The 72,089-nt window shown below is 39.5% G+C and overlaps 2 protein-coding genes across 3 annotated transcripts in view; one reads left to right on the plus strand and one right to left on the minus strand.

The window, feature by feature from the left end:
• Nucleotides 1–220: 220 nt before the first annotated feature.
• On the minus strand, nt 221–33,673 carry rhpn2 (rhophilin, Rho GTPase binding protein 2). Of its 2 annotated transcripts, none has more exons than XM_065953169.1 (15): nt 33,450–33,673; nt 26,813–26,928; nt 20,669–20,797; nt 14,346–14,421; nt 13,816–13,893; nt 12,974–13,098; nt 12,536–12,702; nt 10,329–10,516; nt 10,040–10,196; nt 8,222–8,341; nt 7,860–8,054; nt 7,343–7,389; nt 4,689–4,835; nt 3,436–3,591; nt 221–2,880 (listed from the first exon to the last, which is right to left on the minus strand). In XM_065953169.1, the coding sequence occupies exons 1-15, from the start codon at nt 33,513–33,515 to the stop codon at nt 2,620–2,622; spliced, it is 2,028 nt and encodes a 675-aa protein (XP_065809241.1). In that variant the 5' UTR covers nt 33,516–33,673; the 3' UTR covers nt 221–2,619. The 2 variants fall into 2 exon arrangements, with proteins under 2 accessions (XP_065809241.1, XP_020509899.1); XM_020654243.3 differs by having other exon boundaries at nt 7,313–7,389.
• A 17,913-nt stretch (nt 33,674–51,586) lies between these two features.
• slc7a10a (solute carrier family 7 member 10a) overlaps nt 51,587–72,089 on the plus strand; it is a 35,312-nt gene continuing 14,809 nt past the window's right edge. Inside the window, exons 1-3 of the mRNA XM_020653924.3 lie at nt 51,587–51,790; nt 60,094–60,298; nt 61,205–61,356. Of these exons, the coding sequence (XP_020509580.1) occupies nt 51,682–51,790; nt 60,094–60,298; nt 61,205–61,356 (466 nt within the window). The 5' untranslated portion in view covers nt 51,587–51,681. The remainder of the gene's footprint in view (nt 51,791–60,093; nt 60,299–61,204; nt 61,357–72,089) is intronic.

A 72,089-nucleotide genomic window follows, 5' to 3' on the forward strand; every position in this document is an offset into this window, starting at 1 on the left:
TGATGGATTAAACTCAATCACATGATATTTCTCCTCTGCTTTCATGATGGCGGATTAGGGTGTCATGAGATCCAAGGGCAGACTCAGTTTTAAAAAAAAAAAACATGAGTACTGACTTAATAATTGCTGACTCACTGGATGCTGTGGTAAAACTTTAATCCAGTCATTCCCAACTTGCTTGTTTAAATTTTGGAGCAACACAGAAGCACAAATATAGGAATAGTGTTTTGACCCCTTCTTTTATTGATACTTGCTTTTATGCACAAGACACAATGCATTCATACCACAGTTGCTATGTAGCAAAAAGTACACAGAAACAAGCAAAGGAAACTTAAAACCTATTGAAGAAAAGGTACCATAACCCTCTGCATATACATCAAGGCATTCAGGATCACTAAGCACTGTAAAATGCTTAGAAAGATCTGTTTCAGCTTAATCTGTGTTTGTACACACGCCACTGTTAGCACACTTAGTTAGCACACTTAGTTAGCACTTAATAATATTAATTACGCACGTGATATTTTCCTTCATGATTTAGCATAAATGGCACTTAAGACACTATCATAGGTAAACAGAGACAATAAAGAATGTTACATCTTCTCAGTTATTACATCTCAAAATATCTTTACAAAGACAACATGTACCAGATTATAAATTCACCAAAGGATTAAGCAAGGCTAGTAAAATACATTCCTCCAAGAAACCAACCAAGAAATCCAACGTGCAAATATTCACAACTTGACCATTCACAAAAAAAAGAATCCTACAATTTTACAAGTACATATTTATATTTTTTGTGTGTATTTTTTTTAATATCATAAATAATTTGATTATCAAATGTGTATAGGAATCTACTTTGTAGATAAAGAGATAGTCCAACACGGAAAAGTGTCAGTTAAATGTGGGATTTGACTATGATGCAGACAAAACCTGACTGTGGACTTTGATCAAAGTCACTGTTGGGTGACCGGCTATCGCTGGTCTGTCCACATTCTTCCCTTCTGGAGACGAAACAACCTTTAACTACATTTAGATTCACATTAACAGAGCGACACAGCATGTTCTTCTTACAAATGCACAAACTGTGACAGAGGGAAAGAGGGACAGAACAGAGTAACATGAGTCAGGATTGTAGATGATACAACCGCGCATATCAAGGACATGGAGGCATTTTGGTCTGAGAGGCACAACTGGTGCAACAAGCAAACCGAAAATACCAATGTTTCCATTTCCACTGTTTCCCAGCCATGACATTCAACACAATCATAATCCTAAAAGGCTGTCTCACAAATAGAAAGTGACATTTATACATAACTATGGTATATGTATGATTTTTTAGCAGCTTATTTAAACACTCCCCAGACAAACAACTATACAACCCAGTTGGAGATCCCTCAATCACAACATACTGCAACAAGGTTCATATCATCTACATGTCTGTTTAGAAAAAAACATGTACAGCAACCTTGAAATCTGATCAGTATCCATAGATCATGACAGAATCCTTTACATTAAAAGTATGAAACAGACACAGATAACAGAACTGCACAGTGCACATTTACATCAGTACACAATGGATCTAACAAGGGACTGCTTAAGCCACAGCTAAATTACCCCCTTGCTGTTGAGTAATACCCCCGTCGCTGGGTGTGTTTGTTCAACTTTGTTTTTGTCCCTCAATTTGTCTGGAGCATTTCTTAAAGGAAACGCACTAAGAAGACAGCTTGACTTGTCTGTGCTGAGTATTTACAAACTTGAATGATAACTGGTGTGTTTTTCCAACAGTGCAGCTGTACTGTGCTGTGCACATAGACTGTATAGAAGAAGTGGAGATAGCCTCTTGGATTTGAAAAGTGAAGCCAATGCTGAAATGACTTAAACCTGCATCTTCTTTTTTTATAATGGCCAGCAGGGGAAGACTCCTTTAGTTGCTAAATGAAGTGCAAAATGATTTACCTGAATTTACATTTTCCTATGCAGTTGAAGTGCAAATCACTAGTTTCAAATCTCATTTTAAAACAGCACGACATCAATTTGGAAATTATTGACTAATCTAGAGTATAATTTACATTAAAGTAGGGTTTGCTTCTGGATGTTGCTTGCTGTGATTGACAAGTAGCTACCACAGAGACCTGTCACCAAGGATTAAGACTTGACAAAACCTGTTGTCAGAACATGGTCATCTCTAGTCTGAAAAATAACAAGTGACAGTCGGACAGTGATAGTCACAATGTGAAATTTGCGGCCTCGAAGGTGGATTCTAAACCAATGGGTGAGTCACGTCTACTTCTTTTATACAGTCTATTGTTGAAGGCATACTGGAATGGTACATTTTTGTTATGGTTATTTTTTGGTGTACAATCTCGTTCACTGAACTGTGCTGTGAAGGCGCCCATCTACCAACAAAGGCACCTGCATATAAACAGTATTTGGCACTGCCACTTTCTGAGGTCGCTGTTTGCAGTGTTATCATTACACTGGGGACTTAACAGCTATACACTACTGTTGGGCACCGGTGCTGTACCATCGCAAGAACAGGTCCAGTATGGGAACAGCACAGTACAGTACACAGCCATACAAGGCTTGATCTGCGTAGACAGTGTTCAGTCTGCAGCAAGCTCAGTAGAGGGCGCTGTCATTGTTGTAGGAGCTGGAGCTGGGGAAGGTAGGGCAGGGTTTGTTCCAGGGAAGAGCTCCGGAGTTATCGGCTGTGGGGAGGCTCAGGGTGCTGGCGCTCTTCAGCTTGTTCTTCAGACCCCAGCTGATGAAGGACAACTTCTTCGATACTTTGCGAGACTTCTTCTCGTCGTCATCATGGGCCAGGCAGATCATGGAGTAGGTCTTAGGCAGATTCCCACAGAAAGTGGCACTCTTGGTAGGCTGCAGAGAGACGGACAGTGACAGTTAGTGGAAAGAGGCAGAAAGTGTTTATTTAAAAAGGTGTTTGGACAGGTGTTGAGGTCAAAAAGTAAAGACTTAATAAAGACATTTTTGTAAAAAAAACCTTTTTAGGGGCAGGAGGCATTTTTGCCTTTATTGGATAGGACTACTGAAGAGAGACAGGAAATACTGGGAGGAGAGAGAGTTTTGGATGTCATGCAGCAAAGGACCGAAGTCAGATTCCAGATAAACCAGAATTTCCCACAAGGATTAATTATGTACTATAAATTAAATTAAAATAAAATAAAAATATGACCTGTCCTTGACTCTTCAGTCAACCTGTTTACATGTCCTTAACTTTATATGATCTATGCCCTTATATTTAGTCATAGTTAGTTATCATGGACATGATGGTTGAAAGAAGAAAAAGCAGGAAAAACCTGAATTCAGTGAAGAAATCTGTATCAGATTACTTAAAAGGTCAAATTTCTAGACTCCAAGACTATTTGAGCTATCACTGTTTGTCAATAAGGAAGTAAAGAGAGCATGGTGTACCATTTGGGCGTTGTTTTCCATAATGCTGACAACCTGCATGTCAATCCCTTCCTCGTTCACGTCCTTCAGCAGACGCATCACCTCACCCACACCCATCCATTTACAGTCTGTGTCACCCACAGCGACGATGTAGTCGCCCTCTTTCAGACTGTCAGCCTGAGAAAAAAAAATGACAGAAGAAGGAACAAGGGTTAACAAGGAGGGCACTGGGATGAGATGTCCTCATACTGCAGCAGACTGGGCAAATATTTACAGCTGTACATTTGTTTAAACGGAGGCCGGGTCAGGTTCACCTACTTTCCTTCTACATCCTGGAGAGAGCCAGGATCAGCAGAGAAAACACTGAGGTTGATCCCAAACACGAACATTGTCAAATGTGTGTGTGTGTGTGTGTGTGCCAAAGCACAATTTTCATAGCTATGGGAAGTCTGTCTGATCTACATGAGCTCAGCTATTTCTGTCTGATAAGTTGACCAGAGGTCGACAACAATGGAGAATGAGTCCTGTTGGACTCAGAATTCAAAGTTATAAAGAGTTTGGCCCAGTTTGACTTGTGTAATTCCACTAATCTTTTTCTCTCCATAGCCTGCAGAGCCTAATAAGAGTCTGCTCTTTGTCAGCACCACTTAATGAGCTGTCAGACTTAAAAGGATTGCATGGACTAAATACTCTCTGATTCTTAATTAAATTAGTAGCCAGAGTGGCTGCAGAGGGGGGGGGGGGGGGGGGGGTTCCAGACATTCTTTGTGACTGAATCCTGCAAAGGCTTTCTGAGAATTACTTTAATTTGCACTTTGAAATGTTATAATCAGAGAGCAGGCATGCCTCTAATTTCAGTTCTCTGTTTGTCCTGTGTTAGTTCTCTCTGCATGGAAATCCTTTGGCAGTGATAGACTACAGAGAAAACTATGAACTTTGGAGAGACCAAAAAAAGCACAGAGAATGGTCCATTAAGTATGTTTCATTGCTAAAAAAAAACATAGTTTGTACATTTTTTAAGAGCCTCATAATAATGGACAAACTGGCTTGCCATTCATATGAAATTGCAGATGAATCAGGTGGAGCATGAGTTAATAAAATGAGTTAACTTTTATCGTAGTGCAAAAAAAGCTATTTTTATTATTAGTCTAAATGATGATGTTTGCTGTCATGAACTACGTATTTCAGGATCCTTTCAAGTTTCTTTAGATCTATTTTCAAACCAAACTCGAATGAAAGGTGAAGATAATTTGGAGTGATATGCTTTAACTCACAGCAGCTGGGCAGAGGGGGTCCAACGAAACCACCTGGACAGGTGATTCTCCTTTCAGGGTGAAGCCCAGGTCTCTGTCCTCTGGGCGGAGTCTTATTGTCCGCGGGGCCGTCCACCGCTGCTTGGCTGAGAAGACTGACAGAGGACCCTGAGAGGAAGCATTGTAAGGATGGCGGGGTCAATGTGGCTGCTGGATTTCATCAGTCAAGAGGGCAACATTCTCTGGTACATTCAAAGTTTCACATTTTAAATTAGAAACAAAAAGCCTTGTGACTTCTTGTAAACAAAGTCTAAATATATAAGGGCTCTAAGACAGTCGTGAGGCCCGAGAGCAAATTCAAATCATCAATCTCTCTTTAACTTGTTCCTCTGAGTTACCAAGTAAATGTTTCTTGTCTTTTAGACTTTAAGGCCAGTCACACATCTTTATGAAAGGCACTTAGCACGTGTGAAGTAAACAAAGTGATTCATATAGGAAAACACTGTCAACACGCTAACAATGATTGTTGATATATAGTATCTAAATATCTGGACAGTCATGACACAAATATCACTTTGACTTACAGTTACTCAAATGTTTGATTATTACTATACTTTATTCATCCCAGTGTCAATTAATAAGCAGCAGATGCAGAAGCACAGTAAAAGAAGTTCAAGTACAGAGAAATAAATATCAGAGTAATGACTAACAGTAAGGTTTAAGTAACAGTGATTATCATAAATGTAAATATCAAAGCTGCGCTTTTAACAGACTGATTGATTGAGTGGAATTAAGAAAGTTAAAATCTGTTTTAATCATCTTGAATCACTGAAGCTAAAAGTGAAGTCAAGAATGTACTCATTTGTGAAATACTCACAAATATAGTAAATTATCTAAAAAAATATTGTGTTAATGCACACATGTTTTTATGACTAAAATAACTTAAATTAATACTTAGTACAACATGGTACCCCTTAAATGTATCTTCAAATCTTACAACAACAATAATACTCCAGTTAGTAGCCTGGGCTTTTAAACTTAAGTTTTTGAAATGATCCTGTCTTTATGTGCGACTCTCTACCAAAACATCCTGACAGTCATCTCCTTAGTGAATGTATAAAGGGATGAAGCAGGGTTTGTGTCTTTTCACTGAAACAGTCAAATATAGCTAGGTGGGATTTTAATCCAAATTGCAGCGGCTCTTAACAAGAACAAACTGATGTGCCCATATCGCTCTAATTTTAGCATCCCTTCACTGGCTGCCTGATGATTTTAGAACTGATTTTAAGATTATTTTCATTACTTTTAAAGACACAACATGGGCTGCCCCCTTCCTTCTTTTCTGAGCTTTTAACCCCTTGAACGGAGGAACCAGGACGCAGGCTGAGATCCTCTGGCAGTGATCTGCTGGCTGTTCCAAAGTCCAGGCTGAAAACTAGAGGGGGCAGGGCTTTTGCTGTCAGAGCCCCCAGACTTTGGAACAGCCTGCCAGAGGAGATCAGACACACAAAGTCACACCTTTATTTTACTTTTCTATAGAAGACATTCTTTCATAGAAAAGCTTTTATTCTGTCTATTTTGTAATCTTTTATTCTATTAGTCTGCTTTTATAGTCTGTTTGTTTTACTGCTGTTGCTTTTATATTTCCTTTGCTTTTATTGTCTGTTGGAAAGCACTTTGTTACATGCATAGAAAAGTCTTATACAAATAAGTATTATTATTATTATTATTATCAAAGTCACAGAGACGCCTAACACCTCTTGTCAACTGTTTGCTTGTGAGATTTGGTCTCAGAGGATGTGGACCGTTCCAATTTCAGTTATAACATTTTAAGGCTGGAAAAATATCTTGAGAAGGCGACTTTCTAAAGTCTTCAGCCTTTGGTTGTTGTTGTCTTTATGCATGCACACACATCCTTTTAGATTTTTTGTAGCACATCACCCTAAATGGATCTCTAGCTACCACACACTGTAAACATTTATGAATTTGTTAGGCTGTCCGTTTATGTCGACAACCTTTTTTATATTTTACTTTTCAAGGCCATGCTATATAAGTGCCATGCCACTTAACTTATCATACAGTCCACAGAGTGATACGACCATATCAAATCTTTTTTTGCAGCAGGCAAAACTAAATTGTGGCATTTGAATTTACATGTGAATGAGATTCATCTCCTTTATGTCTGAGTCCTCTGTTTCATTTTTATTTTAAAGTTTAACTGGCCTGTTGTTTTGATCAGGTCTCCCTTGGAAATGTTTGAATCTTTGAGGACTTGCAGGATACATAAAGGTTTGATTAACACAATAAAAAAAATAAGAGGATGCCTTCTCCACCAGCCATCACCATTATAACCAACCCGGGATCAGAACACCGCTGCCCATGGTTAGTGTTAGTTTTTGCATTTGTTGTTTTGGATGAAAGTCCAGGAGGCTTTGGAAATATAATAGAGGTTTGGATCGGCTGCTGCTCAAATGTACCAAAGCTTCCAGGAGACTCACCCTTGGTTGGTTGTATTCAAAAATAGCAAACACTCTGTTGTTAAAAGATGTCTTAAACACAAGTCCAGAGCTATTTCATGAATAAACCAACCACCATGTACAGACAAAGAACAATGTGAGTGGAAAAATATTAGTAACCCCACATACCAGCCGCTGGAAGAAGTCTGTGACTTTCACCTTTGTGGCAGCAGGAACCTCCATCTCTGCTTTGTGCTCTGTTTTAGCTGGAAGGAGAAAAAAAAACAAAGATGTCATTCTTCAGTGTTTACTGTCACAAACCGCACTTCAACTGTTGCACTGCAGAGAGCTGGGCGGGGAGTTAGCAGTGTAAACATTACATCATTTGTACCTGGAATGAATGTCACGTATCACATGTGACTGCAGCAGGTGCAGTACACAACTCAGATGCCTTTTTAATGAACTATACCCAGAGAGACAAATCTCAAAGAGGAGCATGTTGGCCCCCGCTGTGTGTGGTGACTGTTTGTTGTGGTGACACTAAGGAGACTTGTTCATTTCCATGTCAACCACCAAATGAATCACCTCAGTGAGGCTTAGTGGAAATGCAAATGAACTTCATTGTTCAAATCTCAACTCGACTTTATTTGTAAAGCACTTTCATATGTAAAAGCCCAAACTACTGCATGCTATCTTCTCTTCTGGTGAACAGGACATTAAATCATTTGAGACTCACAGATGATGTCCGGGGCCTCCGTGTAGTCAGTGAACTCTTCTTCATTTTCATTTTCCTCAAACTTTTGGAGCGAGCGCCCGAGGCTGGCTTTTAAAATTTCCTGCAGGATGTCCATCTTGTTCAGGTGATGGCACAAACCGTAGATCCTCAGGGCCTCCTCATGACCCAGGATGGCCCGGCGGATGTGTGCTTTACCTGAGGGAAAGGTGGAAAAAAAATCAAGGAGGCAAGCACAAAGAGGAAGAACAGAGGAACAGGAGAAGAAGGAGAGGAGAGTGACAGAGATGCAAATTTAGAGATGGGTCTGGTGTTATTTTGGTGTTCGACCTTCTGTTGCTTTCGGCCTTTGCGCTCACTCTTACCGATGCGTTTACGTTCCTCTTCGTTTTTCAGGATGTCCAGAGGGGAGCGTCCCTCAGGAAGACGATCATACACCTGGGACAAAGTCTTCTCTTGCTGGTCCTCATCATCACTGGGACCCACTGAAGACACACAGAGCAAGAAGATCAATGTTAATCAATATCAACAGAAAATAGAACTCCAGCTTCCCGTTGACATTTTGGGGTTGGTACCAGTATAGTGAGTGAGATATGCACCGAGTATCATCATGGTGTGTTTCAATTCAGAATCTTTCTGTATCTCTACATCGTTGCACATATGGAAAAACCTAAAGACTGAGTCTTAATAAATATTTGACTAAAACAATTAAGCATGTCCACTCTCAGGGTTTGGATGAAAAAATGGCTGTCATTCCTGGAATGTATGAAGTGATGCCATGATTGGTTGGATTGTAACAAAAGGGAAGGTAAAAGATCATCAGAACTTGGCTTCCCTTGACCAGCGTGCTTTGGACAGTTCAGAGCGTTATTTGCCATGTTTGTGGTTAATTTGTTGACAACAGCTCTCTTTATTCTGCCCTGTTTCTGGCCTGGGTCCTCTCTTTACAGCTCTGTGGTTAATTGCTCTAATTCTCCTCCCTCAAACAGGAATCTGTTAACGAGCTGCCAAACTTGAAGCCGCATCGCTCCGTTGTGCCTCTATTGAAACTTGTTGCCTTCATAGCATGGGTAAAAAAAAAACTGGAAAATCCACAGTAAAGCTTACTAAAAACTGCTGTTTTAATTCGCTTTTCAGTTTGATCCCCCTTTCATTTAAGTGTTATGGGAAAAAAAGGAAGGAGAAAATACTCCAAATAGAAATTGCATAATTTTAATCCACAGCATTTAAATCTTTTGAGCTAGTAAAATACTTACATTTTAAAAAATGAATATTTTTGGAAAGTAGATAACAGTTGAAAACCATTAAGAACTGTGACGGTAAAAGCAGGACTGGGGGATGAAGTCCCTGACTCATGTGGACGACGTATGACGGCTACATAACTCCAATCCATCAGCAACCTAAAGAAGTCTGCAATCATTTCCAAAAAACTGTTTTTTTCCACTCCCTCTTACTCCATCTTAGTCGATCTTTACCAAGGTACAGTAGCTGTGTGTGTGTGTGTGTGTGTGTGTGTGTGTGTGTGTGTGTGTGTGTGTGTGTGTGTGTGTGTGTGTGTGTGTGTGTGTGTGTGTGTGCGTCCGTGTCTTTAAATAGCCGTTATGTAAGAGCTCTGTGGCTGACTGTAGATGGGTCCAGCCTTTGGACATGGCCAACCCAGTGCCGTACAGAACTCTGAGAGCAGGATCTGTTTTTATAGTCTGTTTAAAATCATGCAGCCGAAGTTGTCTAACAAACATCCCATAATTGTTTTACACACCGTAACAGACAATGGTTGATTATAACAAGAGAGAATAGAATTGACATTCAACTCCACCTTTTAACCAAACATTTCTCAGGAAAAGTTGGATGTATTTAAAAGAAAATTCAGTATGCCTGTGAATGACGTGTGTGTTTTCATTTGGCATCAAGAGCACCAGTGTGCCTGTGACAGACATGTTACATGCAAATGAATGCAAAACTCAAGAGTCCAGCAGTTCAACAGGTCTGCATCACTTAAGCAGAAACATGTTTTGTATGCTTGTTCATGACACCTAATTTGTGTATGAATATGAAAGGATGAATGTTGACACATAGTGTTAAGCACTTTAAGTTTGTCAGATCATTTTTTTTTTTTTGGTAAGGAGTTGATGTTCTGCCTTGAATTTGTTCATTGGTTGTTATTTTATTAAAAATGTTCTTACACTGGTGGTCCAGGAGCGCTGAGGCCACAAAGTAGTGTGCCATGGAGCGGTAGTGGTTGGTTTTCACTTGTGACATGGTGGACCAGAAAAACGGCACATTGTCTTTGATTGGCGTCTGGATCATGGAGTGGTGGACTTGATCGTAGAGCTCTGAGACCTGCAGGAAGTAGAGTAGGGCAGAGTTACTGACAGGTCATTACAAGCAATGATGTGGGTTTCAAATCACTCACAGAAGTCAGTTGAAATAAAGAGCCTCTATGGACTGTGTGCGCCGGGTGCAGCTGTTTACCTTTGCTGCCTCCTGAGCCATTTTCATGAGGGAGGAGAACTGGTTTCTGATCCCGGGCAGAGCCGTTTTCTCAAAGAGACACTCCTGAGCCTGAGCGAGCATCATGCGGATCAACATACTGAGCATGGCTGGACTCATGTCGTAGCTGGGAGTGTGGGTGAATGTCTCCTTCAGGTGGTTCAGGGTCCCTAGGGGGAAAGTAAAAAAAAAACAATTGACTCCAAGGAAACAATAATAATCTACAGTAATTCATCATTCAGATTGGTTTGGAAGTTTTGTGATGAAACACTTTCCACAAGGCTTCTATATAACCTTGACAATCAGATTAGTAGGCATACTTTTAATTCCCTGTGTACAGTGAAGTGTGGGGTTTATTTTTCACCAAGAGGCCTTCTCATGTAATCAGCACAGAAACCTCACATCAGGGAGCGCTGATAGCCTAGTGGTTATGTCGCACGGCCCATGTATAGACGCTATAGTCCTTATTGCAGAGACTATATTGTACTATTCCTAATAGGCTGTTATTATAGTTAATGTTTGAAATCTTTGGCTGGAGAACAAAATTAAACAGATCTGGTTCTTCAGCTTGCCAACACTCTAACTTAACTTACATTTTTTAAGGTCCCATAAAAATAAGCCAATGATAAAATGTACAATTCAGCATTTGATCATCAGTATCAGAATTAACAAACAAAACCCTTTAACTTAGTAAACACTCCATGAGGTCGACAGGCTTCTTCCAGCTGTTGGCTAATTTCTGCTGCGAAAATCTAAACATTATCTTCCTGACACTGATAATATTTTAAAGGCACTGTTATTCCTTTGTGATAACGTCTTTTTCACAAATGTTAGCTTTGGTGCTGCTTCATTTAAACCATGAATCCCATTTCTGCAGCACTTGTCGATTGCATTGAAAACGTGGAGATTAAATATTAAAGGATGTTCAACAGACAAAGGTTTACCATTTTTACAGAACCTATAGTGCAATAATTATTTTAGGAATTATGTATAACTTTCATCTAATGCAGCCCAAAGCAGGATTGCCTGTAGCCTCTGAATTTCTACAAACTAGCCCTAGGGGTGCTAGTACTCCCTATTTGAAAAGTCTTCTTCCTTTCCTCAGGCCTCTTGCCATCGCTTCAGAATCCAGCACGGGAGTAGAACTTAACATCAATGCCTGTGTGCTTCTTTCAAACTGAGCCAAAACACAAACCTCTTTAAATTACATTTTCATGTTCGATGGGGGATACAAGACATCTGCATTCCAGCTGAGAACGCCTCCCTCTTATTTTACAGATTAAAAACTTGGCAGCAGAGTCTTGCAGACAACTTAATAACAGAGGACTGGTCTTCCTCTATGGTTCTGCCATTGTTGACTGTCTCCTCCCATCCCCTGAACCTCCTATGTGTTTCAGGCTCAAAGGCACTGCAGCAGCCCTTCTGAAACTAGGTCACTCCTCACAGCTGAATGTATTACCAGCTCTTTAAACTGGTGACAATGTTCCTCATAACTGCATCATTATTTGACTTTGTACAAGTCTAAATTATAGCCTTTAAAAGCAACTGAACTCAAGCCAAGACCTGTTCAAAACTGTAATTACGCTGCTATCTTCCTCATACTGACAAGTCATAATTCAATCAATCCTGTCTGAGCTTTCGGAAACCTCAGAGGGGAGAGAAACCAGTTCATATGACGGCTGATCCTCTGGAGCTCCGCCACATGACAAGAAACCAGAGAAAAAACATTCACTGCATCGTTCTCTGTGGTGAAGCAGAAGTCACAGTGTGGAGGCTGGCACGTTCTTCTTTTGCACCAGTATGCTTTTTCTTAGTTTTACATGATTAGAATAGGTGTGTAAGGCAAACACCACACCCCTTTGCTCAATATTGAGAGTCTCATTTACGTATTACCTGCTTTACATGACATCAGCCTTAGTGAAATGTGATGACTTTACTTTATATTCTCAATAATCATGTTTGTCTTTTTCTCTCTATCTACACGTGCTATTTGTGATCCCTTTCTATCATAGCAGACTTAGTAAGACTCCCATTATTTATCATTTGAAAAACCGAAAACAAATGTATTGGATCACAGATAAACCAGGTTGTATGACACATTTTCAGATGTATAAAGTAGTGTAATTTATCTGCTGGTTAGAAGAGGTATTATCTATTTAAAGCCGTTAGTGACTCCTATCTCTTCCCACCTGCAGCTTTCTGAAATGATGAGATGGCCTCCTCCAAGCCGACGATCGTCTGGCGGTCACTTCGGGTGCCAATCTGTGAGTAAAGGGCGGCCATGTTGAAGAGGATGCTGGCCTTCTCCAGAGACAAGTTCTGTTGACATACAGGCACTCCTGTGAAGGAGTCATACCTAGGGAAGGGAAGAGGACGAGGCTGTCACCATTTACTTTGTAAAAGCTAAGAGTCAAAAAGATCGTAATCACATCAGTGGTGAGGGGTTATGGCTTTGAGCCGTCTCTGCTGCATGATTGACTTAATTGCATTAAGCGAGTCGTCTGCAAAGCACATCGGTGCTGTAATCTCACCTTGCAATAGTTTCTCATAAAAAAATATATGAAGTCTCCTTCATAAATATTGTCTTTGGTGCTAATGAGTAACGGTAGTTAGTTATCAGTGTGTACCAGGTGAAGAAGATGCCCGTCGGGCGGGAGGGTGAGAAGAATCGGCTCTCCATCAGGGGAAGATGGCTGAAGTATTTTGCCAGCAGTTCCACTCCAGTCTCGTTTCGACTCGGTGTTCTGCAAGCCTGGGACATGAAAGAAGAGAGGTCAGATACAGTCTGGTATTGTAGTAACACTCTTACTGTTGTCAGTGATTTAATGAAGAACACATTTGGAAAAAGAATTGGGCCCTTATGTGCTGGATTGAGCCCCCTATAAACACCAAATGATAAAAACCAAAGTTAAAATATTATTTACTGAAAACTTTTCACAGTTACGGTTTCATTGAACTTTGCTTGTGCTTCTTTATCTGACTCTCTGGTTAAAAAGGGGGGAATTATGCTGTGCCACACTTTCAGGCATGCATATGTTTTTATATTATATAAACATGGGCAAAGTTTCAAATCAATAGGTTAACGTATGTCCGAGTAATTTTAATATATAGTATTGTCTTTCTACCAAAGAGAACAGATAAACATGGACACGTTCACGTTCCAAGGGTTCAGGAGAGCTGGCCAATCAGAAGAAAGGGGGAGGGCAACCTTAAAGAGACAGTACCTTCAATTGACAGAGGCTGAAATTGATGGTTTTCACAGACTACAGTGCGAGATAGATAAGGAGTTTTTTGATTTGTAAATCATGCAAAGCTACCACAGAGGTCTCATAGAGGGAACATATACTAAATGGAGTGAGTATAATATGTGAATTCCCCTTTTGGTAAATGATTTATACAAAACTGGTATAAAAAAAGGCTCTAATCATAAACTCTTCAAATACAACATCAGACTGTGAGTCTTCACTACCTGTCGCAGGTCCATCAGGTCAGCAATCTCGTCTTCATAACTGTTCCCGTCTTCACTGTAGTGCTCCAAGATGAAGTCCTGATAGAAACAAACACAGCTCATCATACAATACTTTATTTTGAATGGTTGTTGCACAGTTCTCTGGACGTTAAAAACGTGACTTAACTAGGTCACCTTTGCACGTCATTTTGAACTGACACAGACAGGAGACACCACATCATTAAAACTAAGGTGTGCTTACAGTTAAAAAAGTAGAGCACCTCTCCACCTCTCACATTACTTGCCAGCAAACCAGAAGAGGATGCAGCACACTGTAAATGTGCCATCAGGACATTTACGATGCTCCCACATTAAAACTGAGCTGCATGTTGACTCTCACAGTCTCTACTATGACCCAGTTTGCTAAATGAGACAAACCTGTTCCTTAACTATTGAAGCTGTATCACCTCTACTTTTAAGAACAAAATTAAGGTTTTATTCATTTCATTAAGAGAGTACTTTGGATAATACTGTGAGTGTTGCTTCTGTACCTTGAAGAAAGTGGAGAAATCAACTTCTTTAGTCTCCTTGAGGCCCAAAGCAATGAGGGGGATGTTGGATGTTTCCCTGGAAGACAGACAGAAAAACAAACAGTTCAGTTTTCTATTGGTCAGCATTTGAGCTCGACCCGTTGACTGGGCCAATATCACAAGAGTTATGTTTTTAATGTTGTGACAATACAAAGACTTGTTTATCCACACTAGATTTGGTTGGCATTTTTAATAATGTGAAATATTATATTATAAAGTTTAAAACTTATATGTGTGGAAAAATTGGTGCAAAATGTACTTATTTCCCAGACTTATTAAGACAACGACCGAGAAACAAACGCAACACAAGCAGCAGAAGAACATCTACAAAAAAATAGTGAAGTGCATAGAGGAATTACTGATGATTTTATCAGACACACACACACACACACACACACACACACACACACACACACACACACACACATTAATAGTCTACTGACGCATTAACAGTTTAACAATGCAGTAAAGCAGGCTCTAAGGTGTGGTTCAAGATAGCAAACAACACAAAACTCCCACTGTCTATAGTTTAGGCAAGGTTAGAAAAGTAACATCATTCAGATTTTTAGTAAATGATAATAACTCAATCGCACTAGATGCAGCTTTGTCACTTGAGAAAGTTCACATTGTCATCAATTAACCTTGACTTAATCTTAAGCATAGTTTCATTGAGGAGGAGTCAGGATTAGGCAGATGGTGCTGTGAGCACACACTGTAGGAGTGAGGATTTACAGGTAGCCCCCCACGCCTCCTTCGATTGTAAAGCTACAAAACCCTCTGATGATTAATCACTCTGGAGGTACAGCCCTGCTTCATTCGTGCTAACGCTAATTGAACCCCTCAAACAGTAAACAGAGGCTGCTGTCGAACACCAGGTTAACCTTCTCCTTTGATCACAGCTTTAGCTTTAATGTTTTTTTTTTCTGCTTGCATGAACCTGGTGGACCCCGCTGCTGACAGATAGACTTTTAGACTTTAGTGTATAGATGGAAAACAGGTTCAGCTTGTTATCAACTCAAAGGAACTATAATGTGACAGATAGCTGCTGCTGATCAGACAGAGTCTATTAAGAAACAAAAGCCCTCCCTCTCCTGTAGCAGGAGAACGAGGTGATGCCAAATAAATGACCCCTTTTAAAAACAAGCGTGGGATGCCTCTGGATTTGTTTGGCATTTAGGGTTATTCGAACAACTTCAAATGAGGGCAACAGTTGCACAAATCAGTTCCAACTTTGACGACATAAATGAGCCAATGTGATGTTCTTATCGCAGACATATTTGAATCAGGACTCATTCCATCAAAAGGGATCAGAGATGCAGAACAGTCTTTTCACTGACCCGAACATCGAGACCCAATGGTTCGGAAAAACCACTCCTCACACTCATTCATCACTCGATGATAAGGCAGCATTCCTCTGGCACTCTGGCTCTGTGAATCACAGAAACCTTCATTCATCAGAAGCCCCGGCAGAGCCAGAGAGAGGCCGCAGTGCAATCCATTAGTACTCCAAGATGAGATCACTCTGAGCTTTTCTCAGAAAGAGGGGGGCATGGGTGGGGGGGGGGGGGATATCTGTACTGCAAGGAAATGTTGAAAGCCTCTTAGAAGCTCACTTCAACTCCTTTCCGCACATAAACATGTAGAGATATGCACACACCTCTCCAGTAATCATGGATTTGCTGGTGTGCAGGACATGGAACAGATACCTGCATCACAGGTCAAGCTAAGCTCTGGTTTTAGCTCCAGAAGACATGGGACAACTTCAAACACCATTTTGTTTTGTTTTACTACATTCTGTCTTATTGGAGTCATTTACTCCTGTAAGAGTTAAATGATTTAGTTAGCAACAGGCTGATCCCACACAGGAGGTAATATAAGAGATATTTGAGACAGAGAATAAATCTTATTGGCCTCTCTGAGTACCTTTCATACTGTACGTAAATGCACCCACACACATGCAAAAAAAAGTCTTCATTATAAATCGTTTTGACAAGTTATTTATAACAGCATTTGAGGGATCAAGGCAGTAAATGTGTGTGGAGATTTATACTCATCCATCTATCTAACCATCCATAAAGATTGATGATAGGGGCGCTGGTGGTGCAGTGGTTAGTGCGCACCCCATGTATGGGCGGGCGGCCCAGGTTCGAATCCCGCCTGTGGCTCCTTTCCTGCACGTCATTCCCCACTCTCTCTATGATTTCAGACTCTATCCACTGTCTTACCTCTCCATTAAAGGCACAAAAAGCCCACTTTTTTTTAAAATAACAAAATAAAATAATTAATCAAAAAAATAAAAAAAGATTGAAGATAGATCTAAGAAAGATGTCCGCTGTATATATATTGATATCGGACATTTTTTTTTCTCCATCAAAACAGTATCAGTATGGAATACAACAATCCTGCATCGGCCGGGCCCTGCTAGTAATTTCTCAATAAGAGATGAGTGCACACAATTCTCTGCTCTATATCTCATTTAGCAACTTCATTAATGCGACCAAGAGCTGCCGCCTTTATCTCCACGTTTCTATTGGTCTTTAAGAAGCCTCTGTTCTCAGATCAAGAACATTACACAGAGGATCTAAATCATTCACTACAACGCAGATCACAAGCAACATTTTGGTTCTGTAAGGGACACGAGGAGGATAACACCGTCAGAACTGTACAAAATATGTCAGACATTTAAAAAAAAAAAAATACAAAGAATACAATGTTGAAGTGATATTTGTTCATGGGGCAGTTCAATAAGGTCACTCACAACATGTGCAGCACGTGTTCTGTACCATTCACATATATGTGCTTTCGGTTATGCATTACCTCGTGCTAAAACCAGCTGAATCTGGTCTGAGAGAGAAATAACAAGACTATTCAGGGGACAGTGGACCTGTGGGAAAAGCTAAGAAAGACAAGGAGGGTTTTTTTGTTCCCTTACTGAACTCTGAGGTTGTATTTCAGGCTGAGCGGAGAAGGAAGATAACTCGCCTTTGTGGCTCTGCAGCGTTGTCGCACTGTGACACCTGCTATAAAAAAAAAAAAACCATGAAGACTTTCCCAACATATCCAATATTCCATCGCACATGTTCCCGTTACACCTGTGTGTGTGTGTGGCCTTTTATTAATCTGGCTGTGTGAACACCTTGGACTTTCCATGGGTTGAATCTTCTTTTAAATACAATGGTTGGATACTGGTGATGTCATTTTCACAGCAGGCCAGTTTTCTGTGGATGGAGCAGTGAGCAGCCTGACAAAGAGACTGAATGTTACCCAACACAAGGCCACCTGATGTCACGAGACAGAGCACACTAAATTAATACTCTACTGAGAGGCATCTGGGCACTTCTGAGGTGCTCTTGAGCAAGGCACCAAACCCTCCCCACCACCAGCTCAGGAGCGCCCGCTGTGAGCAGCTCCGTCACTCTGACACCTCTCCCTTAGTGCATGTCCATAGGATCCTGTTTGTGCATGTGTGTGTTCATGTTCACACACACTGTACACCTACAGAGTGTAAAAACTGAAATTTAAGTAAATCAAATCAATAAAAGTAAATCTTAAATCTGAATTCCAATATAATGAGCTAAAGGGATTTTCACATTGGGTTTCACGATTGCCCCCCCCCCCTAGTCATCTGATAGAAGTCATAATCTCTGCTCAGAGTTCAAGCTCTTACTCTCTGAAAAAAAGATTTAGGGTCTTCAAGAGTCAGCTGAACAACATTAAACATTAGTTCTTGCCTATGTCGATGAAGATTTTCAGCAGAAAGTGTCTGCCACGTTTTCTTTGTAGTACATCTAGATTTGTTCCAAAACTGATTTTTTACCTGCTTCTGTAACATACAATATCCCAGTTTGGGATTAATTAAGAGCACACAGCTTTATAGTTTATTTTGTTATTACGAGTATTAGTTATCTTTAATTAAAATGTGTCATGGTAAAACACCGATTGCTGACAATTGGCTAAACTGATTAAAGTTTGACTGCTAGCAGACAATGTTCTTCTTTGCTGATTTAAACAGAAATCGCTCGTTTCTGCCATAACGTTTATAATTGATGTATCAGCTGCTGTTACAGGTAAGATGAAACAAGGTAATTGTTATGGCGGGGTGATAAATGATGGCATCAGATCAGTGCTGATAGTGGCATTGGTGGGTAATACATTTTCCCATAAAATCTGAATACTGGTATGGCCATAAAAACAACTCTAGATTTGAATCTCTGATGAAGGCAGGTGTGTAAGCTTGTTCCATTGAAGCTTGAATGGATCTTTTTTTTTTTCAATTAATATAAATGGCCAATAGTAGCAGCTTGGAACTGAAAGAAGGTAAGATTATTGTCAATGACCCTTAGAACTGTAACCACAGTAACCACAATACAACAAGCCCCCCCCCCACCAATAACCTCCACAATCACCCCACCTTTGTTTTCACTTCAGCGGTCTGTTGTGATTTGTTGTCCTGGGCAACGTGGCATCTAGACACAAGTGTATTTGTGTGTTTTGGCTTGTATATGAAAAGCATTTCTTATGTGTATCTTTCATGTTTTTATAACGTGTGGAGAACAAATATTATATTTGTGCTTTATGTATACAATTATTTTTGTACTTCATTAAAATGAAGAGTGTAGATTTAGTGTGTATAGAAATGTGCGTGTGTGTGTGTGTGTGTGTGTGTGTGTGTGTGTGTGTGTGTGTGTGTGTGTGTGTGTGTGTGTGTGTGTGCGTGTGTGTGTGTTGGGCAGATGGTTTATTAAGGACTCAAGTGTTTTAAACAAGAAGAGCCTCTTGGAAGCAGACATGTCATAATCTTAGAGTCTTCAAATCACATTTCTGTTTTTAATTTTCCATTTAATTATAAATCTTGTTTCTTTTTCATTCAAATATTTCTTGCATTGATCGTCACCTTCACCTATGACTATAAATTCTGCCAGTTACCAGCTGTTGCCTCGTGGCGCTAACAGTTAGCACACGGGTTAGCAACACATGCTTGATTTTTTTTTCCTGCTCTTCTCTGTCTTATTCTGCGGAAGTTGTACTTTCTCTGCGTTTTTCTCCCACATGATTATAGTTAAAATATTCCCCCAACCTTTTTTTTTATTACATATAGAATCTTGGTGGTTGCTTTTTTGATACAAACACACAGACTGACAGTCGGAGACGGAGATGATGACAGGTGGTAACAGGCATCAGCACTTTTGGCTGCTTTTAAAGCTCATCACTATCCAATAATTGGAGCATCTCTGGGCTTCCTTTTTTTTGGAAAAAAATTAAAACACATGATCAAATGGCACTCTGTCAGCTGTTTCTTTAAGAAGTTAAAGTTCTATATGCTGAAATGTCCTTCTGTTCATCAATCATAATTGCTAAAAATTGAGACAAAAACACAAAAGTGTTTTCTTAATATAAAAAAAATTACAACAGACTTCAGTAAATATGTAAATAAAGATTGTATCTAGGGCACAGGTGGATGACACATTTTAAATAAATGTAACTGCTTGTATAAACCTTTATGTTTCCATTTAGTCATTAAACCATTGTCATGTCTTTGTCTAAGCTGACACATGACAGGGACAAAGCGTGCATCTTCATGACATACATTCTCCATTTTATTCCACACCCCTGTGAACTCGGCTCTTGTTTAAAGAAAGAAAACACCAGAACCTATCAGCGGCGTCACACCCATTCACATGAGATGAGCTCTGTGCTCGATGCTAATCTTGGTTTGCCTTTAAAGTTTGCCTCATTGTTTCCTTGTTGCTCTGTGTTTTGTTTCCTGAAGAAACCAGCTGGTCCAGTTAAACAGCTTACTCGTGCACACCATCTTTGTTTTTAGTCTTTAGCCTCCATTAACTATCATACTGATGTCTTGTCTGCAATTCTCGTATGAGAGACGATGACTTCACCAACGTGTCGTATCTAAACGTTCTTCTAACTCTGTGTTTATAATAGTGTGATGATTTCCATCAATGAATGTATTGTGATGAGATGTTTGTAGTGATACATTGTGAATAATAAAGTGACTTCTATAATGTATTGTGTAGTAAATTTAAACAACAGCCCTAAGGAAGAATAGCCTCTGCTATGCTAAAGCTAATGGGAATGAAAATAAACAAACAAATGAGGAAAGTGAGATCACTGAACAGTCCTCATTCCTGTGGGGTTTTTCAAATCTAAAGTGTTACTAACAAACAAGTCTGCAAAAATGTACTCTGCCGTTCAAAATTAATTTCTCTGTTTAAATAAATGTACTGTCATTGTCCTTAACAAGCCAGTAGACGAATGGCTGTACTCACTGGGTGTTCTGGTACACGTCCACTGAGCTGTTGAGTCCCTCCAGCTCTCCCATCAGGAGCTGCAGGTTGGAGTTAACGTAGCTCAACTCCAGTAGAACCATCTCTTTGACTTTGTTGTTGGATGAAGCCCTGCAGAGAGACAGATGCAGAGACACAATGAAAACAAGGAAAAAAGGTCATTGAATTTTTTTAAATAATGAGATGGGACAAAAACAAAAACAGGGGAGAAACGTCTGCCTTGTTATTATCTGCTCTGAAGCAGCCAGATTTTCCTGCAGCTGATTATTAAAACAAGCGTGCTTTACTGGCATTTTTTGACCACAGACCTGCGTCACTGTGCCCTGCTGCGCACTTCATTTACTCTCCAGCACACGGCAGCTTAACCAAGATTTATGAATCACAGTTGCAATCCCTGCATGTTATTCCCATGGGACAATATTTTATCTATGAAATCAAAAAAGGTCAGAGGTCCACAACTTTTCATTTTACTATCTTTTACTGTTTTTCCACCGTGTGTATGTGTACTAAAAAGATGGTAGGGCTTGCAGTGCAAAGCAGAGAAAAGGTAATAATATTACATCTGAGGTTATGTGTGTGTGGGTGTTTGCATACTAAAACAAAGTGTCTAGATCATTTGTAAAGCAGGATTTATGATGCATTGTCTGCGAGTGAAAACAAACCTTTATTTCACTCGGTCTGTTGGAGCTTGAAAGTAAAGAACGAGCACACAAAGACGCAGTGGTCTCATTTATTCTTATCTCTGTTAAACAGGGAATCTTCACACATAGAATCGTACAATAGTCACTAATTGGATACAAACCCCACACCTACATCCCCGCCCAGCTCTGAAAATGTGAAAGATGTTTCACTGCTGTCAGTCTGAGACACACACTCTTGTCTCTGATCTCTCTCTCTCTACCCTGTAATTACAGAGGACGTGAATTTCAATAAGACAGGTGAGACGTGATGAAGTGAGGGTAGGCAGAAGTTAAAAAGTTCAGCAGAGGCCCTGGCACTAATACACCACAAGCACCATTATATATTGGCCAAACAGTTGTGACCCTATAGGAGCTCAAAAATCGTATAAAATATACGTTTGTTCATGAAAATCAGTGAAGTCTACTGCAGGTTTATTCCATCCAACAGTGGATACTTTAAATTGGTTCTCTCTGCTCTTTCTCTCTATGCAACAAATTGGTTTGTCAGCCACTGCTTAGCAATGACACCACACGACCACTTCCCTAAGGCTTGCTTGAGGGTTTCTAAGGAGGTTTGGTCTGGCGAAACCATCAGAGGGGAGGAGGAGGAGGAGGAGGTGGAGGTGCTGTGGTTTGGATGGAAAAGATGCCAGCTCGAGAGCCCCAAGGCTGTTATTAATATCAGATTTAATATCTAATAGCGATCCACACAGCGTGAGAATCAGACTGTAAAACCAGCATGAGTGGTTACACTGAAGTTCCCCCATCCTCTTTTCTTCAGAGGCCCTTTTAGATCTTTGGCAGAATAACACATATTGACCTGAGAAGAGAAAACTGGTAATGACATTCATTTTAGTTTCATAACAGATGAACAAAATAACTCTGAGTCAAGAATTTCCTTCAGGATTAATTCAGTTCTGATCTAATATTATTGTAATTATAAAGGATAATTACACTTATTTAATAAATTACTTTAAGTTTTGTTTTTACACATGTAGTACTTTTAAACCTGTAAAAATGATATATTGTTTCCTCTGAGAGGGCTCTCTAAATGTTAAAGGAATAACCTTTAAACCACACTCTTAACCCAAGCTAAGAGAAGAGAAGAGAAGAGAACTGGTCGGACCAGACTGACTCCACCTGTTGCTGATAGAGACAGGAATGCAGAACAGGAGAGAAATAGAAAAAAAGTGAGGTTGGGAAATTGATCGCACCGAATGAAAAAAGAGAGAGACTGACCCAAAGTTTACTTAAGAAAAACACAGATAGGGGTTCTTCATGGGTCATAATGACTCTAAATAACCTCTCTTAATAAGACGTTTTTAAGAAAGCATATTACAGAATATCAGCATACAGAGGGCCATACTTCTGCACAGACGGCAGATTCAAGCTCCACTTTCAAGCGTGTAGGATCACATGGCAACTCTGTCATGTCCACTGTCTCCCAAACACAGATGGAGGACACAGGTGGAGCACCCAGTGTTTGACTGAGGAAAATAAACCTGAGACAATAATACCTGAAACTCAAAAATGCATCCAGGCTGTTCTCTGTGTTGCAGCTGGGTGGGCAAACACACACACAACCAAGTCCATTTGCCGCTGGCCTTGGCTTGGCAGACAGACTGTGAAGTACTACTGGAATGTGGGGGCTCCTGAAGCTGACAGTGGGCTAAGACAGGCCTATTGCACGCACGCACGCACACACGCACGCACAGCAATATCCTCTCTTACCAGACTAATCTTAAAACAAATTAAAAAAAGAAAGCAGATCTGAAAACCTATTGGATAAATGAGTGAGGTAGACGTGGACCAAAGTGTCCAGGTTGGAAGTCAAACCTTGCAGCCTAAACTTTCTAAACTCATTCACCTTTGAGAGAAAAGATAACATAAACAACTAACACCGTCCTGATTGCTTTGGTGTCTACACACATTTACAAAACTCTTGTCGTCCATTTACATTTAGCATCAATATACAGTAAAGGCAAAAACTGTCATTGCAGCATCAGATTCTGTTGCATCATCTGCCATTTCTATTTTGTTCTTTTTACATGTCCTGTGTCCTGAGCCCACTTCAGAGGCAGTCCCATCTGACATTTTCTAGAGCTGTTCCTGAGTGCATGTGTGAAAAAGGCTTCTGAGACACATTAACTCTGCAGAACAAAAGGAATCTTTGTATAACATAATGAAATCCAGTCCAGTGAGTCTGCCATAAACATCACTTTTTTTGAAGCTTACATTATTCCATTTCTGTTTACATTTTGTCACACAGCTGTTGATTTAACTCGTCACATTTCTGCAGCCATTCTTTTACCAAGTAAGCAAAAGTGAATTCAAACATGTTTTTGTTTCCAGTGTGGCAGGTTTGAGGAGTGCTGCATTTAAAAGTTTTCATGGAAACAGATCAAACTGCTCTGTCACAGCATAAACACAGACCGGGAATCAAACTAACAATAATAAATGAAAGGTTGAATCAAATAAATTATTTTCTATAAATAACCAATCAAACTAAACAAATGTTCATGATATTTAGAAAGTCATCCTTCATCTCACCACGAAATGATCCAATTATAAACCTAAATGTGCTCATCATTAAACTAAAACGCCTTTTAAAGTTGACCAAGGCTAACGCTTTGAGCTGAAATAAGACCTATAATTAACCTGAACACCACTTAACACCCACTCAGTCAGTCGACGGGAAAAAAAATCAGCATTTTTCTAAAACAAAAGTGACTGACTTCAGGTCAGTTGTGACACATTACAAAGTATTTCTTAAGTCAACTACGTGTCTAAAAGCCTTTCAGAGGCATTTGACTTGAGTGCTACACATTAGATCACAATGAAAAGCTCTCATATTGTAGACTCTGTAAAAACATGTTTCACTTTCTGACAGGTGGAGCAGATATTTAGTCTGATCTGAACAAGTGTGCTTTGTCCAATCTATTTTACAGTATGCTGTGATTAACTTTTTGTAACAGCAGGCCATAAACCCTTCTGATTTCAGACACTGTGAAACAACACATCAAAATACCTGACTCACTTCAAGCATCAGACTTAAGTTCGCCCTCAAGGCGAAGCTCAAACCATAGGTTGCAAAACTAAGTCCAATGTAATCATGGAGCGTAAAATTGTTAAAAGCACTTCAGTAATTATGGTTGTTTGTGTGCAAAGCAGAAGCCAAACTAGACAGAAAAAAAGTTCTTAGGTTGTTTATGTGGGAGGATTAACTTCTTTGTTTTTCTGGTTAGTTGTACCTACTGAGAAATCCTACAAGAGCAGATATTTCAGCAAAGAGGACTATCCTGCTGCATTTTTAAAATCAAAGAGAATAAACACAAAATGGATTTTGAGACACATTATCTTTTTGCTATTATTGGCATCTGTGGCTATAAGACATCAAGGACTTTGAGAAATACTTTGTGTTCTGGTTAAATCACTGACAGTATAAGGTTATGTTGATGTTACTGCTTTAAATTAGAAAAAACTTTTGACTGACTTTTTTTGCCTGATGACGGTCTGGTACCGAAACATTGCCAATAAATGTTTGTTTGCAAATAAGACAGTGTGCGGGAGTTTATCTTAAAGCTTATGATGTTACTGCTTTAAAAAAAGAAGTTGTAGTTTCAGCTGTTTCCTGTTGAGCTTCACATGCATATGATAATCAAACAATGTAGATATACCTGCCAACAGACAACAGACAATCAGCCCGTCTCAAACCAAGACAGAAAACAGATGAGGGAATGTCTACATAATCATGACACGAGTAAAACGTCAACATGGACAATGATATCCACGTTTGTGTTGGGATTGTTTTTCTGCAGACACAACATCATCATAACTAATACAGGCTGAAAACTTGTTAACCACACAAGTAAACATCTGGGAAACACTACTCACTATTAACTGAGTGTGACTCAGACCTGTGGAGTCCAAACAGACAGCTTGTCAGCTGCACGCTTACTGCAGAGCTCATCTCTATCATACTGTCATGTTTAGTTTAGACAAAAATCAGAAGGGGGTACAGGTTGTTTGACTTAAAAAAAAAAGAAAAAAAAAAGTTATTTCTTTAAATATTTATTATTTTGATTCTCTACAATAAAAAGTTGAGAAGATCCCTTATGCATCCTCTGTGGACGCAGCACCGCAGGCTGTGTGGCTGCTCAGTTCAACATGACGGCTGACATGAAAGGAAGAGGTTCAACACATACTCTGACACTTCTACGACAGACAATGTGTCCCAATAACTGTGATGGAAGCAGAGCATTGTCACTGTTTACAATCACTGTTAATATGGGAATACTTCACCATCTTCCTCTCCTTTTATTCATTTACACCTTTACACTCTCCATTGCACTATTGTCTCCTACGAGTGTTGTTTTTGTTCTTATATATATCGATACTTTTGACATGTATTGTACCCAAAGGCCTGTACATGGCAGTTTTATTAGTTTTACTTATAGTTTAGTACTATGCGTCACCGCTACTTTGTCTGAGTTGTCCTTGTTTTAAGTGTACTGTAGAATGTAAATTGTTTGTTTGTACATTGTGTAAGCTACTCTGTCCGTCTCTGCCAGTGAAGTGATCTAAACCACTTTAGATACAGACTGTGTAAAAGTTAGGTGATGACCTGCTCTGTTGCTGTCAGAGATGCAGCTCACACTTTTACTTTAACTGACTGTGCAGTGCGTCTGATGCTTCACCTTCACAGGTGACATTGACAGACACTCCAACATTATGCAATCAAAAACATGAGACATATGAAGGCTACACCGTTAGAATTTAGTGATGCACTAAACTTAATAACGAAACAACCGAAGTCTTGGCTTTGAAATCACTTTAAAGTGGTTGGGGTCAATGACACCCATATGTGATGGACGCTGGCACCGTCTATCGGCCCAGCCCTAACAGGAACCGTCGCAGTTTGCAGCTTATAATCAAAATACAAAAGGCTCAGCGATGTTGACATTTCTGTTAGGTTGTCCTCCAAGCCACATGTCACAGTAGCTCTTTGTTGTCAGGGTACGAGGAATGCTCCTCCTCAAGATTGTTATCAGGGAATATTGTCTGCCCACTTCGTTGTTTTAAGTCTTACCAAGAATTCATGACAACTAATGACAGAGCGATGACAGACGACTTCAGTTTACTGGCGGTCACATATACCACAGTGACATAACAGACTGCTATACCATCAGATGGATGAAGAATGAATGAGGGAGCCGGAAGATATAAACCGCAGGCTGTCCTTTATGTAACACATACACATTCATAACTGTAATGGCTTGTGTTGGAGTTCAAACCCTCGGGTTCTTTGTGTTTTGCATTAAAATGTCAGTTTTGGAATGATTCACTGTTATTGTTCATTAAGAACGCTTTGTTTAAAATTAAGCTGACACATGAGTGTAGAGTATTATGTAAGCATGAGTTAACAGTCATCAGTTTTTGTTCTTACTTCAGCAGGTTCTCAGCTCCGGCTCTCATCCTCATCTGTTTGATGATCTCCTGGTTCAGACCGGCTCGCTTATTCTGCAGTTTGCTTCGTCCAGTCTGGGCGAACGGGCTACAACCCTGAACAAAAAAAAAAAAAGAGATGCAAAAACACATGTCAGCAAAAGATAACTAACAGAAGATTAAAATATGGGGAGAAACTGCATCGTTAGAGGAAACATTTTGCGTACATTGTGGAAAAATGTGAACTGACTTGGGTATTGATAGTTCTTACATTTCAATGAATGCCTTGGAAACAATTGACCTTATTTTCATGGTGGCTATTTTTCAGGGTGGAAAGGAGCAGCGTGTAGTGAAGTCTGTATGAAACCTCACTGCTGGACCAGAACCTTTCCTTTGAACAAATCAATCAATGGGTTGATGAATTTACCAGGATCCCAGACAAGATTTAAAACACCTTTACGGCAACTCGATTGACGTTTATTTCCACGATGTTCAAGGCATCTGCTCATACAACTCTTCAAACATCATATTTTTGCGAGCTAACATGAACTAAGATGGAACAGTACCGTCAATGTTAGTCAATGTAGCGTCAAGTAGTCTGCTAATGAAATAATCAATTAGCTTCCATAAGCTTTAAATTTAACAACGTTAGAAGCCACATAAATACATCTAGTGAGTTTCACCTTTGGCTTATAAAACATGTTTCAGATGAGGGTTGTATCTAGAATTATTAGAGTGTCTATAGGGACAAAATAGCATGCAATTAATTTAATTTAGATTAAAAATAATGCATACATTTGGGACCTTTAATTAATCAAGATTAACACGTTGATGCTGACACCCCTAGAAATGACTCACTTTAGGGTGCTTATGACTTGTATTTTTGTTGCCTTGGTATCAAAACAAGTAGCCATTATTTAATCTTAATATAATTTTATCAATGATCTCTGTACTCGATCCAAAGACTTGCTCTCACTGTGTTCACAGCTACTGTCCTGTGTGTGGCTGCACTGTGTGTCCTCGTCCTTATCACAACCACAGCCTCACTGTGTCAACATGCCGTCATTCACAAAAGCACAGATAAACTAGCCTGAGACATTCACACTGACTGACTCACACAGCAAAGCAGAGGTGTGTCTACTGTACTTCAGATGACAACAAAAACACGATGCACAGAGACCAGTCGGCTCAGTAAAACCAGTTTGTTTCCAGCCCTCAAGTTCGGACACTTTTACACTGAAGTCATTTGTCTGACTAAGAGGTCAGCAGTTAGATCTAGCTAACTGAGACACTACAGGATATAACAACTATTGATATCGGCTCACTCTTTGGTCAAATGTTTGGAGACATACGCCAAATAAAAGCCACATCCTGCATTAGAATCCAGCAGCTTTATTACATTTCATCCCTCTCTGGCCTCTGTCCCCCCTTTGCTTCCTGTCAGCTTCTACTCTCAGCTGTATAACACTGCCAAAAAAATACCTATTGATGATACTGCTCAAAGGCATTGTCTTTTTGTTCTTTTTAAATATTTGATGTGACCTCATGGGACTGGAATTTAGTTTCCCCTGCATGTCACATCTTACTTAATTAGATCTGAGTCATGTTTTATGCTTCAATCCATGAGACACATCCGGTAAAAAGAGTTATCAAAAGGTGGGCCGAGGAATTTGACGTCATCCAGGCAACAAGGGTCACCTGAAACCAGGTATGATCTAGTTATGGAGGGCGGCAGTAGCTCAGTTTGTAGGGACTTGGGTTGGGAACCGGAGGGTCGCCGGTTCAAGTCCAAATATGGAAGTTGGTCTGGTAGCTGGAAAGGTGCCAGATTGCTGAGGAGACTTGAGTGTTCCTGTAGTCACTTCAGTGACCTGAAAGTGTAATGATTAACCATTTCTATGAATGAAAGCCTTGTTAATTTCACAATAGAGCTGATTCAAAGAAATCAGAAGGTGTGGCCTCGCTGAACATAGCAGCAGCTATTATTAGATGGAGGCTGAGGATAACTGAAGAGGGCGTGGACTTATTAAAAGTATGTTGTCACGTCATCCATTATATAAAAAGTATGAGCTATGTGTGTTGAAAAGATGAAGGGAGGGGCTTCTTGTTGATAGTTACTATAGCAGTACGTCATGTTTCCATGGTATGTGTGTAGTTTGAAATGAAACTCCTAGAAATAATTGTGATGCAGAAAAGAAACTTTACACTGATCAGTTGACTTGTGACCGCTTACCTCATGTATCATCCATAAGAAATGTAGTGTGAGTCTTTGTGGTCATTTCCATTACAGAGCTTTAATTCAGACTCATTTAAGAACTTTGTCCAATCAGGTTCTGTCCCGTCTGTCACATGATTCGAGAAATTTCAGGTAAAAGACATGAAACCAGAGATTTTACGGCTCTAAAAAAAACAGTTTTTTTATATATTTCAATGCTATAAATGTAAAATAAAGTACACAACACTTATATAAGTGATGATAGATGATGGATTAATACAACACTGCTGCTTCTAGGAAACATACAGAGAGAGATTGAGGATCTTCTTTATTGGGTAGTCTCAGACATTGTTTTACACAGTCAACTCTAGGTCAGCAGCTTTTGTCATTACGCTTGAAATAGGCGATCTTCAAGGGAACAATATGTGACATTTCTATAAGCTACTTATGTTGCTAAGTTGTAAACTTTCATTATGCCTAATGTTTTCCCACTGTGTTCAACCATAGAGAAATGTTTGATCTCATCTAAAGTACAAATATTTGGGGTTTTTTCACAAGCAGCCATGACTTCCAAGGACACAACTAGATCATGCGTCAGCAAACCATTATTTGAAATGTTCACCAGTGTTTGGATAGACTTATAATGATGTGTGCAATGTGTTCTGTTCTCGTTGCTGTCCCTGTAACGCGCACATGTACACGTGAACCAAACCAGAGTCAATACTGGTGTGGCTTTAAATGACGAAATGCTTCAACATGAGCTAGGACTTCAGAGATATCAACTCATGTTCTAATAGAGAGCCAAGATACACCTATGTGGATATATTCAAAGCTGACGACTATATATTTTTAAAGAAACACATGTTTTTGGTTTAAATGTCTGGAAGAGCTCATTAAGTGTAATCACATAATTCAGTTTTTTATGTAAGTAGATATAAATGTCTCTGATTGTATGAAATGTGCTCATCACATCATCCTGCAGACAACTGAATAGAATCCAAACAAAATCCTGCATGGAAGACTTTGTGATATTAAGAAATGTTTATTTTCATTTGTAATTACAAATTATTTTCTAAGTATCATTAAAAAAAAGTGTGGCTTACACCACTACAAACTAGGTCTTGGGATAATCTTTGGATTGGCCTGCCAACCTCAGTGGAGAAATTCCCTGCGGTGCATTTGATCTCTATGGATCTCAATTGATCAAAATTAAATAAAAAAAGAAGAAAAGCTAAGATATAAAGCTGTACTACCTTTCTGTGACTCCACTACTCACACTACTTCAATGAAAACTGTCTGTGCATCACATCAAGTGACCCATGGCAGTGAACCTTCTAGTTTTGGCTCAGCTCCTAACTTGTGTAACCCACTGAACCACTCAGGGAATTGAACCCCTTCATAAACAGTCCAGCCTTTCTCTCTGGGAGTACAAAATACTTCATTAGCACGAAACACAGAGACAGTCCTGTCCATATTCAAATTCATCCGACAGCAAATCAGTCTGCTGTTATATAACAAAGGCTTCACACACGATATGTAGAGCAACATTCCATGAGTTAGATGGTTTATGTAACTGGTGAATTAGATTGGAAACTATCCAAGAAGGGGCAACACCAACTAAGCCAGTTAACTGGATCACCTAAAAATAAACAACAAATATTCACTTGTTGAAGTGAGTGTTGAGCTGAATTCATGTGAGAGTTACGTCATTGATTTCACAAACTAAATCCAACCAAGCACCAGTGGACACTTTCATGAATCAATCTAAAAAAACAGACATCCACTTTTAGAGAAAGCTAAAAAATACAATATCTGATCGCAGCTGTACCTCTCATTTGACTTTTTTTCCTAAACAAACTGCTGAGGGACTCTAAGTGTGTCTCCAAGTCCAAGGCGCTCGTCTGGTTTGTACACCATGGGACACATGTTGTCAATTTGTGTCTGTGGTCTGGCTGCAGGACAGCCTCTGGCCAGATTCTACGTCAATGCTCTCGATGGCTGAGGAGGATGAGGAGAAGAAACATGCCTATTCCGCCTTTTGTCTTGCCATCTTTCCATCCTGCAACCATCCAGTCGGACCTCAGCCAGCTGGAGGTGAAACAGTGGAGGGCTGGGAAGGGAGCCCTGAACCACAGCAGCTCCCTGGAGCATCAGCCGAGCCCGCCGAGGCCTTGTACCGAGGCCTTGTACCGAGGCCTTGTAAATCATTAAACTCGTTTTCACCCAGGAGGAAAGTGGGGCACAGAGCATGGAAGCAAATATCATCTTGGCTCCGCTTGGTGTAAATTCGACCCAAAAACTTTCCAAATTGCAAATCTTTTAAACATGACAAAATGAGAACGCTGAACTCATTGCTTTGTGGTTTCAGTAAATGTGCATGCGTTTTCATACAGGTTTCTGCAATGAGAGTAAAAACCCCTGAGCTTTCAATGAAGGACAAAGGAAATATAGAGAGTAGGAAGCACGGAAAAGGTTAGACGAGTTACATTAATGAAGGTTATAGCTTCAGCTTGTGAATAGTTATTAGGCTCCTCAGTGCCCCTTCATGCCCTATGCCCATGCCAGACTCTGGCTCCCACTGACCTTTTTATAGACACAGGAAGTGCAGCACAAAACCTAAATCCAGACAGTGTTCAGAGGGGGATTCGGAGGGATTGTAAGGCACAAAAGCCCCGTTCAGATGCCCATCTAAACAAGCTTGTCTATAAAAACAGTCGAGTTGTGAACACTAGCACATGGTCCACAGTATGGCAGACAGGGAACTTAGTAAAATACACAAGTTTATTACCCAACTACTGTTTTTCTCATAGCCTTCATGTAGACCTGTGGTTCTCAGCTAGAGGCAGATGACAAAAAACACTTTGTTTTTGTTTTTGGGTTAAAGTCAAGGCTCTTAAAAATAGTGATGATGCATAAATGGTGAAAATTAGGGCCAGGGACGTTTATTTATAACAACTTAGCCAACTCGATCCCAAGGTTTTTACAAGCTGCAAGACGCTGATCCATCCCAGAGACGCTGTGTAAGACTCCCAGACTGAGGTCATAACTCCAAGGGATGACTTCAAATTAAAACAACTCTTCCCTAAATCGGCAGAACTGTTGATGCAACAAAAGTTATAAACATTGGCTTTTAACTTGAATTGGTGCATGCAAACTGTTTGCAGATGGGCCGATGTCTGTCAACAGGTCACACTTGGCCGATACCGATGTCCAACCAACAAATCAGTTTATTCCTGCATTATAATGTTAAACTGACAATAGACAAAAAGTAAAACAAAATACTCGTAACAGTACATCTGCTGGTCCTGACTCATTGAATGCTAATGCTAATGAGCATGATTAAATGTATTTAACTAGGTCACAAATAAAGGCAGGCATGAATCCTCTTATCTGAGGAGCGGACGAGCAGCTAAGACAACTTGTCACTTTATTTAACATTATAATCGTCCAGCTGATGCAGTTATCCAGAGCATCCAATGTGTGCAGCTAAAAGAATAGAGACCTCAATGACCAGGGTATTTTACCAGTCATTTAGTATGCATTTTTTAAGAAAACAAATGGAAACAGAGCTCTGTGGAAATACTGAACTATTTTCACAGGATTAAAAAAAAAAAAGAAGTATTAACAAACCCAGCATGCCAAAAACTTAACCAAGTGCAGAAGGCTAATCTTACCTAAATGTACCAGGGGTAGCCTATCACTGCCCATCACCATCACCCCTCTGACAACAGCAGGGAGCAGCTGATTACGTTAATTATGGGATGTTTAGTCACTGCCCTTTCAGCCTATCCCACTATCAGTAACTGCAGGAGATACTGCTATTCTTGGAGCAACACAAACGCACACACACGAACACACAAACACACGAACACACTACCAGATGGAGATGACAGTGCTGCTGTTGTTGACACATCAGGAGCTAAAGTAGCCTAAGCTATTGATTGTATAAACACTACGTTTGTTTGTTTGTTTGTTTTTTTACAAAGAAAGGTGGGTTTTTTTAAAAATCGTCAGCTCTTCCATGACGCGCTTTTAATAAAACTTTGATTTATTTTATGGTTTACATTTAAATGTTTCCCCTGCCAGTTAATTGAGGCCACAGCTTGTGAAACACTGACATTGTTTGGCTTCATTATCCATGGAAATAACCCAACTATTGAAGCAACAGAATGAGTTCGTCATGAAGAGGGGGAAAGGATGATGAGTGTGATAGTAGATTAGTTTCTCGAGTTATTTTACGCTACATGAGCGATAATTAATTAAATAATTAAAGTCAAGCACTATACATGCCGGGACAGAAAGTAAACGTCATTATATGAGCACATTTCCAGCAGTAAATAACCCCTCTCCCTCACTGAACAGCAGGCGGATATTCAGTAGTCTCTTTCTGTTCGGAAGGTGACGTGACGAAAAGCAAACTCACCTTTTTGAAGTAGGTGTTTTCTCCTCCACTGCCTTTAATGCCGTTTGGTAAAAGAGTGTCTGTCATCCTGAAGCCTCAGGTTCTGACCGTCTCCGAGTAGAAAACAGGTGAAGTAAAGAAAGTCAAACGAAGTAATATTAATTTAAACCAGACTCCGCTGCTGTCCAACAGGTAGGTATCCCTTCTCCTCCGACTGTGTGTCTGCTCTCTGACTCCACTCAGTTCAGACCAGAGACTCAGGGAGTTTTCCAGAAACTTAAACTCCGCCCACATTAAAAAAAAAACAGGAGGGTGGTACAGTCACAAGGAAAACTGCACCTGTCATATTCAGGTGATGAAAGGCTACAGCTCATAGGACAGGTGGACAGGTGGACAGGTGGAAAGTATGCGAACTACAACAACCTAAAAGAACAACTTTGATATATTTGCTTGGTTCAAATCTGACAAGCCCTAAAATTTGGCTGTAGCCTGTAGTGCGCTAAATTCCTGGTAAATCAGTATTGTAATTATGCATTGTAAATTTCATTTCGGCCTACTAGTGTTATCAGCTTTTTGGAAAAGTTGTTAAAGCCTGATAAATAAACTTAGACCATTTTAAGTTAAAAATCATGTCTGGTTAGCCCAATGTCAATCAGTAGACGATTTAGCAAAATAGCTAATATGCTATTGTCTACCTATTGAAAATAAATAAATAATAAGCATAATAATAATATATAAAGCCTATAGAATATAATTATTTTTTTAAATGGTCCCATACAGACGCACTACAATCGGACAAACTGTTCTGTCAGTCAAAGGAACTAAATATTGGAATATTCTCCCACTCACAATAAGAGACTCACAAACATGTGCAACCTTCAAACCACACCTCAAACAGTGGATAAAAGAAAACCAAGTCTGTGACCACCTTTAACCTTTAACCTCTATTATATTCTTGTGTCACTTGTGCCTTTGTATTTGTATTTGTATTTTATTTGTAATTTGTCTTTCTCTGTTACCTGTCTAGGGACAACAGATGGAAACTAGCACTTCTGCTATAATCTGGCATTTTTACAGCTGTTCATTAATATGCACTGTCCCTAACAAATAAATAAATAAATAAATATAAATTAAAAAAAGATACAAAAAGCAGTATTCACATGACATAAATATGTTTGTACACCACAATATCCGACTATACCCATATTCTACTATCTCTGTTTGTTTCTTACGAGGAGCTGTGTGCTTGGCAGGTTTTGCTGGTTAGAAATCAGTTAAATAAGTTTTTGTTAGAGACGTTGTCATTAAATCCATGAGAGGATTAATAACAACCTTTGAGCAGGGTTGTCGCGAGGTTATGAGGGCATTTCTCGTTGCTGTAAAAAAGGTCAAATCTGTCTTTTTCTAGAACATTTCTGAATGGAAGAACTTTTATTGCCTTGCTTTGACATCTGTCTGGTTTATTGTTTTTTTTTGTTTCCATGTGACTCATTAATGTGAGACCATGTTTAAAAAGTCATTCAGATTTTCTGTATTTTTTTTTGGCGTTAACCTAATTTCAAAAAAATGGAAAGTATTAAGAAGATTTAACAGGTTTAGTGTGAGAAATAGACAAGTCTCTACTTTCATAATACCACAGCATTTGTCCGTACAAAACATTTAGGCTTATATTTGAGTAGAGAAAACTTCATTTTTCACAGTTTAGGACTGGAGATCTTATTTCAGGCTGTGACTGATATTTCACTCTATTCAAGTGTTTCACATTTCCAAAGTACTGAGCAATTGAGATGTCTCAACCCTGCACAAACCAGTAAAACTGGTTGTGTTTGTGTGACGATAAGCAAGATAGTTTCAGTGTGACACTTTTTTTGTTGTTGCAAGGAGCAAGGAAAGCAAGTTTATGTCAACATTAGTCAACACTTGTCACAGAGTGAGAACGTTATCACCGCTAAGCTCATTACAGAGGTCTTCACTTTGGTTATACAAAAAACATGGCAGAGTTTAGTGAATGCTGCAACAGCTTCTGGCACACTTTATACTATAATACCTATAATATTGACTCTTTATAAGAGCTAGAAAAGAACTTGGTAATGCCCTATTCTACATGAATATATTCAACAAATATCAAGCCATTGACAAAGAGTTTTAATAATCTCCTGCTCATGACTAAAGTAAGTTGTTTGTTGGACATGAATCATAGTCTTATGCCTTGCTAAGTATGGGCCTGATATTCAGGTCAGCCTGTTGAGGAATGCTGAATAAGGTTATAAGTTGTACCTTTAATCATAAAGTGCAAATGTGCTTATAAAATGTATGCAATTATTGATCCACAAAAGAGAGAGAATTTACTTATTGTGCAACAAAGTAGTTCTGAAACAATTGATCTGAATAAAAATGATTATTTCTGATAACTAAATGTATCATACATTTATGTGTCACACGTTGTTGATTAGTAAATCATTCTAGGAAGGTGACATTTGATGTTTGTCTCTTTCCAGCTAAGCTAAGGTGACGTTGTTGTAATGAGTTATACCGACCACTAGGTGGGGATAGAGGTTCATATGCTAAACAAGAGTGTATTATGGGACACTTAGTCCTTGGTAACCAGCATGTGAAACGTTTCTGTCTTATTATCTCTTTTCTTACTTCTCTTTTGTTACTTTCTTTTGACACATTTTTTACCTTTTTTTTACTAATGCACAATTGTTCTTTGTTTTTTAAAAGCTGGCTCACCTTGTGTGCTGTAAAAATATTATGGGCTATGGAAAAAAACACCTATTTTTATATGAAACTTTTATATGAACATTTTCAAATTTACCTTTGCTGAACACAATAAAGCGAAACTTTTACTGTTAAGTGATGAATACTTGTAATAAACTGAACATTTTATAGCCAAAATGTTACAATGTTTTGAACCAATTCTATTAAGCATGCTTCTTATCATGGCAGTAAACCAGAAGGAACAACATACCAGGGCACTGGAGCTGCCAGAACATATGTGATACTTTTAACTGTATTTGTTGTTCATGGGTCAAATGTTAGCCATGAGAAAAAGTCTCTCTTTGTTTGTCTTGGCAGAGATTTCACTGGTCTTGGCATGACAATCATTTGATCATTAAACAAATGTTTTTGCCCATAAATGTGCACAACATACAAAACAAATGTGTTTATCTTTATTAGCGCTAGCAAAAACAAAATGCTGTGTTTTTGTGTTTACCTCAAGGCTTAACCACGTTGTAGTTTTTTCAAAATCAACAACCGGCACAACAGGCTCTGAAACATGGACATATAAATGAAGGGCAGCCTTAATACTTTAAACACCTTCAGAGGAAGTGGTCGTTACTCAAACACACAATATCCATACTGCAAGAACTCAAATCTTACCAAGTGTATTTGTCTTGCATCTCATTATTATGTATTATAAGCTACATTCACCTGACATGTCCAGATCAACCTTTTAAGCAAAAATAAGGCCTGAATTGCTTGAATTTTTTTTTCATCCCTGATGGAAATTCTGGTTTACACTCTGTTATTGAGCGATATGCTTCCCACACACATAGGCCCGAATCACACACACATGCACAAACAGGACCTGCAGACGTGCATTAGTGGAGAGATGTCAGAGTGGTCAGAAAAATGATGCGCTGTATGTTTGTTGAAATGAGACCTTCCATCTCATTGAGGACATCTGAGTTCAGGAAAGTTAACAGTGCTTGCTTCACTGACGGCTAGTTTTACTTATTAGAAGAAAATCAGGCCTAATATTTTGCCTGGAATATCTTGAAATATGATGTTTATCTGCACCAAACTTTAGAAGTCCGATGAGAGATAACTACATTTCAGTTTTCAATCAGTTGATATATGCTGCTGGTGTGAGACAGTAAATGTTATCATGCAAATGTATTCTATTTATGTCAAATCTAAACTTGATACACATATTTTGGCATATTTTTTGAATATTACATTTTACCAAATAGTTAAACATTAAAAGTAAACTATTTTGTATAGTGTCAAGTATTTTTTTTGGGATCAATAAAGTATTTATCTGTCTATCTATCTATCTAAGTACAGTAAGTTAGATGTCCTGTAATGGAGGCTCTACCAGCATCAGAGATCTCCACAGAGAGAACTTCACATGTTTCCATCATAAATAACAAGCAGCCAAAATATATGACAGACACTCCCTTCAAATAAAGTGATGATAAGTTAGCAAAGGGAGGTGTGGCTATTATTTGAATGTTGCAGTCTGCATATACTTTTGTGTACAGGTGATTTCAAAACGTTTGCCGAGAGTCCTGCATCATCTGCTGCATGATAAAAATTAGTTTTACTGTTTTTTTTTGTTGTACTTTACTAGACTGATCCTTTAAGAAATAAATATAGAGCACATAGACTAACCATAAAAGCAGGGATGGAATAATGACCAACAAAATGTTCCCATTGTCACTGCATGTAATGTGAAGAGGGCAGGTCTAGTAAATGTCTGAGCTTACTTAAGCTGCTTATGTGTGTTAGCCCCGCAGGCCCCTGGCAGTCCTGGCTGTAAAACCACTTTAAAGTTTGACTTTAATCACAGAACTCTGCAGGGTGGACGAAAAACTGAGCCACAGTTTCCATTTACAGCTATTTTCCTGTGTCCTTCTACTGAATGGGCAGTTTCTTAACTTTCTACAGGATTTTAAGCCATGGGAAAAATATCTTTCTAATCAAGTGTTTAGAGTTTTTCTTTATTTAAACAGTGGAAATGAAAGATACTGAATACAGATAGCATGTCAGCCCCTTAAGAAAGCCATTGGTACCGTTAAAGCATATGGAGGTCCCTGCCTGTTAAAGAGTGCAGTGAACTGGGGGGTGCTTTGCCTTTTCCGCTCATTTCTCTTCTCTTCACAACGAGCCACAAAGCCAATTGTAAGTGAACTGCTTCCCGGCTGCTTTTCTAAAGGCAGAGGGGGCACTGTGGCGAACAACGGGCACCGGCGTTCAACCCCCGGCCCAACAGGAAGTGCTGCGGGGGTTGCTATGCAGCTTTGCACCAGAACCAGAAGAACTCTGGCTTCCCCCCCGTTAACAAATGATGTGTGGTGTGGGCAGTATGGCAAACTGTTTGAGCAGGCACTCCAGAGGCTCTGCAGTAAGAATAGATCAAGGCTGGATGAAAGAGGGACTAAGATAGAGAGTGATAGTTTGTCCTCGGCTGCAAAGTGGTGTCAGGGACATGGACTCTTACTTCCTTTATCTATTGGTGCCTTTTTCCTCTTTCCTCATTTTGTTTCCTCTCTCCATTACTCCCTCCCTACATGTTTATATCCCCTTTTCTCCTCCCACTTTCTTCCCTCAGCAGCTCTCAACCCTTCAAACACCTGCCTCCCCTTCCAGTGTTCTTTATGTTGTTGTTGTTGTTGTTGGATAGCTTGATATCATTTGTGACTTCCTTCATAGTACAGACCTATGGACCTGTAGTTAGCTGCCTCTGGTTACCTGTTGGCCTGCAGCCCCAACCAACCAGAAACCACAGAACAAAAACAGCAAACACAAAAACAACAATATGACGACACAAACAAGCCCGAGGTGAAGGCTTTGACAAGCTGGGGATAATGATTGTACATCAAAAAAATTTCAAAAGAATGTTAAATATTTGTTGAGGTATTTCAGGCTGGACCAGAATGTCAACAGACAGGCACACATTCAAATAACTAGCACTTCTAAAACATGGTGTTTTATCACTTGTGTACAAAAAGCTCTATGGATCCAGCCTCTTCTTTAGGACACTTGTTTTTTTTTCCTTTTGTTTCATACAATTTTGTAAAATACATCATGGATGCTGTGATATATTTGTTTACAGCACAACTCCTCCCCCTTAAGCTGCCACTTTATTTCTGCTGTTTTTCCCTCCATCTCCTTCTCTAATATACGTGCCCCCTTCTGCCCTCACACTGAGGCCAGTGTTGTTTTTTTAGCCTGCCTTCCCGACGCCAACAAAGTATCTCCTCTCTTTGTCGGGGGCCTCCTTTTGGAGAGGGAGGCCATCCTCCAGCTTAATTGTGCATTCGTTAGCATTCGGCAGCAGCAACTTAATGACTTAACTCCTTTAGCAGTAGAAGTGTTGGTGTGTGTGTGTGTGTGTGTGTGTGTGTGTGAGAGAGAGTTTGTTGTTCTTTTCTGTTTGAGTCTTGTGGGAAGCTCAGAAGGTAGAGTATGTTACAATCACACTTGCTCATCAAAAAGTGAAAAATGTTCATTTACTAGACACGTGGCTCTGAGGCTCAGATAATATGACTTCACATTGGTGCTTTGAAGTAAATAGTGAAGCACCGTGTACACAGTGAATTCTCATGTGTCAACGTACACTATTTGTTATACTATTTTATGTCTATGATGAATTAGTCTAAGCTAGCCATCTAGGCTAATCCTGTTACTGGATGTCACATGTTATTTTACATTAGATTAGAAGCTCATTAGAAAACAGGTGAAGGCTTTAGTTTTCACTGTATAATAATGCTTTGTCCGGTTTTACATTACAGTTTCTTTTTGCCGAATAATGGCGGTAACGGCTAATCTGTTCAGAAACTGTTAGGCACAGTAGGAAACACTGTAACAAACACTGCATTAAGAAAAAAAAGCTTTTAATTGATTGTCTCATCACAATTAGTTATAATGCAATTTTTAGGACAATATTTGAGTTAGTTCGGATGTTACACTCTACTAGTTAAGATGAAGCTTACATTGGGGCGCCAGCAGCGTAAGTGGTTAGTGCGTCAACCCATCGTTCAAATCCGACCTGTGGCTCCTTTCCGCATGTTATTCCCCACTCTTTGTACCTGAGTTCTGAGTGTATCCACTATCTAGTCCTGTTTCTAAATAAAGGCATACAAAGCCCCAAAAATAAACCTCAAGTAAAAAAGATGAACCTTAAGTCTCCGAGGTGTACGCAAATAATGAACCAGCTAAAGTTACAGACTAATTCGTTTTAACATAGAGTTTAGTTGGACTTTACACCAGCTAGGCGAAAAGGTCACAGTTGTATTAAAAATACATCAGGAACTTATGGAAATATATAATAACAACAAACATAACAATTCCTGTTTATTTATTAAAATAAATAAATAATGTAGTTTTCTATCAATTGTATAATTTTACATCACCCCAACAGTCTCTATAACACATGTTCCACTTGTCATTTATCATGCCGAATGTTCTCATCAATTATCTGAAAGTGTCATCTCTTCTGTATCGTTTTTCCATTCAGTATCATCCATATTTTCCTTATCACATACCAACTCTGTTGTGTTTTTTCTGTCTCTTCATTTAACCTTAAATTATTTTTCTGCCTTTTCACCAGCAGCACAGCTCCTGAGAGGTACAGTAAGAAGAGCAGGTCAACTGTACACTATCTAGGTAACCCAAAAGCAACTTGTTCATGGAGGACAGACTTGTGACTCTTTTCACTTCAACATACCGTGTAAATGTCAGTCCACTGGAAAATCATTACAGGAGGAAACCTTTGTACGGTAAGTTAAACCCAAACAGTTTATCGGTAGAAAAGAAGCATCACGGTATGGTAGGTGATTTGTTTGGATAACTTAACACCAGTTTACACAGAGGGATTACCTCATTAGCCAAATGTCAATAGAAACACCAGTCATGCATGCTCCTTGTTATTTTAGCTTCACCGCAAACTGTGCTCTCTCTCCAAATGACAACACAACTAAAATGATACAAAGGAAGATAAGAGATTTTGAGTTAACACTTTATTTTGAAATTTCTAAATGCTCAATTTGCATGATCCAAATTTCAGCAAAGCATACAGTTAATGAAGTGATACAAGGGCCCAACAGTAGTTGTCTTAATATTTCTTACAGTGAGTCCGCTTTTGTGTTGGTGTATGTGTGTGTCCTTCTGGAGATATTTGTGTAAATGTCAGTTTCATGCTGACAGTGTGCATACTGAAAAAGCTGGGGGGGGGGGGGGGGGGGGGGGGACACACCACAGTGGAAACAATTAATCACTCTGCGGTAACACGTCACTCTGTGTGGCACATGTCCAGTAAGTCCATTTCACTAATTGGTATGAGTGTGACGTCTTACAACCATCTCTCTGAGGGGGAGACCGCTAGGACCATTACTGGGCTGCTTACAAAGCAAATACAAAAGACAAGATGAAGAGGTGCACAGTGCACACCGCTTGTTCGTTTGTTTTGGTGGGAGGTGCTTTTGAGTTAGGCCCACTATGAAGATTGGGCATTATTTTCTTTGGTTGTCCAAACTGATATACCTTTTCTAAGTTTTCCACAGCACAAAAAAAGACAGGTACAACTGAAAACTGTAATAATAGCCCATTTGATATTACCAGTTTAAGACCAAATATTTATTGTATGCCTCTGTAATATGTCACCTTTGAGGTTAATGACAAATTGGCATAATGATAGGACCAAGTCATCACACCACTGGGCCAGCATTGAGGTGGTAACAGAGGCGTAATGGGTGCGAGAAGGGGTCACTGTAAAATGGCCAATAGATGGGCGGAACAGTGCTCTGTGTGTGTGCATGTCTATATGTGTATCTGTTTACATGCCATGCATCTCATGTTTACACATTGACTTAAAGCAAAGTGAATCCACACACTGGGACCAGGGGTGGAGCCAGGGGGTGGCCACCTCAGAAATCCGATTGGCCACCCCAAAATCCTGAACTATGATTGGTTGTTTGCCTTGACAGAGGAGGGACTTTTGTTCAAATCGGGCTGCTGGTAGCTTTCTTTGCATTTTACTGTAGCCTAAATCATTTGGTTAGTATTTTAAATAATGATTTTATAGGGTGCATTTTTTTCTGAGGGTTGTGAATGTTTACCTGGAAAAAAAATCTTTTAAATATTGGTTTTGTTCCATTTGTTCCATATTCAAATATTTCTATTTTACTGTATATATGTGTATTAGCAATTTGAGTGTTATTGCATGGCCTTGCGGAACAGTCTTTACATTTCACTGCACATCTGTATGAGCATGTGACAAATAAAAATCTTGAATCTTGAATTTCTTTTTTCTGTCACGTTTTTTCATGGGGAGTTGGCGGTCAGTGCTTAGGCCAGTTGAGAATCACTGCTCTAATGTTGCACCTCTATTGTGGAGATAGAAAGTGTAAATAAATGTTTTTCATTCGTGTGAATCGGTCTTAACACTTTCAACCTTTTTTGCTCAATAGAATAAGCTGAGTTTTTCTTCCTCTAGTGCTGCATCTACTAAAAGCAGCCACAGCTTCAGCCCCGCTCATATGCAAATGTTTTGCCTCGTAATCTAGCATTCATAAAGTGGGTTGACAACCCACCCATCCAAAACCCTGACATGAATCCGCAGGAACAAAATCCTCTGCAGTAATATTTAAAAGGCAGTTATTTTGGAAACACAGCCACTTTGCAATACAAGTGAAGGGGGAGACTACAATACAAGCTGTATTGCCTGTAATTTTTGTCTTAAACACGTCCATGACAAATGTCAGAACTGCCACTGATTCGGCTCTGAAAGCTAAATCTCTTACTTGGATTGATGGAGAATGGTTTGAAATTGGCAAACAATCCTTGTGACAGCGCTTTAAACAAAGTGTGGGAGGAGCAGTAGACTGTCCAGTGTAATTGAGATGAGACAGTTTGCTCTATAGAAGATTTCCTGTTTTATGTCACCAGCGGCCCTTTGTGGCCCAATACAAAGGATGTATTTGTGCGCTGAATTTGGCGTAGCCTTTGACATGGGACAGCCTTCAACGCGCCACTGTGATGTAGTAGGTCTGTAATTTGCTGTTTGGATAGAGTGGATCGATCTTAGTCTGCCGAGCTAACGTAAACTGCAGTTGGGTGTCTGGTGTTTGCAGCACTGGGCTCTCTGAAAAATAGTTAAGTAGTAAAGAATTATTTAGCTAGGTGCCTCGTGAGATCAGAAAAACTAATCGGCGGTAGACAAAGTTTTCCTTCCAGCACATAGACTACAACTCACCACTATATACCTGTTGTTTAACTCAAGCAGGAAAAATGTTGGTATTTCAAAAACAGAACGCTCACGCCTGTTGTTGTTCATGAGCCTGCGTGTTTAGGGCACAACGTTCTTTTTTCTCAGGATGCTACAGTGCTGACCTGAGTGTAACCTCACCTGCTGAATCAATGTTAATACACCTTAGCCTTAAGTAGTCATCGCCGATTTCATGTAAGTAATGAGTAACAAGTGCTTTTAAATGTCCTTAATTCTAACGGTGTTGTTGAATTTGAGTAAATAACTAGAGAACACATTAATCCTCCCAACACTGCCGATTAAAAAAAAAAAGATTTAAAAAAAACATCCTTAATAATTTATTTTCAGCTGAGCATTGGGAAGTCAGTTTGTTTCTGTAGAGCAGTAGAGCAGTGCTTCCCAAAGTGTGGGCCTTGTGGGTACTGCAGGTGGTCCTCCACCAAGTATAAAAAATACAATAAATATCACAATAATGATGATTAACCATGAGTCAACCCTTTCAGTGATTAGTAAGGCCTGTCATGACTATTCATGGACATAATGTTTAGTAAACTTTTGTGTCTATCTTCCCATAATATCATTTTGTCATGTCCAATAATTTACCCTAAATTGATAGCTGTAGTCATAACTTATTATTATCATTATTATATAACGGGACCCGGAGTAATTTTGTATTTTCAAATTGGGCCGCAGCATTCAACTTTCTATTAACTTAGTACCAGATAGATTGATGGACCCATTAACGCAGGTTCTCACAGGGCACAGTAAGATAAAAAGGCAGAATTAATTTTTACAGCCCACATTGGTACAGAGGGGATCAAAGTCAACGGAGCAAAGAAATCCAAAAGGGGGAGGCAAAAGTAAAAAAAAAGGCAAGCTAAGGTCAAACACTAAAAAAACTCATGAGAAAGAATAGCTGGAACGAGGGAACACACAATGAACTGGCAACATGAGGGAGGACACGCAGACAATCAGGAGTTTACAAGACGCAGGTGAGTTCAATCGCGGTGGGGGACCACAAGGAGGGCAAACATGAGGAGAAGGATCTGAAGGACAGAGACAAAGGGTAAGTACAAAACAAAATAGGAAATGACAATAATACAAAAATAAATGGACAAATAAACAAAACATTAGCTACATAACCTGACCGACCATGTCACAATGCGAAAGTGACCTGAATCTGATGACCCAGATCAGATTCCTTTTTTGAGGGTGTTAACAGCACAAGTTTTTTATATTTTTTTGGGGGGGCTTTTATGTCTTTATTTTCAAGACAGGACAGTGGATAGAGTCAGAAATCATGGAGAGTGAAGAATAACATGCAGAATAGGGGCCATAGGTAATTTCCCTATTACCCCCTATTACCTCCCTATTACTTGGAGGACTATAGACTCTGGGGTGCTCGCACTAACCACTAGGCTACCGGCGCCCAAAGTTTAGGTCACATTCATATTTTGAATTGCCACAGGAGTCTGACACAGGCCACATTTAAATGTGTACAGCCAGACAAAAAAAATCACATTTGAACAAGACCTCTGAAGCATTATGGTGAACACAGCATTAATAATAATACATTTATTTGTATAGCGCTTTTTAAAAACAAGGTTTTACAAAGTGCTTTGACAATGCAGAAGAAAACATAACACATACGAACACAAATCACAACAGAAAATCATGACAACAACGCAACCCACAGAAGAGACACCCAACCACTAACTAACAAAACCCCGACAGAAAATAACCTGACAAAAACCTGACCAACATCAGAACCCAAACATCAGAATTCAAGCAACAATAACTCAAAATAACTCAGGCAACACAGGATCCCGGCAACTTAGGTTGAGACCAAGAAGACTGAGGAAGTAAGAAGAGTGATTAAGAAGGAAGCAATAAGAAGTAAGAGTATCAAGAATTGATAAAAACAAAATGTGGCTAGAAGCTAGAGTTAGTTTGAAGTTTTAATCTGGAATTTGAATGTGAGTTTGTGATCCACCCAAATACCAAGATATTGATATATGGAAACTAGAATTGTTGAAAATGATGGTAGTGGATTTTTTTTTTTTTTAAATCAATTTGAAACCTTCTTGATTAATCCTATGCAGGAAATTACAGCGTCACAGCTGCAATCACAGTCAAGACACCACACAAAAAACTCAAATACCATTAAGGCACATAAAAACAAGACATCAAAAATACTAAGATCAGTTTTTAAAAACTAGACTAAAATGAGTGAGATCCAAGACACATAGGGTAGAAATTAACATGGGGTGACCATATTTTCAAACCTCATAAATTGGGACTCTTTAAATTTTACCTTAAACCTACATGTATCAATCCACAGATTGGTGACCTGCACTGGTCGTAGGCAAGGCGTCCTCCTGAGCAGCCACACAGTTGGTTGTCACCAGGTTTTGCCTCAGTGAAGCAGGTCGTAACAGTTCTACTTTCAGCCCGTACCCAAGGTTTGTGTTTACCTGGTGATGTCAGCATTTCCAAAGTGGGTGACTGAAATGGACAATTGCAGTGTTGAGAAAAGCAGCATATTCATTGGCTGGTACTTTTGGAAGGAAGTTGTAACTCTCCTGGAGCTCTTTGGAAAACACTGACTTCCTTTTCAGTATGACGGCTAGTCTACCTGGCGTGACGTTACGCTGCAGGTCTTGTTAATATAATTAGCTGGGCTATCTATGCAACTGCCGTGTCCCCAAGATTGATTGACACATGTACAGACAAATCAGTATTGTTCTGCCTGTCTGGGTCGATCTACTCTATTGAACTCTATTGTGCATGGAGCAGGCTCAGTTGAAAATAGACACATTTGAAACAAAGCAGACCGTAGTGGCGCTGCTTGCATGCCCAGGAGACATACAGAGCATGCTGTAAAACGCATACATTGACTAAAGAGGGAGCAAACAGCGCCATAGTGTGTGGCGCACACCGACTGTGTAAATTGGGGATTAGACTGCCAGGGGAATTGGAACCTTAAGCCGTCTCTCTCTCACTCTCTCTTGTGCATTCACATCGTATCACTGCATGTCACTTTCTGTAATTTTTCACTTACCATTGAAGTAACCACATGTCTTCCTGGGAGTTCATGACCTCCTTTGTCTCGTATAGGAGCCTCTCTGGCTTGTTGGCGTGAACGGCCTGCTGCTTTGAACAACCCCTCATTGCTTTGTTTCTCTCTTATTAGAGATGGGCACAAGTCTTTGAGTGCAAGTCCAAGGCAAGTCTCAAGTCTAATTCTGTGCAGCCGCAAGTCCAAGTCATATCTCTTTTTGGTTTTAATAAACAATAATAATAAAAATATATGTTCATATCTCCCTATGAATATAGATTGAGAGGGGATGGAGGTGGTTAATATGGGGGTTATCCCGTAATGCTCTCTTGTAAAGCGTCTCAAGGTAACGCTTGCCATTAATTGGCTATACAAATAATGATTGATTGATGGTTAATACAATGGATATAGACTCACATTACTCAGCGTAACAGGAAAATACTGCTCCCGTTATAAGGTTATCCATAATAACTGTAAAAGTTTGAGTCCAACTGTACTATAATCACTCTGTGTCCCAACTACTGACAGTTTGTGATCTACTGTATATGAACAAATCCCTCTAGCCTCTCAAATGCACTAAGCCAGTAACATGAAGGTTATGTGGTCAATAATAAACCTGTACTCTAAACCTGCCTATAACCGCCATTTATAATTAATGTGTTATTTCTCACTGTCACTGTTAAACATTTACTGACTTAAGTTAGATTTTTGCATTTCAGCTTCCATTAGTTTATCATTATTATCAGCATTAGCTCCCTTGTCTTGTTTTTTTTTGGTTAAAACCAAAATTCTGCAATAACTTTTGGACTTTTGAACATGAACAGGTAGCGCAGGTACCAGATATTACCTCAAGTTAATATTTGTTTTTGCTCTGGCAGATAAGCAACGTCTCCCTCAAAATCTGACATATTTTCATTGGGGCCTTTACAGCTTAACCAACTCAAGATAAGAAATGAGTTTTGGTTTAAATGCCCCTGTAGTGGCTATTTGTCCAAAAAACAACAAAAGAATCTAAATAAACTCATATCAAAAATAATCAAATGACCACTGATGCACCATGGGGATGTGATGTATGCAGGCAAAAGAAATCCAATGTCCATGCAAGAGCTGTGGTTTTTTGCTGGTTTATTTGAGGAAAACAAACAAAAGAACAAAGAAAATCGTGGCTCCTGCTGCCTCCCTTGCTCTGGTAAAAAACAATAGGCCCACCCAGGTGCATGCTGGTCCTCTACCTGCCTCTTACTTAAATAATCTCCGGTGCCCACAGTATTACCCAAATACCTAACAAAATTACTAATACAAAACTAAATTTACTAAACAAATAGCTAGCAAAATAAAACGTTACCCAAAATCTTTTCTAAATAAAGAAAACATGTAGAATAATTAAATAAACAACAACACCCAAATATTAGTAAACTAAATACAAAAACTAATTCTAACCACAATTAAATAGCTCCAACAGCCCCGTTGATATTACAGGTTGCAGTCGAGGGAAGGACCTGGTCACAAATGGTACCAAGAGAAGAATGATGCAATACAATGAGTCAGTGTGCATTTGGGATGCTTACAGGCAGGTTTTGGCAGGTAAGCAGGGAGGCAAACCGGTAACAGGAAACAGGCAGGAAGGTATGCAGGCAGGAAATTACAGTACAAAGAAACTCCAAAATGAAAAAAACACAAAGCAGTCTGAAAGGACGCATGTGGCAAGGAGTACCTACTGGCTGTGAAACAAAGAAAATAGTCCTGAATATACAATATATGGAGTGAGGCTGTTGAGTGAAGTGGAGACAGGTGAGCAGGTGGGAGGGGGCGATAACTATACAGCTGATTTATAACAAGGAACAGGTGTTTGGGTGGGGGAAAGGAGGGAACGTTCGAGGGCATCTGGGAGAGAGGTAGGTAATTGCAGCAGGACCAGGGTAGGGAAGTACATGGAGAATGAGGAAGAACAGGGGAACCTATTTTAGGCATTTCTGTTGACATCAAAGATTTTTGATGCTGATCTGGAATGTTCTGTCCACTTTCATATCAGTACAAAAGCTTGAATTTCTGTTTTGATAGGGAAATGTTATTAATTTTATAAATAAGAATGCTATTTCTCAGCTGCAGAGTTGTCTAGTAATGCATCTTTAACAGGTTGTGTACAATATGGACTCAATCGTAACACACAGTAGAGCAGGGCTCAGTCATAATGACTTTTTAAACTTCAGCAGGTACAGAAATTAACAGTTTAAAGATAAACTCTCTCAAGTTTAATGTCCGGGTTCGACACTGTTACTGTCCCATGCATCAGCACACAGAAGGGGGGACGTGCAAGGGGCAAGCAGGAGGTGCCAGGTAATAATCCATATAATCACAGTCTAAAGTGTGCAAGGGGAAAGGAGGACAATACCAGGTAAAGTGTCGTGGAGCAAGGAAGTAAATGTCCACAGGCTGCATGCACAGTGAACAATGTAACAATGCAATGAATCTTTGAGCCACAGGGATCAGGTAATGAGGAAAACTCACTCTGAGTCTGAGGTGTTGTTGCTGGGAAACCCCAAGCGGGTCACAGAGGCAGACAGAAATCAGGGTCACAGAGGCAGAACTTGTAGTCAGGGACAGAAGGCTGAGGTGATTTCTGGGGATAACAACAATGCAGGCAGGTCAGAGGCTGGTAGGGTCAGGTCCAAGAATCAGTCCAAGAGTGAGTGCTGGGAAGTCTTGCATGAGATAAAAAAAAGAATGATCTGGCAGTAAGTGATTGAACCTGAGATACAACTGTGACAGCATCTGGGGCCTTGAAATCTGGTTGGCTACACCTGCGGCCACCCCAAAATCTCTAACTATGATTGGTTGTTTGACTCTTCAGAGGCAAGACTAAAATCAACAATTTGGGCTGTGTTGCAAAAGGCTGGTAGAACTTTCCTTTGTATTATAAAGTAATACATTTTGTTAAAACTTCTGTGACTTTGAATAAACATCTTTTCCTGTAAGAACATCGAGTCCTGTAAGAGTATGCATTGAATATGTATTTGTTCCATTCTGTTTGCTTAAGAAGTCTTTAGGCCTACTCGGCAAAGTAGATGCACGTGTAAAAAAACTTTATGCCTCACCTTCATAACCCAGTGCCCAAGTTGGGCAAGCTGCAGCCTGTTTAAAAAAAATCCTGCAGTTTGTTGAGTGTCCACATGGCTGAAGAGAAGCCCTTCGAAGTCACATACACACCCATTCAAAAATACCTGTATTTACAGAAGAAATAAACATGTTCAAAATACAAAAGTGGTCTTATTTGGTAGACACAATGCAGGTGGACAAAAACACACATGGCACACACACTACACATCAACCCTGGACACAAAATCGGAGAGAAACGCTCATATTTTGGCAGAGCCGTCTTTTCAGTTTAACAAAGGCAACATTGTTAGGGGCGGCTGTGGCTCAGTTGGTAGAGTCGTCGTCTCTCAACCAGAAGGTCAAGGGTTTGATCCCCAGCTCTTGCAGATACAGGTCTGCTGTGCCCTTGGGCAAGACACCTAAACCCAGATGGCTCCCAGTGGTTCATTGGCAGTGTATGAATGCATATGAATGGGATTAGCTACTTCTGATGGTCTCACTACATCACAACCACTGCCATCAGTGTGTGAATGGGTAGGTGTGACATGTGGTGTGACAGTGCTTTGAGTAGTCAGAAGACTAGAAAAGCACTATATAAGCTCAAGTCCATTTACCATTTTGTTAAAATTTTCCATTACATTACATAATTTATGCCAGTTAGAAGCATCTTCACATAAACAGCTGGATCTGAGGTGAGCCTTAATCATCCTCACAAACCGCTGCACTGTGGCCGCTTGCAGTCAGATCGACCTAATAACGCACAACTTGTGTCCTTCATTAAATCAAAACAAAAGAGTTATTAAAAAATAAATTCAGATCCCTACTGTGTGCATATAATACATTAAAGAACAAAACCATTTTGTGCACCAGGCTGTAATCATGTCAATTTCTGATTTAAAAACAGACATATTATTATGGGTCATGTGTGGGACTTCAGGGACTTTTTGCTGCAGCCTCAAGAGGACACCAGAGGAACTGCAGTGTTTTGCATTGGCTTCATTTTTCAACACTGGAGGTTGCCGCTTGATGTAAGTATTATCAGTACTCCATTAAGATAAAGCCCAGCCTCACTGATCTCTCTGTAGCCTATTCTTGGACCTGTTTTAAATTCCATTATATAAATATATGATAATATTAGTTTCCATATGTATCCCGCAGCTTGACACTGACAATTTTTCTGAATTAGTGTATATTCTTAGTCATTTTGTTTAAAAATACAATAAATCAACAAAATGTTCTTGTACACTTATTTAAGCCTAGAACAAAGAAAATGTACGCATTCAAAATGATTTTAATTGTATTTACATATATTTATTTATTTAAAAGTCAACAAACAGGTGTATAGTAATAACAGGAAATACTTGAAGGTGTTTTCTCTAGAGGGAAACAGGACACAGTCGACCCTCCCCCACTTAACAATGAAGAGCAGAGGCTCAAATTACAGCAGAGCAGAGCGAAAACACACTCACCTGAAACCTGTCCAGGCATTCATTTACAACAAATATATATATATAAAAAATGTTTTTGTATAAGGCAAAGTTGAGTATATTTTGCAGATCAGAAAATACTTAAAAACACAAAGCTAGAAAATAATTGATTTGCATAAATCAAATTCAAATATGAATTAATATCTTTTAACTGAAGAGTAGCCTATATGTGAACCTTGATATTTTATTTATTTGTTGTTTTATAAATTATCATACCCTGCAATTTATATTTCCAGTGAGCTACAGTGAAGTTGATGGGAATATTTTATCAACTCTATATTTTTATTTTGTATTAATATAACCTACTGTAATAAAGTGGTGGATTCTGAGAATACGAACAAATAAAATCAAAAACAAAAAAGTCAAATGAAAAACATAAAGGTTCGATAGTAAAACTACAGGTAAAGAAGATACGTTCCTCTCTGTTTACTTGACAAGATAGGTCACACCTGCCTTACATCAAGGTGGTGGTATTAGTGGTTTTGCCGTGCGCATGCGCAGTCCTCCTCTCATCAGTACTACACTAAGGGCTTCCCGGGTAGCGGAGCATGGTTCAGTCTACAGTAGTATCTGGACCGGACCGAGGCGGGCAGGAAGCACACTGACGAGGCGGAGGCGATGGAGGACAAAGAGGAGAAGAAGAAAGATAAAAAAAACTCCTCCAAGGGCGATGGAGTCACTCTGAAGAAAGAAATTGGACTTTTAAGCGCTTGTGCTATTATCATTGGTGAGTGTTGTGACAGCGTTCTGATCTGGTATGGTCGTTCCGGTGATTGCAGCTAAAAGGAAAAGTGAGCCGGCTATAGCTGAAAAACAAAAAAAAAACTATTGTAACATGACGAATGCTGCTGTTGCTTTGTTATTTAAGTTAGGCTACAAGTGGACACACAATAGGAGTCAGACACATTAAGGTTCTGGTTTTGTTCGGGTCCTGTGGACACTGTATGGACATTGTAGTGAGACTAATTGAACAAAAGTGGTTTTAGAGTCTATTGTATGCACAGAGGGAGATTCCCCTGTCCTGCACTGCTGGGTCCATCTGATGTCTGGGTCCGGGTCCTGGTTGCTGGTTTTGTGTGGAAACTGTTGCATCAGTCGGGATGATCTGAATATGGACATGCCTACGTGGCTTGAGGTTGAACTTGAAAGGCATGCAGACAAAGCCAGCCTCCCCCCCCCCCATGTGCTTCTGTGAGATAATTGAGCAATATCACTAAACCACGGACAGGGTTTGGGGTTTCAAAGCAGGGCATCATGGCTGTCACTTCATCTTGACATTGCTGTAAGTCAAGTCGTGCTGCATGAGAGATGATCTTACGTGTATAATACTACAGCCATAGAGTGGAGATGATTATAATAGAGGAAGCTGCGCGGTTGCACATGGTTTCCTGTCAAAACTATGACGTCTGTAACTGTATTAATGCGTGGAAATCCGCTCATCTGCAACAGTGAACTCAACAGGTTGTACAGTATGTACTATTACAATCTGACAGTAATACAGAGGGTTTCCCCCCCTCATGCAGAAGCAGCTGATAACCTGCTGCTGGACTCAGATCAAGTCTTTATATATTTCTGGAGGTATGAGGAGGACATGAAGTTGTGAAGTTATTCTTGACTTTGTATTGCAGACTCTCTCACAATATGGGCTGATATCATGCCTAGTTATGAGTGGTAGGAAACACAGGGTAACGCACCATAAGATGCCTGATACATAATATATTCAATATATATAATTGAATAGTTTTATATATTGCAAGGCAAGCACATAAAATACAGCTCGATATCTGTTGAACTTCAAATTTCCTAATGAGATGTGGATTCTGTTTTATGCGTTTTGACTTATTCATCGTAAAACTCCTTGTGAGGAGATTTAACTGGTTTTTAAAACTGACTGAAATGAATACTGATGCCTCTGTATAAACAGCAAACTGAACCTTAAGAGAAAAAGATAGACCCTGTCTGTAGTCATTTATAATGCCTGTATCTGCCTGCAGGGGGTTGGTGTTAGAAGAAGTGAAATGCCATGCAGATTTGAAGTACCTTTCTTACATTTTCCACCGAAAAAGATTCAAAGACACAAAGATCGATACACACCTGAATTAACTCACAGCGGCTTCAACTTTCAATGCAATAAAAATACAGCCCTAAAATTGTATGAAGGGGGAAAAACTGATACTATAGTTTTCTAACATTACATGATAATTTACCTAAAATCAGCTGCCCTAAAACTGTAGTTCTAGTTGTTGTTTTGGATAAAAAGAAACTTGTTTTTTTAGGAGGGGGCTTATAAATGAAGATGTGTTGTCGTGAATTGAAGTGCTTGTTGTTATGAGATGCTTTAAAAAAAAAGTTTTTTGGGGGGCTTTTTGCCTTTAATTTTGTAGGACAGTTGATAGAGTAGGAAACCAAGGAGAGCGAGTGGGGAATGACATGTGGGAAAAGAGCCACAGGCCGGACTCAAACCCAGACCCCTGCCTGGTGGACTATATCCTCCGTACATGAGGTGTGACCTAACCGCTAGGCCCAGTCATCAGACACTTTTAAGGCTGTGACACTTCAGATACCGGCTTTGGTTAGTGAATGACTCCAGTCCTCAGACTGACTTTAATTAGACGCCTTCAGTGCCAGAGAAAACATGCAGTACTGCCACGACTTCCACATGTCCCAAGTGTATCATCTCTATCGACGTAATCTCTAAATGATAAGGTCCTTAACCACAAGTAGGAGGACCCCTCCAAGTACAGGATGGTGAAATGTACCAAGATGCCTGTGAGCTGAAGACAGATGTGGGACATTATAGTCTGCTGAAATGTGGTTTCCACTGTACTTTCAAACCATTTTGAGTACACTCTGTGCCTGCAGCTCACAGACGCCCATTTGAATTTAGGCATGCTGATAATTGTTAAATATGAATTTCATTTTTCAAACACTTCTTACAGAGCAGTTTCCAGGTGACTTTTAAATCAGGGCAAATGACAAAATAACTTTACATGAGATTTTAACAGAGAGTGGAGTAATCTGTTATTACCTTTAAAAGATTATCTACATAACCACGGCCGTGTCTGTTGTAAAGGTATCAACATACCATTATTTTCTCACCAGTTTTGATTCCAATCCACTTGAGATCTCAGGTGTACCCTCTGACACCAAAGCCTAAAGACATTTTATATTCAAACAGAAATAGACTGTAAGGTTGTCAACATTTTCAATATTTTTCGATAGCAGCTTAGCTTTAAAAACAAACAAACAGATTCGAACTGCCTCTACGGAAAGCCAGAGAGAGCACTGTCCGAATAGAAACTTTACCAATGTATTTGTACAATTTAGAAGGAGTTTGATGGCAATTTTTGGAAATACATAACAAGAAATTACTCAAAATTAGGTGCCAAGGATTTCTGTTTTTATTGCAAAATTATTGAAACAAGTCATTTTATTTTTATTTTATCGTATCTAAGGTTAAAAATACAGAATTCTGACAACCTTTGTGGTCTCTACAGAAGAGATGGCTATCATTGTTTTAAGGCCTGGCTCAGGACTTAACCTAAACCTTAATCTAAAAACAAGCTGTGCATCAAGAAACAAGCTAAGCTAACGTTATACAAGCTGTAGGAGAAACTGATTTGAAACTTGATAGTAGGGATGCAACAATTTTCAATATGATATTGAATTGTTCGGTACGTCATCCACGGTTCATTAAGCTAGTTGTGTACACCTTTCTCTCTGAATTTACTCCGTTTTGTGTGTGCCTGTCAGTCCATGCGCTGGAATGCGAAAACCCGTTAAGTTAACCCATGTGAGTTAATATCACCTAAACTGGGGGAAGCTGACAACACTAGTATCAGATTACACACATTACTTTTACATGGCGAGTGGCGAGGAGAGGCTGCAGTGTGAGGAAGCAGTATCGTCTTTCAAGTCGATGCTGTGGAGACATTTCAGTCTCTGTGTTGAGTTGAGTGAATGACTAAGAGAAGACGGTCAACGAAAAAATGACAAACAAACTTTGTTTTAAGCTAGTCGCTAACTCAACTGGAAACACTTGCAGAGGTTGGCTAAGTATACAACAACAGACTACAGCCGGCTGTATCTGTACGTGGAGCTACTGACACCAGCTCATCCCTGCACGAGAGCACACAGAGTGAGAGTTTATAGAAAAGATGAAGCAATGAAATATCAACGCTCTGAAAGTGAAATGCTGCGGAAAAAAATCTAAATATACAGTATATATTTTAAAAGAGTGAAAAGTCCTCCTTTTTGTACAGCGGGTCTGCATGGCACTACTTAAACGCTGCCTTCTTTTCACTGAGACGACACACCATACACCAGGACTGTGTATTCTGGAAAGTTGTTTTACTTAAAAGTAAAATAAAGAAATAGTTTTGGAATAAGAAAATAGCTTCTTCTTTTTTTTTAACCCCTTGCTGTTCCTGTGAAATTAACATAAAAGAATAGAATACAAAAAAAACAGTCCAATGTCAGAATCAAACCAAACCAAAAACTGAAAAAAAAACATGTGGTATGTATTGAACCCTGGGCTGACTGTATCATTGCATCCGAACGTGATACTGCTTTAAAGGTCCCATATTCTTCTTTTTCTGGTTTTATATGCGCTTTCCAAGTGTCCTGTTCATGTTTAGGCACATCTATGTGCAAAAATTCAAAGTCTGCGGAAACACGGCTTCTCCTACGTCCTCCTGTTAGCTGTAGCATTAGCTGCATGTAACACTCGGTTATAGCCCCCCCTCGAAAATAGATTGCCAGTGTGACGTCTTGTCAGTGTGAGATCACTGATCTAAGCCCATTGGCTCGTTGTGGCAAGCCCTGCAGCTCATGTTGCACGCCCACGATATGCCGTAGGCTGCGGTAGCACAGTAGTGCGAAGGTGCTAATGTTTTTGCTCCCCAGCCCTCAGAGCCAGAGTGGCTGAGCGACTGACCAATTACGGCAGAGCCGACAGGGCGACCAATCAGATCAGACTTGGCACACGTGGGGACTCTGAACGTGGGCACTTCAGAGCCTTAGAGAGAGAGTCAGAAGCGAGCCGGTGCATGGAGCGGCAGTTCATGAAAACAGACACTTTTTTAAAACTTTAGCTATTGTGAACATACTTTAGTAGGTACATAGATTAAATATATGAACCCCAAAAAAGGCAGAATATGACCTCTTTAAAATATATATATATATATATATATATGTCTCATAACTTGACAAAAAAGAAGCCGTGTGTGATTTGAAAACTCTGATTACTGTGTTTTGCTAGCTTTGCTAATGTTATTCTCGGCTAGCTGCCAAAAAATAAACATTTGCTGCGCAAGCTGCTATTTTAGAGAAAGAAAGAAATGTTTTTGGAGGGTTCAATAGATTCAGATATTAGATGTTGAATTAACTTATACTTGATTAAATACAGTATTGGAGGTATATTTCATCACTGTTATCGCTATGGGAACAGTTCTATTTTATTCAGCTTTCACTGAGTGTTACATTGCCCTAGTTATTACTCATTCTCTGGCTGGCCCATTTAACTCTTTTTCTTTTTTGACAAGCAGTAGCTGTACAAATCTCTTGCTAAGCTCCCAACGAAACCCCTCCAGGTTGGATTAAAATTTAAAATATAACAGAGAGCTTCAAGGGTTAGCTTAATTTAATACTGCATGTGTGAAATGAGTTCTCAAGTCACTCAGATTAACACAACAGTTCAAGTGTTTTCTGCAAAGCACAGATGGAGTGAAGCCTTTTCAGCTAGCACACACACACACACACACTCAAGATGAGTCATGCTGATACCCACCAGATACAGCCTACTCATATATCCAACACCTAACTCTAGGAAAGGTTTACTATCAGAGTTGTCAGCACACACGGCTGCTGCTTTACTCTGTAACTTCTACTGTCAAATGCCAGACAAGATGGTCTCTTACAAACGTGAATATTCTTATATCCCATGAATCACAAATGGTTTATTCCCACACAACCAGCCTCACGTCAACTCCAACAACCACCTGTTGACTGTCTCCCCTCAGGGATAAGGACTGTTATTCAAACTAGCTGCTTCGTGTAAGCTAACTGGTTGGGACAGGTTGAGATGCAGTTACTCTTCTCCCTGATTTGAATAAAATTGGCTGTACTGAGAAGTGCTTTGGAGAAATGTTCCCAGTTGCATTGCGGGGAGGCAGAGAGGGTCAGTAGGAGTCTGATTCAGCTGCGATGCCGAACTTCATGATGTAACAAACACAACATTAGCCGATTATGCAACGGCGCTGCATCTCACCACGGCCTACACAATCGCATCTGACAGTGATAGATGCACTGTTCGGACCACCCCTCCTCTGTCTCTGCATCATTAGAGAGAGCTGCTTTAATGGGGCACGCTGTGGTGGTGTGGTTAAAAGTTTTATAGTGGACAGGGTCACATTTTTTGTGAGGGTTCTTTTCGTCCCCAAGCTCTCCAAAAATAAGTAAAACATTGACACCAGCGAAAGGCACGTTTTGCTTGGACAGCTGCTGTTTGTTTTTTAAAGTTGAATATTTTTTACGTTTTCCCTTCTTGTGGTGGTGATGTGAATACCAGGCTGAATTTGAGCTCATGACATGGTTTATGTAAGAATGTGACTTACCTCACAGAGCCACAAAAGGGAACCTGGTTATCCATGTTTGTGGGACAGCTGAGCCAGGGTCTCACTGAGCTATGTTCAAACAGATAGGCCTGTGAAAAATGTCATTAGATGTGCACTTGCAGGCCTGGGATAGGTGTTTGTTCTCTTTATAAAAGTTTGATATTGTGTATGTCATTTAAAATCACAAAATCTTTGTACCTTGTGATTCTTTAAAATGATCAGATATGATACAGCTAGAGAACGCCACGTCTCTTCTCTCTCTTTTTTTTTTAAAACTTGTAAACTTCAACCAGACAGCTGCCAGAATTGGACTTGACAGAAAAACAGAAACATGTTCAACAGAACTGTAAAATCCTGAAGCGGCATCATTTGCCTTGATTCAAAGTGAGACTCGGTATGCACACATATTTGGTTATTGCCCTTACTCTGCAGAAGACTTATCTATTTTACATTGCTTATGAAAATAAATTCCGGTATTTACCATACTACATGTATATTCCAGATTAAATCCAATTCATACTCATATTCTGATTATTAAGTGCTTAGTTGTTGGTTTGTTTGACAGTGCATTTGGTAGTAAGTAAACCACGGTGGAAAACCTATTCAAGACCCACAGAAGTGGACATGTGGCGTTGTATACCAAAATAATTCTAATAAAACCTGAATAAAATAATCAATGTTTTAAGCAAAAATGCTACATTTATAATACAGCCTTATAGGTGATGAGGTATTCTGTTTGCATGCTGTTAGATGCTGTCAACTTCCATATATTGTCATACTAGAAATGATAGTGGAAAAAATGATACTGGAGTTTAAAGAATACACAGGCTTGACTATTCAATTAGTCAAATTGAATCTTAGGATTGTTGAATGGGCGGGCTGTGCGATCAATCCCAAGTCAATCGTTATTGTAATATGCAAGAAATAAGAAAAATTATGATGTAAATAAGTTTAGCTATATTTTCTCACTCTGCATGAATACATGTCACCTGTCGGATGGAGGACTGAGTATAAAGTCCATGTGGAATTTATCAAAGATCAACCATGAAAAAGCTCAAATGCATGTTTTCTTTGCAGAAGTTGATCAGAACATTACATAGCCGGGCTTTCCTTCTTAACACTGTTCATCAGGTGCCATCTCTGCACCCTGCCATACACACGACCAGACGAGCTAACCTCAGACCAAGTGGTCCAGCTATCACAAATAAGCCTGGTAAAGGTTGACAGACGCCTCAGCTTTGGAGGTTTGTTAAAATCAGAATTAAACCTAAAAAACAGACTGTTCACTTGTATACTGTTTCCCATACCTTCACAGATTACATCACAACAAACAGAGCACCTTTTGTCACTTCTGCCTTCAGGTGTTTTAGTGACTGATAACTGAAAATGACTAAAGTCTAACTCGTGAGCTCATTTATGTTGTCCTTCCATAATAACTGTCCTGTTTATTTCATGGACGGCTCTGCTTTCTGTTCTGTTCAGCAGGATGGTAATTAAGAGGCTTGTAAACATTTTGGCAACATTTGTAGTCAACAAACAGTTGACAAAGATGACCTTTGACCTGCATCATTTTTCTAATGAATGGAGTCGTGTCTGTTAGAATATTTCAACATCCAAAAGCTGTTAATACCAGACTTCAGCTGCAATGTAAGAAGTATTTGTTTAGATGTAAGAAGAAGAGATTATTATGTAGATGTTTTATTTTAGTCAGACTTCTCTCCCCTGTTTCTTTTATATCCCAGACTTTTCTGTTATCCTGAATTAAACATCAAGAAGCTGCGTATTGCAACGTTTTAATATTTAAGACAATCAATGCAGCCTGCAACCCAAATGTATTCTGTCTCTAAATATGGATTATTTGTAACATCTAAGATTTATTTTCCTTGATGATAGCGTTAACAAAATCCCTTAAAAATCCCTTAAAATTGGCCACAAACCAAAAGAATATAAAAAAAGACAACATAATATAACATTGAAATGTTCAGGTTATCTCTGGAGATCACACAGGTCCTTTCATGAAACAAAAGTTCAAACTGATCCCTGAGGATTTCATTTAAATGGTTGTGATGTTTTAATAAGCCTCTTGAGAGTTCTTTGCTGTTTTGTTTTTTTCTTTTTCCAAACCGGTTTTCTTTTGACCCTTTGAATGTGGGTGGATCTCTGAGAAAGAAATCAATGTAATTTAAAATGACTATATTGGTGTTTTCACACATTACTTGCGCACGTAATGAAGCTGCTTCATCACAAACAGCTCAGGAAGATTATCAGGGGCGGGTTGTCCCGAAAAGTTCTTGAACTTTTCAGAAGTGCATGTGTGAAAAGAGTTTCTGAAGGCTTTATGTAGGTAGACCCACTTTATGCTCTCAGAATGTGCATACAACTTCACCCACTTTAACCTTTGCTCTCCTCTTTTTAGGAAACATCATCGGCTCTGGGATTTTCATCTCGCCGAAAGGAGTGTTGGAACATGCCGGGTCAGTGGGGCTGTCGCTCATCGTCTGGGTTTGTGGAGGAGGGATCTGTGCCCTTGGGTCCATGTGCTATGCTGAGCTGGGTGTCACCATCCCAAAGTCTGGAGGAGACTATTCATACGTGACAGAAATCTTTGGCGGGCTGGTGGGGTAAGTTTGCCTTTTATTTGTCACATCTCTGGATTTATAACCTTAGACTCAGCGACCGTTCTCCCTCTGAAAGGATTATACTGAAATAGTTCAGGGTTGCTACACAAGAGACGGTTGAATAGGTTCTGCAACCGGAATCAGCTTTGAAGGTCTCGTGACTTTTATGTAGTCATGTGACATGTCAGCTGATCATTTAGTCATGTGGAGCAGAACTGTAAGTTTAAGAAGGTCAAACGTGCCAGTCTCTGAGTGTGCCTGTGAAGGAACAAGTTAAGTCCTGTGTGGCATTGTGTAGCTCATTCATTACAGGAACAAAACGATTACAAAATAACACAGAAATAAATGTAAATCCAAGGCTAATCTGGAGATTTAACTGCTGTGCCACACTCAAAAAGAGGTTATAAGCATTTAATATTACTCAGAAATTAAGATGCATCGACTTAAAGAGGCAGAAAGAAAAGGAACTATAAATCAGTGGTTCTCAACTGGTGGGTCGAGACCCAAAAGTGGGTCGTGGAACCGTTTTCAGTGGGCTGTGAATGTGCGCCTGGAAACAAAATGCTATGAAAAAGTATTTTAAGCAAGTTTGTTTCATTCAGTTTCTTTGTTCTATCATGTTTTGTACTGTCTGAGGTCCAAACTGCAACATTTCTCTTTAGATAATAATAATAAAAATAATCTCTAAAATATAAGAAATTTGGGTCGCGAGTTTTCATGAAGGATTAGCTGGTTCCACTGAACCATTAGAACCACTGCTCTTAATCCTAGAAAACATTTTTCCCACCACTTGAGGAACTGTTGTGAGTGATATCAACAGGGCTGAAGAGTTAAGAGAAACATTTAACTCAAAGAGGTGATTCCTCTCACTCAGTAAATTGGGTGTTTTTTTTCTGGTTTATTATGTAGCTTCCTGTTATTATGGAGTGCTGTCCTCATCATGTACCCGACCACACTGGCTGTCATCGCGCTCACCTTCGCCAACTACGTCTTGCAGCCGGCCTTCCCGAACTGCTTGCCTCCGTTCATCGCCACCAGACTACTCGCCACCATCTGTATCTGTGAGTATAAAACAACAGAAACCCCTATAAGCCGTGATTCACGAGTCATTTTGATAGGTTTAACTGGGAGTTGTTAAATATGTCATAACTTCACATCCAGGAGTTAATCTGAGGATAAGTTTCTCCTTTTTTTCCCTCTTCTTTCTATAAATGAATGATGAGTTTTATCAGTGTGACTGCTACTCATGATCTCAACCACATGGCTTCTTGTGTTGATTAAAAACAAACAGGGACATAAAACTCTACACATAAAACACAACTACTCTGCGGTTGAAGGTGTTTCCAGCATCAGAGACTCTTATTGCCTCATTTCATTAAGTATAATGTCTGATGTCAAACAGTAACTCATCAAGCTGGAATTTCAAGTAGCAAAAACTGGCAAAAGTTCCGACCTATACATTTTCTAAAGGGCAGTCGGTCATCTTGCACCACATCAGCACTGCAGCACTCACACTGAACTCCATCCAGCCTAACATGTTCAATTCTTAAAAACACATTTAGCATATAACCTGGTGTTTAAGATGCACTTTTAGTACTTTTTTTTTCATCTAATAAGTGGTCTGCATCCTAAATACTGGTGCGACCAATATCCCAGTATAACTTCTGAGACATGTGCCGTCATGACTGCAAGTGCAACTGCAGCCGACCTGTACATTTGCCCTCAGTCATTGTGTTATTATTACAAGCAGCCGCTTTGATGTGCATAAAGTGCTGGGATTCAATGCAATGCAGAAAAAAAGAGTGTGTACACTTTTATATTATTTACAAAGACCCAACATTAATCCACCATGAGCACCGCACGGCCAGAACCAGACTCATGTTGAACAGCCATCTGCTGAGACTGTGTTGGGCTTGGAAAAATGGGAAAGGGGGAGATGCAGAAAGGAAGAGATGGATAGGGAACAGAGATGGGCACTCAAGTTTGAGATCTGGACTCGAGTCGTCGTAGAAAAATGGGACTTGAAACTTGACTTGGACTCGCCCCTTGAAAACTTCTGAATCGACCCCCGACATGAGGTGTGAGAATCAGGCCCAATCTTTTCATATTGTATTTCTGGTGTATTATAAATACTTTGAATGTCAGTCGTCATCATGTGTGCGAGGGGCCACACTTCACATATGACTCGATGATGATTACCGAACATCGGCTCAGCCCAAACACACTTGAGATGGTCGCCCAGGTTGTCTGATTTAGGAGAGGCGCTGCCTCAAACCCCAAATGATTATAATAAGCCCCATCATATATGAAGGAAAAAACAGCACAAGCAACTTCCCCACCCCCCCCCGCTTCACCGCTCTCTTTTCCTCGCTCTACCACTCGCTGAAATGCACCATCAGACACAATGACAGCATGACAGAAGTCTTCATCTGCAGTAACTTCTCATTAAAGGTAGATTTATATGATTTACATTGTGGTTGTGAGTTCTGTTGTTTACTTAACGGCCCACGCCGCGTCAGACCATCGCCTGCATTTCTGTCTGTTTCACAGACACACACACTGACAGGCAGACAGACGGGCTGCAGCGTTTGATAGAGAGAGAGATAAAGCAGAGACAGAACTGAAAATGTGTATTGTAAATAACTCGTACCGCTGCTCCTACTAGCTCTACGACTAATAATACTAATGATTAACTAATGGAAGCTGAAATGCAAAAATCTAACTTAAGTCAGTAAATGTTTAACAGTGACAGTGAGAAATAACACATTAATTATAAATGGCAGTTATAGGCAGGTTTAGAGTACAGGTTTATTATTGACCACATAACCTTCATGTTACTGGCTTAGTGCATTTGAGAGGCTAGAGGGATTTGTTCATATACAGTAGATCACAAACTGTCAGTAGTTGGGACACAGAGTGATTATAGTACATTTGGACTCAAACTTTTACAGTTATTATGGATAACCTTATAACGGGAGCAGTATTTTCCTGTTACTCTGAGTAATGTGAGTCTATATCCATTGTAGTAGTCCCCTCTCAACCTGTATACATCGGGAGATATAAATATTTTTTTATTATTATGGTTTATTAAAACCAGAGGAGATATGCCTTGGATTTGCGGCTGCCCAAAAAAGACTTGAGACTTGACTTGGACTTGCACTCAAAGACTTTTGCCCATCTCTAATAGAGAGCAATTTGGGAGGCCATTTGTGCCAACGAGCCAGAGGAACCTACGAGACAAAGAAGCTCCTCTGAACATATGTGGTTAGTAACTTAAATGGTAAAGAAAAGCAAACCAGATCTGCACATCGAGAAACTCCCGTTTGAAGGATTTATTGATAAGTGATGTTTCGAGCCAACATGCTCTTCCTCAGACTTGGCTCGAAACGTCACTTACCAATAAATCCTCCAATCGGGAGCTTCTTGGTGTGCAGGTCTTGTTTGCTTTTCTTTACCTATTCGTGTTTTTGGACCCATTTAGGGAGGTGCATGTCTTTTTTGATTTTTCATAGTAACTAAATGGTACATGAAGATTTTCATGTGCACCTTCTAGTTTTAAATTCTGGGTTTAGGAGTAAGGTGAGAAGATGACATACGAGACAAAACCAATCAACCAAGTGTAAACCAACTTTTGGTTGATTGGTTTACACTTGGTTGATTGGTTTTGTCTCGTATGTCATCTTCTCACCTTACTCCTAAACCCAGAATTTAAAACTAGAAGGTGCACATGAAAATCTTCATGTACCATTTAGTTACTATGAAAAATCAAAAAAGAAAACATTGGAAAACATTTTTCCCAATACTAAAATCTCTGTGCCGTGCACATACTTATTGTAACATCAGCTGACAGATATATTGGTTACATAATAAGATAGCCTATTATTATTAGAATTGAACATGTTTCTTTTTATTTGAAGGAGAGATGTGAAAGTGGTGTTGTTCTTCCCCATTAACTCTTAGCAACGAGTGACATTTAAGATAGTGTTAAAAAAACTCTGAAACTGAAGGATTTATTGAAAACTGAAATGGTGGCTGTGTTGGTCAGCTCTTTTGATGCAGAAAGTTAGAATATAAAGATCATGAGTTGTTGATGGTTGGTCTAGTCTGTAATCAGGATGTCCTCTGTGACAGGCTGGTTTACATTCCTGTTGGCTGTTGGCTGACCCTCTGGTGTCTGTACCTCTCTCACCATGAATTCCTGGTTCACAGTATCACCCCTTCAGCCCTCCTATCACTTTACACACTCAAGTCATCTGACTGTTTGACCCAGAGTAACTCCCAGTGAGGTGAACGCCAGAGAGAGACTACTTTCCAAGGATCAACATCACAAACAACAACATGTCGTCAACATGTCATCAGGTCAAGGGTGCAAGGTTAAGACACAAAAAACTTCAACTACAGAAATAGTGGATGAGCATTGAATGATGGCAGACTATAAATAACTACTGGAAAAACAGATGGAGAAAGGAAAACACAGGAGTATTACATTTCTCGACAAATCTGTGAAAATTAGATGTTGTGATTGAGTTTGAACAGGGCAGTATCACTGTTAGTATTGACTGTCGGCACAGAGCCCGCAAACCCAGATGAAGAGCGTAAAGCCTGATTTATACCTCTGCGTTGAATATATGGTGTAGGTTGGTGCATCCTACATACGTAGCCTGACGTGCACCTCCTCAAAAATGTAACTACATGTCGAAACAAGGACCCCAAGCCCTGTGATTGGTCAGATGTGTAGCATTGTATTGGCTTCAGGCATATGGTGTGTCCTCTGGTGTGAGATGAATGACCACAGACCAACCAATTTGTCAAATCTACTTGCCAACATCCAAAAATATCAGAAGTGTATTTCCTCATCCATGTGTCTCTCAGTGGCTAAAAAAGTTTTTAAAAAACTCCCCCGTCCTCTACCTCAACTGATTCAGCTGCCAGCAGCCAGTGTACATGCTATGGCATAGATTTGAATATAAGAAATATAAAAACTGGATCAATTTTAACGTGAATCTGCATGATTCATTGTTTGACAGCCTTTAATAACTAGGGATGTTCCTAACCAGTCATTTCCTGCGCTCCTACGAGATGCCATTCGTCCACTGTGCTGGTTTACATTCAGAACTATCAACCGATGCCACAGCCCTGTCCAGTGGCTAACACCTAACACCTAGCTGTGTTATACTACTTAAGTCCATGACTTGGACTGTAGTCTAGGACTTGACTCGAGTTCTACTCAAGCTCTTATTATCAGGGCTCTGAAAACGTATTTATCGATAAAGACTGTTTATTTATTTCTGTTAGTTTGTTGTAAGGCTTTGGAGCGAAGGCTGGCTTGTATGTCGTGGTGATGCACAGTCATATCACTGTCGATTGAGCCAGCAGGTAATAGAAATTAAAATTCTGATAATAGCAGATAGGTTACAGGCATTTTTTCAGATTATTAGACAGCTGCAGTGATCCCATCACAGCAGAAATGATAAGCGGGTCTCCTCATTAAGAGATCCACGGTGCACATGTAAACACTATCCACAGTGCTGGTAATTAGTTTATAATTTAAATCTCCAGACACGTCGACACGATCTGTCAGTATCTGATGTTAATAAATGAAATGTGTTTTCTACACATCCAAAAGGTTAGACGAGGCTCCTTCATAAAGTAAAATAGTTTTGGAGGGAAACAGCAATCTTTCTTATAAATCTTGAGCTCTTTCATGTCTGTGTTCAAAATGTTATTTTAGATTCTAAATGTTTTTTAAAGTCCTTTCTGGAGAGTTTACTCCGTCATGTCAAATTATAACAGTTAAAAACACTTCTTAATTTTGCTGCTTAAAAATGTCCCACAATAAGTAAAGAGTTGAAGAAGACATTCATGCATCTCACGTTACATGTATAAAACATATGATACAATAAAGATATCATCTAGAGCTTGCACAGCTTATCATAATGAAGAATAATGTAATGATCTTTTTTTAATGACAGGACTCCTCAAAGCAAAACATAAAGACTCAGATAGTACAGAGTAAAAGCCTCAGCATAGAGCCATTAAACATTAATATATTCTTCTTAAGTGGAGAACTGAAGCTTATTCTGGAGCCGCTCAGACTCAACATTAAGGACTCCACTTACTGTTAGGAATCAGGCAATAGGGACTTGACTCAGACTCCGGTAATACGCACTCGACTTGGATTCTTCTTTTCAGACTTGAGCACTGGGGACTCCAGACTGGACTGAGACTCAAGGTTTGGTGACCCGACTACAACACTGCTGCTTCTTGTGGGCCTGAACTAATGAAAATATGGTTAGTTTAACAGACTAGTCATTCTGGTGCCGACGGAGACTGACGACTATTAATCCTTTCCTCCACTAATGCGTACATCTCTGTTATAACCTTGTCTGTTAGTTTTGGAGGAGTCGTCCTGATGAAAACTTTGTGAAAGATGAACTTTTAAGGGTCATTTTAAGAAACTGGGCTTTTTGTGACTTTATTGTAGAGCTAGGTCAATGGATAGAGTCGGAAATAAGGTAAAGAAGTCATTTAAGGTTTCCTTTCCAATAGAACAGGACAGCTGTCATTAAAAGTAACACATGAACACCAAGATTCCTTCAAGTGTTTGTGTCGGCGTCCCCCCCAAAGCTGTAAATCTAGGGGAAACACTGTCCTGTATTTCTCTGTGTACTATGATAAAGCCACGTAACAAAAGTTCAGATAATGGATTGGCAGAAAGCTCACCAACACAGTGTTTTGGCCACTGATGATTTAAAGAATAATCTTTAAGGAGGCAGCCTTGAAACAGATCAAACCGCTGATAAAACTCAAATCTAGCATCAGCTTTCATCTCCTGGCTTGAAGATCTTATCAAACTGTGATAGTACACATTGTGCTTATGGCTGTCATCATCATTTATTTATAACTTTTTTTGAGGTGCTGTGATCTATTTCGAGCCCCATATCTGGTGTCTGCTTCTTCGAGAAGTCTTGTGGTAAATAGCCAGTAGCAAAAGGTGGCCAGTTTGTTCTTGTCTGAGCCGGATGGAGAACTGGTGGAACAGACATGAAAAAGGTATGATGAGTATCTGTGTGCGTGTGTCGAGCTGGAGCACACTGCTGGACCTCCACTATTTTTGGCGACAGAATGCTACAACTGTCGGTGGTCAGGCCAGGAGCCTTCTGTCGGGGCGCACGTGTTTGCATGTGTGTGTCAGTATCAGTGTCAGACTATATAATGGTGCCAGCCTTTGTGGACGCCGCTAATGAGTGGGCGTGTCTGCGCCATTGTGCATTGTTTGACAGTGGTTACCGTGATGCTCCTGACACTAAGCACCATGGAAACAGGAAATGGGCAGGACACCTTGCACATCAATGATGCGGGGATCCCATTGGCCTGCTAACACTGTGGTTGGATCCCATTGGCTGTCGGGTACCGCCCTCATCCTCCTTCCTGATCCAAAACATCACACTGCAGCTTTTTAGTCACAGACTGAAGTTCTGAAACTGTGATCAGCTGTTATATAAACTTTAATCCATCTTCTGAAACTTTATCAAAAACTTCTGCGCAGGAGTAGTGATAAGACGGAGAAGGTATTCTTCTTACCACACTGAGAAAAAGGGCTGGATGTTTGGACCAGTATGATCTATTTACAACATGTTTATATACATTTATAACATTCAATATAATGATATCAAGTGGGATAAATAAATAATGTCAAAGATTGCAAATTAGCTTTAAATTGTTTTGTTTTTTGGTCTAGTTAATTTTTTGTAAAATTAATTAATCAATCAAAAAAAACCTCACTGGAATCATTAAACATGCAGCTAAACTCACCGGCACCACCCAAATCCAACTCTCAGAACTTAACAAGCGAGCAGCAGAAAGGACAGCCGTCTGCATCACTGAGGACCCTTCACATCCCCTTCACCCCTTGTTTCAACAGCTGCTCCCTCAGGCAGAAAGAAAACTGACAGAAACTCTTTTATTCCCACTTACATTTTCTGTCACTATGTGATAGACAATAAAGTTTTTTGAATCTTGAATCATAGAATATCCTGGCTCCCAAATCCAAAATAAATATCCAAAAAGCTTTCTTTGTTTTAACACTTACTCGTCTAAGATTAGTTTATGGGAAGCTGATAGTTAGCTTGAGCGTCTTCTGACTGTATCAAAAGCTTGGCCAATATATCCAGGCCTCCATTTAACAGTAGAGATGGGACCCATCTGGTCTACTATCGGTATCGGGTCCGAGATTGACATCATTAACATATCGGATATCGGACTGTTTGGCAGATCCTCGTCACCGATCAAGAAAGATCGTTGGGCCCTATGAACATTCTCAACTTAGTCTCGCTTTGAAGACATTCAGACTGAACAGCAAAGCTTTCAGACGAGATGAAACGGCTCCTTCTATGTGATTATAAATCACAATTCTTAGTTTAAAATATTTAATTTAATAACCTTACAGTTGTTGCTGCTTCCTGTTTGTATGTGAAGCTAGCACAATGCAATGACAGGTTTACTACAGCTTTGTGTAGCCTTACACATAATACTAACAACAACAATAAAACTTAAATTATGATAAAAAATATCTGAATCAGTATCGGTACATATGTGTCTGAATCGGATCGGAACTGAAAAAAGTGCATCCTTATTTAACAGTTCAAATATAAACATGCAGAGTAAGAACACATGATCAGATATTGTGATAAAAATCTGAATGTGTTTATTTTGAATGCTTATATTGCGATAGTGATGATATAGTAAATAATTGTTCAGTCCTCATAAATACAGATATTGATCATGATAAAATGTTTGATCATGGTTTTGCTGCTGGTTTGAAGAAGAGTAAAGGCAGCCTCAACAAACCAGAGGGTTCATTACTTGTGTTTAATGAATGACGTTTATTAAGAAGCGTGGAAATTTGTCATTCAGAGTTTGCATCATCATACCTCTCAGGCAGGGAAAGTTTATTTATAAAGCCCATTTCAACAGAAGTCAATTCATAGTGCTTTATACAAGACATCAAACGCATGACAAAGGAGAAAAACATGAAGAGGACATTTAATTATCATTTAAATAAACCAATACAACTCCAAGAGCATATAATAAAAACAGAAGCTTGAAAATAAAAAGACAGTTTTAAATTCTTCAAATAAATATCAAGATCATTTATTCTAATGTTATAATACTTTCTGAGACATCCTCCGTTTTGATTTTCTGAAGGATAAGAGTTTTTCACAATTAAGGCGTGTAGCTGACCTGATTGACAGGCGGTCTCGATGTAACAGTCACTGGTCTCTTTTCTTTTTGGAGAGGAAGAGACTCGGGGGATAATTTAGTTAAAAAAAAATTTAATGACTTGATTTTTAAAGTTCTTTGACAGTTTTGCTCTGTCAGTCGAAAACTCTGCACCTTTGTTTCTCACACTACATCAAAGTGCCGTTGTCTGGGAGTGTTATTTGCAGCGTTAGTTTCTCAGCCGATTGGGATGAATAATCTGAACATTCAGTATTTCACTGGAGAAGAGAACAGAAAAGTTGACATGTCTTGGCTGCAGGGGATATGAAGTATTTTGTTTTGCTCAACTGACAGTGTTTTTGTCAAACACTCAGTGAGATTAACTGGATTAAATGCCGTTCTGCACTGCTGAGTCGTATTGAGGCCGCTGTTATATCAACTGAACTTTCCTTGGCAAAGTGTTTATGAATGTGAGTCAGCCTAGACTCCCCCTCTTCCCTGCGGGAGTACAGCATGTGAGTCACAAGTGACCCGGACTAGGAGTGTGTGCCTGTGTGTGAAAACCAGATAAATGTCCAGTCGAGAGCTGATTGTGTTCTAAAGTCCAGCAATTGTGCTTCAGCATGGTATGGAGCAACTTTTCTTTGTGTGAGGTACAATAATGTTACAAAGATATACATTTTTAGCTCAATGTTTAAGCCAATCTGGAGCCAGATGAATAAACAATGTGTACAAAGACCAGACAAACCAGTGGCTTTTCCAAACAACACAAAAACTGGTTTGCACCTCATGCGTACTTCAGACCACGTGTGTTCAGATATGCAGTAAAAGTAAAAAGTGACTTAAGGTCAGAAGCTTATTTCTTTAGGTTGTCATTTTGACTTATTTTAACATCATAACATACAGAGTGTTCAGAAAAATTAATAAATCTGTATGCAAATGTAGAAACTAGAGATGTTCACAGCGACTATTTTCCATGTTGATGAACAGATTATCAGATTAGAGAAATGGATAAGGTATGAAAACAGCTGAACGCTATCTTAAACCATATTGCATGTAGGCTATCTATTTGGTACTGGAAACAGTTCATCACATTCTTTAGAAAACAAAATGGATAGCTATTTTAAATGCTGCTGAAATGTGCAACATGCATTACTCTGTAGGAAAACAACGTCCAATGGGTTTGCCGTTTTAGGGATCTTTTTGTTGTTGGCCGTCTTGGACTCCCAAAGATTTCATGTTCTTTTTGGGCTTATTATTGAATTTACTGAACGCTGAACAAAACTCCTTCAGAGTTTTGAGGGAACATGGTCAGTCACCAGACTAACGGCAAATCCTGCTCTGCAAGTACATTTTACAGAGTGAACTCATTTAAAAGGATTGATGTATAAGTGATCATCACATCATGCACACCCTGGTTGGATCCCATCCCTGCTGACTTTGTTCTATCATGATTAAAACAAATTCCATCATTAACTTGTGAGCTGTCTTGACAAAATGATTACCTCACTGCATTGAATATAAAATTCCTTAATGTTAAAAAGCATTCTCCCATAATGAGCTGCTTCTCGTGCATTAAACAGTAAATACAGTGAAAGTGTACTAGAAACCTGCAAGCCAAAAGAAAATAGTCACTTTTGTGGTGTCTGGGTTTATAAGCACAGACATGTCCACGCACAACTCTTTGAAACTGTCAACCAGGAATGCTGGCTGTAATTTTCTGCTAACCCAGCTGACATTTAACACCCCTGAGCAAAAAAACTCCAAAACCCAAAAAAATAAGCACACAACAAAACCCAAGTCAAACCAAGTCCACATGTTTGTTCTTTATATTAATGATTTTTCTTCTAATTTTTATAAAGTTGAATTACATTGTGAGAAGTCTGATGGTAAAGAGAGAGGACTTCTTAGTTTTTAAAAGATTATCTTTGGAGCGTTTTGCCTTTATTTGGACAGGACAGCTTGAGATGGGAAATGTGTGGAGAGAGAGAGAGGATCGCTTCTCCGCCTACAAACAATCACATTTTCTCCTATTCCTTATATAATTATTCCAATACCACTTTTTGCTAAACAATTTTGGTTATTTTATTTATTGTATTGAGTATCAAAAAGTACAGAGGCTTTAAAAGAAAATAATAATCTGCAGTCATATTTTTAAACAAAAGCTTCCTTCAAGAGAGAGAGAGAGCCATGTCTAAAATGCAGCAGCGTTGGCAACACTTTAGTGCAATTAAGACTGTGCAGCAATTTTGTGTCAGTGAAAACAAAATTGCCCAATATTGGTGTCCAGGACTTCTATCCGTGTAGCTTTTACTAGTATCATATCTTTGTTTAAAAGTTTTCTACCAACCCTAGTCTGAGGATATTCTGGAGTCAGGTGGATACGCAGCACTGGGAGGTTATTGCCGGTTCAGCAGCCTTGAGGCGTGCACAAGTTTGAATCCTGATAAATCCGCACCAAGTTGGGATCAGAATCCATTAAGAGTAAAAGCAGTAATTAGTTTAGTATTCTGGTGCTGAGGCAGGCTTCAATGGAGGAGTTGACAGCAGGACGCAGATTTACCTGCGCTGT

The sequence above is a fragment of the Labrus bergylta genome, chromosome 3 (genome assembly GCF_963930695.1).
Source record: "Labrus bergylta chromosome 3, fLabBer1.1, whole genome shotgun sequence".
In the NCBI taxonomy this organism is placed as follows: domain Eukaryota; kingdom Metazoa; phylum Chordata; class Actinopteri; order Labriformes; family Labridae; genus Labrus; species Labrus bergylta.

Coding starts and splice junctions, on each gene's coding strand:
- rhpn2 (XM_020654243.3), bottom strand. CDS start 33,515: ATGACAGACACTCTTTTACCAAACGGCATTAAAGGCAGTGGAGGAGAA. Junction 8,342..10,039: donor AGCGCTCCTGGACCACCAGT/GTAAGAACATTT, acceptor GTGTGTCTTCAG/TGGGTCCCAGTGATGATGAG. Junction 4,836..7,312: donor CAGACTTCTTCCAGCGGCTG/GTATGTGGGGTT, acceptor GCTTCCTCTCAG/GGTCCTCTGTCAGTCTTCTC.